This window comes from Nyctereutes procyonoides, unplaced genomic scaffold (genome assembly GCF_905146905.1).
Source record: "Nyctereutes procyonoides isolate TBG_1078 unplaced genomic scaffold, NYPRO_anot_genome, whole genome shotgun sequence".
Taxonomy (NCBI): domain Eukaryota; kingdom Metazoa; phylum Chordata; class Mammalia; order Carnivora; family Canidae; genus Nyctereutes; species Nyctereutes procyonoides.
The window spans coordinates 60681302-60753390 of record NW_026575142.1 but is presented as its reverse complement, the minus strand read 5'-3'; positions in this window follow the sequence as shown (position 1 = coordinate 60753390).

The following is a 72089-nucleotide window of genomic DNA, read 5'->3' as shown; positions in this document are numbered from 1 at the left end:
TGTTATCATTTACTTTGTAAGTAGTAATTAGTATAACTCGTTAAATTAATCCTAAAATATGAAATGATGTTTAAATATTTCTAAGGAGATAATCTTCCTAGGGAAACTAATATCATATTTAAAGCTTATAAAATAGCAATTTACCCACAGTAACACTAATACAGCACTGCTATGAACCTGTAATAAGAAAAGAGAAAAAAATCTCATTGAGGGAAATGTACTTATGGGTAATCAATAATTTGATCCAATACAAACAAATCATCTTTGGATTACAATTATTCAATGAAAGGGAACAAGTGAAACAATTTAATTTGGCTTTCTAACTGTAACACTCTTTCCTAGTCCATAAGTTCGTGTAGTGTGTGAGCTTATATGTGAGGATCCTTTCAGGTTGAAAGAAACAGATATTATTAGTGGGACTGACGTTGATACTGGCTCATGTTGGTATTATCTGGAAAGTGGAATTATCTCAGGAAAGAAACTATCAGAACTCATGAAGTGACCATTCAGTATTGATACTACATCACTCACATCGCTGTAAATGACTTTCTGCTTTTCTCTCCCACCCACTATACTCTCCTCTACCTTAATACCTCTCTGTAATTCCTACGGATTCTGCTTACATCTGTCCTCTGCCTCCTAATACATGCTGTCAAGCCTTATTTTAATATATTTCCCAGTTTCCAATCGATCCGCTATTATTTCTTTGTCCTTCATGCAAATTTGTGTGACTTACTTAGTCACAATTCAAAATAATGTATGCAACATGCCAGATTTCTAATATGCCTTTACCAGCAGTGGAAAATACAAGCAACTCATTTTATTTTTCCATCACTGATTCCTGTTATAATCAGCTGCAGCTCAGTCAGTAAGTCCACGCTAAACAAACAAACAAACAAACAAAACAAACTATTCTGTCCAGTAGTGGGCCACTGGAAACATCAGATAAATTTAAAATGAACCCTCTGTTTACTACTTGGACTCAGCAATTTCTAGGAGCCAGTGTGTTCAATTTGTTCATTTATTTTCGCAGATTCAACCTAGATTTGTATGTTTGTTTTTATGAATTCAATATTATACCATCATGTATTCTTAAAAGCATGACTTTTAACAAATACATAATAGTTGCATAGCACATGTTTTATTTATCTTTAGAGTACTGCTAGGAACTCAAGTGATTTACACATATTTGCTCTAAAAATTGCTTTATAGTTGATCCTTAATTATTTTTGTCCATTTCACTATGGCCACCACACTTGTTTAATTTCCCTACTCTTGCAGTGATGAGTCACTCGTCCCTGGTTCTATTCCTTTTCAGAGACCTGATGTCATTCTGATCACTGGAGTTCAACTGACATCTCCTGTCAAAAATAAACAAAGCCAGACACTAGTTAAAGTGGTATGGACAGATTTTAATCAATACTAAACTATTGCAATAGAGAAAGAAATCCACCATGAGCTGAACTCAATTTTCTATTTGCAGGAAGGTGACTGAGTCAAAAGCAAAATGAAGGAATAAGGAAGAGTGTGTGCAGCAGCTCCATAGAGTCAGGGAAGTGAAAATTTACAAAAATCAAGAAGGGAGGTTGAGCCATGTAAAACTCTGGGTTTGCTAACAGGTGCTTGTTAAAGTTAGGCTCTTACTATCCCACAGAAGATGAGAAATAGGGGCCTTATCTTCAGATGTTGGCTGGAAGGAACAGTAAATTCCTTTGGCAGTACTGAGTTTTCTCAGTCAGGCATTGTAAGGGTTGCTAGAGGTAATCCTAGGTATGGGGACCTTGAGCTTTTAGAAACCATGCTAGAGAGTTTGTTCAAGTCTTTATAGATCAAGGTTAAGTCTAGTCAAGAAGAGTGCTCAAGGGAGCCTGGCTAGAGTTTGGTAAAAAAGAGAATCTTTGTTAGTTCTTTCCAACATAATGTTTTGTCCTTTTCTGCTTAAACAAAGTTGAGATAATTATTGATATCACAGTGGAAAGAATCCTAAATAAAAAGTTAATATTTGCCTTGTACAACAGTGGTTTTCCATATACTTGATTATTTACTTGGAATAATTTTCTAAAAGTAGAATAAACATATTTTAAAACATATTTTTAAAAGTCAGTCTCGTGTAATATGTTGCTACATATCTTCCCAATTAGCATTTCTACAAGCTATTGATAATCATAACCTAATGGATATGATCACAAAAATAAAAGTTCTAATCAGTTAATTTGGGGGTTTTAAGGGTGTATCGTTGCTATAATCATGACCATAATTTGTATTTTTTTTTCTTTTTGGTTAATTAATTTGCAAATTATTCCATTTTTTCTCCTATAAGCTGTTTATATTATTCAACCATGTTTCTAGTTAAGGGCATTGTTTTTTATGTATAAGGACTTTATATTTCTATTTTGGATTTTTATTATTCAACTGTGTGATTTTAAATATTATAAGCCTTTTAATAAACTCTCATTATGAATAATTTGAAACATGAAACCTCAGGTGTTGTGTGGAAGTGTTGAATCACTATATTGTATACCTAAAACGAGTATTACATTGTATGTTAACTAAGTGGAATTTCAGTAAAAACCTAAAAAAACAAGATAACTATTTTAAAATATAACTACAACGTCATTATCACACTTAAATTATTAAAAATAACTAATATAATCAAACACTACCTACTGTTCAATTTTCAACAATTCAAAAATGTCACAGTTTTGTATGTTAATTTTTGAAACAGAACTCAAATAAGATGTCCATACTTTGAGTAGTTGATACATATTTTAAGTCTTTTTCAACTGTAGTTTCCCTGTCTTTCTTTTTAAGTTTCTTTCTCTTAAATACATACACACACAACCACACAGAAGTTGCTCAAAATTAAGTTATTTTCCTATAAAACCTTGCTACTCAAAATATTTTCCAAGGACCCGCAACACAGAAAACTTTAATTAAATGAACAAACTTAGAGCTTATTAGAAATGTAGAATTTGGGGCTCCACCTGAACCACTGAACCAGGATCTGCATAAAAAAACAAACAGGTAACTTTTATACATATTAAACACTGCTTTTGATATTTCAGTCTACATTTCACTAGTAGGTTGTTGGATCTAATGGCTTTACATGACACACAGTATGTGTATGTATGTGGTATAAATGTAGAGTTCATGGGTCACAACTTTTCCTCTTCCATCTTGTCTCTCTTGTAGTAATGATAAATCCTATGTAGATCAATTAGTTCATTAGGGGTTGTGAAATGGAAAAATAATTCTCACATTTACCTTCTGCACTGACTAGTTGGGATACTCTTCCTAAGAAGAAGTTGCATCTCATATATCCTTAGGTTACTCTGTTACACATTTTGTTCATAAAAGGCAAGATACATACGCGATTATTTTATTTACCAATTTTGAAAATAATGTTATTACCCTAACATTTACCAATAAGAGTCAGTTAGGTGTTTTTATTTCTTTGTTTTACTGGGGAGGATGTTAACACTTCACATGTAGCAAAAAATTATTGCTCCTGTGTAGAGACTATTCCATTGCTGTTATGCTTTTCAAACTGCCCCAAGTAGAAATCACCTATTTTAACTATATATTACTTAGATATCCATGTTCCACATTTATATTTTTTAAAGTTAAAACTGGAATTGAAAATAATATATATGATACTGGGAACATGAAGAGAGTATAGGAAAAGCTTAGTTCCTAACACATCCAAAACCTGAGTCTGGGTGGAAAGTTTGATTTTGGCCAGTGGCAACCCAAAGGCAGAACAAGAACTTTTGGGCTTAATCTAAATCTCTCTCTCTCTTTTTTAAGATTTTATTTATTTATTCATGAGAGACACAGAGAGAGAGAGGCAGAGACATAGGCAGAGGGAAGAGCAGGCTCCCCACTGGAAGCCCAATGTGGACTTGATCCCAGGACCCCAGTATCATGACCTGAGCCGAAGGCAGATGCTCAACCGCTGAGCCACCCTGGTGCCACTAAATCTTTATTTTTTAATTAGTGAACTTTATCACTTTATTTTTATAGTATTTAAACTCATGTCATTTAAAAAATGCCTTTCAATTTTTATTATTTTCCTTCTTTTCTTTCTAGCGGTATTTTGCCATATGCATCATGTTTTGTTGTTTAAGTACTTTTTATAATTTTTTAATAAAATAATACAACTCTCTGGGAGGCATTAAAATTACTCCTTTTTTTTTCATCTTTTCAAATATCAAATGCAATTTACTGCCCTTAGTGTACCTTTGATGTTTGTGTTAAATATTCAGTATTATTGAAGCTTTATTTTCCATCTGGTGAATTTATATTTTCAAAACAAATAGCTTCAGAAAATATATTGTACTTTGCTATTATAGTTTATCCAGCAAAGAAAGCATTTCATACAATATATAAACTATATATAAATAATACTTCATAGGCTAAACAATTCTTTAGTTTGAAAGAAATATCATAATGCATTTGCATAAATGAACCTAAATATATACCTAATATACACTGGGAACATGATATTTTCATGTTACTTCCTGATATTTCATGATATTTTCATATCATATTTTCATATCATATGGAAATTTTCATATCATATTTTCAGAGAGAAACTGACAATAAATGTATGACTCTGATTTTTCATTTGAATTCTGTAAGTTGCACAGTACTCCAGAATATTATTTTTAAGTAAATGAAAAGCCTACACTGTATAAATATTTAAATTCAAGAACTGGGCCATTTCTAGATCTGTTTTTACTGGTCAATTTTTCCTTCTTTTTCTTGTCTATTTGTATGCTTGGTAATCTTATTGGAAGACGTTTTGTATTAAAATAAAAATGGCGTGCTGTCAGATAATGGGATTTTCTTCCAGAGAGGGATAGTCTTATTTTCTGATTGGTGGATTAAGGGGTGGTGGTGGTGCTGCTGGTATATTACTTTGATTCAATCAAGAATGGCTTGACTTGAGGTTGGGCTGTCAGTTTTATTAATTATAAACTCAATTAATGAAACTATTTTCTCAATATAACAAACATTCTTCATTAAAATAGCATTCTTTAAGGGAATGGTTTTTGCTGAGTTTTTTGCTGTCCAAGATAATATTGATATGTTTCTTTCAAGAGCAAAAATTTGGTAGGTTTGCTAACAGACCCCTTATAAGACTGGCAGGTTTCTAACCTAAGCTCAGGGTTTCTCCTTCATGACACAAACTTCCAAGGACCTGATTTTACACTCCCCCCATGGGCCTCGAGGAGACCCTAGAACCAATGCAAACATGCTGCCTGCAGGGCTGTGAGTAATAAAGTCCTTTGCTTCTGACTGAGGAGTCTCGTGTGTGTGTGTGTGAAACTGGAGCAGGCTACCTTGTGAGGTAAAACCTTATACCCTTCACATTTCTTACATTCCTAACTGTAAGTCTTCACAGGTCCCAAGTGAGAATTTGGCATATTTAGTAGAGGCCTTTCTCCCGATCTCTATTTTTTTATTTTCTTAGCAGCAAGACTGAAGAAAATTTTGTTCTGCTTTTCATTGACTTTCTGTTTATCTTCTTAACCTCTGGCCTTCAGCATCTTAAGAAATCAGCTAATGATTTGAGGGGTAAATCCCACTGAGAAAAAGGTTCCTCTCTTCTCTCTTGGTCTTATGCCCTCCAGTCCTATTACCTGAAAATCTCAAAAATCCAATTTTTGTTATGAACTTTAAGTCATCTTGGCTTATCTATCTTTAAAGTGTAATCTTCTACCTGAGTTTTCTGACTTGTACCTTGCTCAAAATTAAGCACAATCCCTGAGGAAAGAAGCTTCTCCTAGGATGTTGGTTTACAGCTCTGCGTTTCCTTCTCTCCAGTCTCTAGGCTCCTTCAAGTCCTGGTTGCCTCAGTAGTTATGAGATGTCTTCAAAACAAGAGTTGTTTTTTTTTTTTTTTTTTTTTTCTTTTTTTCTCTGTTTTGGTCTTTTTTTTCTCTCTCCTTTGCTCCTGACACCTCCCCTTTCCTCTCTTTCTTCCTTATGGCTTTTCTAGTCATCCCCAGGAATTTTGAGCTGCCACAGCTTCTCCATTAGGGCCAGCTGGCTAGATGCACAACACTGATAGAGCTTAGATACAATTTAATCAAAAAACTGTATTGAATGAGCATTTGAGGTACTTTGGTCAGTGTGCCTCTGTAGAGCTAATTTGCTATGTCAATAGTGTAGGCAGACTTCAATATCAACGGGCTGCTTCCACGACATGAATACTTTCTTATGAAACATGTGGAGCAGAGTCAACATTCTATAGACTGTAACAGTGCAAATAGAAACTTTACAAAATTCTACTCAGCTAATCAGCCCCCTTGCTGATATTACAAAAATGTGATCTTGCCAATTCAAGGCAATCAATCATTTCAACTACAGACTTGGATTTAGGAAATGATGGGAGGCTTAAAAGCAGCTTTCTCCCATTAGGTGTTCTCTCTGTGTTCCCTAGCTTTCATATGTACTATGGATTCTTCCTCATTTGGTGTCCACTACAGGGACATAATGTGCTAATGATTATAATAATTACCATAGCTCTTCCTTTAGCATAGGCAATACACAAAGATGAAATCTGGAGAGTTGACAGGTCATTCTTCCTGACTGCGCTTTCACCTCCACCTCCTAGTATCACTGCAAATCTTTGAATTTGCTCTTTTATTTTCTGTTCTCAGATCGAGGGGTTCCTTGCCATTTGCTACTACAGCTCCTTGGTAAACACCCAGTTCTCAATTCTGAGCAGTCTTTTATGCCCCATTTGGGCATGTCTTTTCTCTCCCCCGTGGGGGCTGAGGAAACATTTGGAAATATGAGGCAAGGCTGGGTATATGATTTCCTCTCTCTACCTATATTATTGGGGTAATCTTATCTGGGATGGGTAATCTGAAATTGCTTCCTGCCAGAAACTCAAATTGGTAATGGGGAATAAATCCCTGTATGATTTCAGAATAATCTGGAGGTTTTTATTAATTGTCTTTGGTTTGTTTTCTAAAAAGAGGTCAGGGACTTATATTTGTTCTCTTCTCCCAATCATATTATATCTCAGAATAAGTTCTTGCTCTGTTGTTGTAGGGTGGAAAAATAGTTTATGCCATCACATTCTTGATGCTACGCTATGTCGTATGATATCAAGTTTGTGCTTCAATGCCCTCAAGCTTTGATTTGGATATGCAAGGCTAAATTTTTTATTTCAGATAACTTTTTCTCTCTCATTGTGCTGTGTTCTAAACATAAAAGTGCTTCTGATTTTAACCTATGATCACCATTATGAGTTTAAAAAATAACTTCAATATTCAATTAACTGCTTTCTTTTGGACCCTATCTGCCCTCTCCTAAAGCAATAAATGCTATTCTGACCTGGTGGCAAGCTGTAGTATGCCAAAATTTATGTTCCACAGGGGGACCAAGAGGAAAACACCATCCATAAAGTCTAGCAGAACTGCGCTGGTGAGATGGACGATACCATTGTTAGGAAGCTCTCTGTAAGTCATGGCTCATGGTAGATAAGGCCATGAATATCAGTGGGGTTGGAGAGACTCCATATTAGTAGGAGCCAAGGGCTAATGCTGAACCATCAGAATTCAGGAGATCATAATTACTATAACCAAATGTATAGCTAAGGGAGTGATCAAGAGTAAGCTGTGGAGCTGGTTAATATGACATCGTGTCTCAGAGGCAAAAGAGTAGTGCAGGCAAGAGAATTCTGGAAAAGTGGTGGAGTAGTACCCACCGAGAATGTCTCTCCGCCTAGACAACACTTGCAGGGGCAAAAATCTGTTGGGTATAACTATTTTGGATCTCTGAAGTTTATCAAAGGCCTGCAACTCCCAGGGGAAGCCTTGGACAGTAAATTGTGATTGATTTCAGTCAATTCAGGTCTTAGTTCCACAACAACTACCCATCCCCCAACACCCAGTCCCTAGTAGGCAGTTGGCACACCACCTACAAGGAGCCAAAGTGGGCAATAAGCATCCTGTCCTCCAAAAGTTGAAAATGTGTGCTCAGATTGCTAATTGCTATTTCTGACCAGAGAGGCAGACACAGAAGCAGACAACCAGAGTCCTGAATCTAGTAAATCTGCTGTAAATTGGCCAGTGTCCTGGCTAAACTTCAGTTCATCAGTAGGTTGACTAAAAACATGGACCCACACAGTGGCTATTTCTCCAATCTGTGACATATATATGGAACTGATATACTTGAATGTTATTATATTCACATTAGGTCCCTGATCTAATGTGGGATATACCTATCATAGTGGGAAAGACCCAGTAGAAGTCTCTAAAAGGCACATGCTCATGCCTCTCTCTTGCTCTGTCTCTCTGTCTCTCTCTCACACATACACACACACATGGAGCTAAGATAATAAACCAGAAGCAGTGCTGTTTTTAGGGGAGATAATAATAATAATAATAATAATAATAATAATAATAATGGCTTAAATAATGAAGAAGTGGTAGTCTCTATTTTTATCTGCATTTAATCTGCCGGAACGGCCTCTGCAGAAATAATATGTATCCTGTAGAATGACTGTAGATTATGGCAGACTCATTCAAATAGTGATTCCAATATCAACTGGTATCAATGCAACAGTAATGAATAGGGCCATAAGTGCATATTCCACGGCCAATTTGGCAAATGGATTTTTTCCCATTTCAATTAGAAAAGAGAATCAGAAACAATACATTCATAGGGGATGGACAGCAATATTGACAGTTTTTCCTGAGAATATGTTAATTCTCTTCCCCCACCATTAAAATGTAGTTTAAAGAGTCTAGATCACCTGGACATCCAAGATTGCACTGATATACTGATTGGGCAGGACAAGTAAAAGCTGGTTAGGACACTGGGTGCCTTGAGAAAACACATGTGCTCCAGGAAATGTAAGATAAACCCTACAGTGAGTCAGGAACCTGACAGATCTGTGAAATATTTTGGAGTTTAACCTTCAGGAATAGGACAGGTATTAGATATCAAGATAAAATAAAAGGCAGATTTCTGCATCTGGAAACACAGACTACAAAATATGAAGAAGAGTAACTGATAGGCCTCTTTCTGTTCTGGAGGCATCACATTCAACATCTGGAAGACTAATCTGGCCCAGAAACCACAGAAGGCTGCCAGCTATAAGGAGGAGCAGAGAGCAAGGGGTTCTGCAGCAAATCCTAATTGCTCTCTTCCCTGCCCCACAAATATTGCTCAAAATATAGATATGATCACTTGCTTTACACAGTATTCAAAATAAATGTAAATCTTTCACATCACTTTAAGACCTGGTTCCCATATCTCTCCAGAATTATCTCTTAACTACTCTCACTTCCTATCCTGTACCTGTGAGCAAGCCACACTCACATACTCTTTACCCACACTCAGCTATTGGTTTTCTTAGTATGACATGCTGCTTGTGAGAGGGTTAGTTCTTTTATTTGCAATTCATTTTAACTGACATTATTCTCATTCCCCAGTCTTCTGAAAAATTCCCTATCTTGTATTCCCAGGTCAAAATCAGGTCACTTCTTTTTTGATAAACTTCTCTAAACTCTCATTCTAACATTTTCCATCTTCCTTCACTCAAAGCTCAATCCAGTTAACTTATGTCCTCCTCTATCTCTCATTAAATATGCCTGAAGCATCTATCATGTACTATGTTAATTGGTTCTTTTTATATTTTTGTCTCTTTATATTTTTGTCTCTTTATATTTTTGTCCCTTAAAGGTAGAGATAATGATATAAAGTGGCTACACTTTATATTTCCAGCACTTCTCATGGTGCTTGCTACCTGGGAGAAACAATATTACTTTCTAAATGATTTAATGAATCATAAATTATCCCCTAACTTGTCCTAATATTTTGTGATAAAATTCTTTCTTTTAGCCAATTCCCTTCACCTTAACCTCTTTTCAAAACCTACTGTCTCCCTCATCTTAGTTGAAATTGCATGTTACATCAAGGACACCACTCCCTTAGTAGCCCCTCTACGAAGGGTAAATTTTTAACCACATGCCACAGGATGCTGGCATATTCTGAACGTTTTTCTCATTTTTTCGACTTTTTAGATGATAAATATTCTAACAGCTGACATGCCTCTTCTCCTCTAAATCTTAAAGCATATTGCTAAATAACTTCTGCTTCTCTCTGTTGTAGATTTTTACTGATCTTTAAGTTACAACCTCCCATTGAACCAAAAATGAATTTTCCTATAACTGCAACTAAAATGGCAATTCTAGTGTCCATATGAATGACAAATCAAAGAGCTTAACCTCGATTTTCATTGACTCAATTCAAATATCTTTAATTTATATTCCATTTTAGCTACGTCCTCTGATGTCCATTTCTCATAATCCAGGGGTATTCCATATCATAAATATTAATTTAAAGATCAACATCTCTGATTTTAATCCCCTGTCCTTTCAGTACTTTCATATTCCTACTTCCAGTAGCTGTACTCCTTGATCTTATTATGTTCCTGACTTCTTTTTCCTTTCCATTTGAACCTGCCAGCTATATTTGAACCTGGTTTATCGAAATTCCTTTTAGATTTATTAATTTTGAGAGCAGGCCTGAAGACATAATGAATAACTGCATTGGTCAGGAATTTTCATTTGTAATACTGGAAATGTATAATAGAGGATTTAAACCAAAGCAGGAATTTATTTAATTATCTGTAGGTAGCTCATGAAGGACTAGAAATGGAGAGGCAGGTTCCATGGGCATTCATGACTACAGCAAATATTATCCCACAAGCATGCTCACTGATGACTCCTTTGGTAGCATTAATAACTACCACATGAATTGGCATGCACCACAAACAAAGCTTAAATGTGCACTAAATAACGATAAGTACATTTTTGTCCTTATGTGCTATAATTTGATTTTTTTTAATACTTCTGCCACTGCAAGAGTTTTTCTACTGTTTCCTAGTCAATTTTGTTATCAAAATCAAAATCCAGGATAGGTATACTCAATTGGATGGGAATGGGTGACTTGTTCATGCCCATAAAAAAAGTAGTGGGGATATTGAGTAATAACTGTTTTCAGCTGGCACAGTGGGAGCTGGTTTTCATCTCTCATTAAGGCTCATAAATTGGCTCACCCAGTACAATATGTCTAAACAGGCCAGTTGCCAGGTTCAACTTCCATTGCAAAGGAATCTCTTGCGTTCCTCTCTGAAACCATTTTGCTCTTGAGCTTAAAACTTCTCAAGTAGTAAAGGTCCCAAATATGGAGACAAGGCAATTCTTTTACAAGTTGAAAATTTTAAGGAAAACACTCATAGGTAACTTTTCATCCTCTTCACTTTAGTTTTTTAGCAGTGAACTTAGTTCATATTTTTATAACCCAAGTTTAAAGATTTTTGTAAATAATTCTCTGATTTTATTCCTTCCAAGTACTTATCTTTTTAAACCACTTGATTTTAAACCACTTGATACCACCCATGAATTATCACTGACCACCAGTATTAGTTCAGGATATGCTACAATATGCTAAAGACAAAGCAATCTTACTGTCTCGATTACTTAACAAAGCAAATATCTCCTTTTTATTCCCATTATAGGTACACAGCTTGGTAGGGTGGAGGGATCAGAACGGGCTCTGCTCTAAAAATCACTTAAAATTACACTTGATGGAATCTTCACTTTCTAATAGCTGCACCATTTGGAACATGAGTCTTGCTCAGTTTCTAAGCAAGGGAAGAAAAAGCTCAAGGGCAATGCTGACATTCATTACTTTCTCTTATAATCTGTTTAGCCAGATATCATCATATCACATCGTCTTAACTCCCTAACTACAAGAGGGTGAGAAAATGTAGAACAGACAAAATGTTTAGAAAGCACCAATCTGTTATAAGATTTATTATCTTAGACAAAGGAAAAAACCTCTAAAAATTCGGTTGCTGAATGCTTTCTCATTTCTATGATGCTTCAGAAAAAAAACCCACCCACAGGTGAATGTGATAGCAGTTCAAGTTCTACTGGTGCCAGGTTATCTTGAGGAGCCATCTCTTTGGAAGGGTTAACTTTTTTTCTCTTAAGACAATGGGTCATAGGATATTTTTTACAAGGAAGTGACAACACTGACAAAATAGGCACACAGGGAATGTGAAAACACTTGCTGGTGAGTTTATTTGTGTTACTGTGGCCCCTGGAGGGAATTCCTTGACGTTCCAAAGAACACTGGAGCCCCTAGTGACTTCTGGGAACTGGTTGTTCTGTGAACTATGTTGGAGCAAAGCTCCCACCCTCTGGCATAAATAAAACTTACAAAAGAATCTAAGCTATCTGCTTTGTCAGTTTTCTAGGTCCTAATAGCCTCTGGGCCCTTGGGATGCTGCCCTGTTCACTGAAGTCTGGAGACTTTTTTTTATTGTAGCATATTCTCTCAGCATTGTCACTCTGTAGAAAAGGAGAAAAAAAAAAACACAAAAAAAACCCACAAAAAACAAAACAAAACAAAACAAAAAAAAAACAACAACAAAAAACAAAAAACAACACCATTTTAAGATACCAGTTGTCTATTAATCAAAATATTTCTTCATGCTTTGGTGAATGGAGTATTTTCAGGACATCCTCAGATGTCCTGGAACCTGAAAATAATTAGGGAGTGAGGGTTTGGGTCCCATATAATAGACCCACACTGACCTGCCTATCTACCTCACTCATTGAATATCTTCCTCAATAGGAACTTCCGGTTATCAGAGAGAACAACACAGAGAGAACAATCCATAGCTCCTATCATAGATAGGAGCAGAAGACCTGCTGCGGCCTATGTGTAAGTCCCAGTTCTGCTGCTTACTGTATCAATTTCCCTACCTTCCTTTTCCCCATCTGTGTAATGAAGGATGCTAATCCTATTTTCCTCATATAGATGTTGTAATAAATAAATGAATTAACCCATGTATAACAATTAAAGCTGACCCTGGAATATACAAAAAAAATCAATGAAAATAAAAGTTAATATTCAAATTTATCAGAAGCCACTATTGAGCCCATAATTTATGCAAACAGCTGAGCAAGAAATTAGAAAGACCTGAAATTGCCCAAGTTAGTTGTTACCCTTCAGACACAAGATGGATTCCCTCACACATACACCTGGAATTTGGTTTGAATGTCAAGACTGAAGATGATGATACACAAGTATGAGGAAGAGATTATGCTTTTGGAGAGTAGAAAAGGCTCCAAAGCAAGTCCATAAATGGTTTGAGGGAGCAGAGTGGCAATTGGTTTGAAGTTTTAGGATTAGACAATTAGGTTGCAATAAGGGTTCCTGTCACATGACTAGGATTTACATGGATTGAACAGTCTGCCAGGCCCAAGGAGGGAGCATCAAGGCTTTCTTTCTTTCTTTCTTTCTTTCTTTCTTTCTTTCTTTCTTTCTTTCTTTCTTTCTTTCTTTCTTTCTTTTTTTCTTCCTTCCTTCCTTCCTTCCTTCCTTCTTCCTTCCTTCCTTCCTTCTTTCTTCTTCTTTTTCTTTCTTTCTTTCTTCTTTTTTTTTTTTTTTAAAGATTATTTATTTATTCATGAGAGACACAGAAAGGCAGAGTCAGGCAGAGGGAGAAGCACGCTCCACACAGGGAGCCTGATGAGGGACTTGATCCCATGACCTTGGGATCACAACCTGAGCCAAAGGCAGAGAGGCTCAACCACTGAGCCACCCAGGTGCTCCACATCTGGGCTTTCTTATCAGTATTCCCACATGTAGGGCAAGAATGAAACTGGGAAGAGTAGTAATTGAAAACTGTCAACAGTCAAACATCAAAAACAAAGTCAGACTCTTCATGATATTAGTACAATGAATTTAGGACTTTATGTAAGTACACCAGTATCAATAAATTTTTACCAATATAAATGTTCTCCACAGCTTATTACGATATAAAAAATAATAATAATACCATTTATTAAGTACCTATTTTGTCTCAGGTACTGTGCTCTTAAAGAAATTCAATAAAGTGACACATATAATAGACATGGAAAGCAAGGTGTTGAGAAATAAAACCATTCGCCTGAACTAATAATACCTAAAAGCGTCAATGACTGAAGATGAATGTGGAACGAAGTGATCTGTCAGATTTCAAAGCCTCTAACCTTGTCATTGTGACATACTGTTTTTCTGAACATGCTACACACTACAAAATCATGAAAGTATAATCCAGAAAAAAAAATTTGGCTAGGACAGCCAAAAATAACTGAGATTAGTAAAGGGAACCAATAGGTAATATTTCTATTTGCATTCAAGTTTGAATGAAAATAATAATTATTAACTGTGGGTCACAGTAATAGTAGTGATCACTTGGGTTGACAAATTAGGGATTTTACATTTAAATCCTATGTGTTGACTTAGAAATAGCCCTTATCACCGCCAGAAAGAAACCAATGCATACATAAAACAAACTTTCAACATCATATCAATTCTCTTATAGATGGTTATGTTTCAAATATTTAATATAAGTATCACATACTTATTTAAGAGTGTAACATTTTTTCCTCCAGCAGAGTTATATTTGTCAAGATTCAGCTTTCTGCACTCTATGTAAAAAATTTAATCTGAAGTAAAATATATCAAATAAAAAACCATCCAAATGTATCTTATTTAAAATTAAATGTTCTTTTATTATAGGAAAAAAATCATAACCCCTAAATTGTCAAAATTCCTCTTCTAAAATTGTTTAATATATTATAGCGGCAATGACATGCAACTAATAATAATGAAACTCCATAAAAGGGATCTCTGAATTCATGAATTGCCCAACAGAATCTATCATTTTGATAGGATTCTAGGAACAGTTTCTAAAGTAATTTCACACTATGATGCACAGTTTCTTACCAAGTTTGTAAATTGCCTTATAAGACAATATAATGAAGAAGGAAACATAAACAGCTAAATCATTTATAAAGACTGAGAAGGTATTTCAGTCACTGCTTAACAACATATATGATTGTTGTTTAAATGTGACAAAGATGGAAATAACCCCAACTGTGGGGTCAGCTGATGGTATGAATTGTTTATAATTCATGCTTTCTCTTTCTTTGTATTGTAAATATTGAAAGTATTATTTTGTATTTTAAAATGTCAAGTACAATTCCACAAAGATTTATCATTTTTTTTGCATATAGGTCATTATTTGAACTAAGTTTTCATACCTAAAAAATACATCTAAAATAGTATTGAAAAATAAATAAATAAAATATTATTGATTTAATGTTTTCAAAACATGTGATCTTAATCTGTTTTTCATCCTGCTTCAAATTATATTTAACATTTTAAACAAAGAACATACTAATTTATAAGCATTATTCTTTTTTATTTGTGTTATAACAATGAATATTTATATGTCCAATTTAGTTAACTTGTAAACTCTCCAGAAATACTATATTATATAGAATATGAAAATGCACACTGTGATTATTGACATTATTTTGAAAACTTATGAAACAGAAGTTTATATATCTTTTATCATTTGCATATTATGAGGCTTAATTATGAGGCATAATTGATAAATTCATAGTCAATTATAAATTGAGGAAATATGTAAATAAGGATTGCAAAACAATTCAAAAAAATACCCTGAAGTAATTTTTTTGCTGGTTTAATAATATAAATTAATCTGAAGGTAAAATTATTGCTGAATAGTTTCTGTTGAGAAGTAAAAGAAGTATTATACTCAAAGAAATTAGAATATATGCTCATTTATTTTGATACTAAAACTTTAAGCAGATTAGAACAGATAATTACAAGAGTAAATGATTAACTTCAGTCACAATCATTTATTTAATATGTAGAATTTTTAAGCTTTTACTCAAGCCATTTGGCTTAGAGCAGATTTGATATAGTAATTATACATTTAAAAAATAATGTCTAACATACCAAGAGATTTGAGAAATTAAATAATTGTATCGGTAACTTCTTTAAAAAAAAAGAGAGAGAGAGAAAACAAACTAAACTTAATGAGGGAGTATTCTTAGCTACAAAAATACCTAGCTAAATTTAGGTTATAAGACATTTATTTCTACCTTAATTCAGTTCAAAATTTTTGTTTTTTATTAGTTATAAGTGGTAAGTAAAAATGTAGGAAAAAGTTAAAATGTGGTGAGAAAATAAGGTTTCTAACTCTTATCATATGCTACCAAAGGGTTCTAATTCTTTTGCTACACTACCAAGAAGGCAACTTACCTGGTTTTTCTGAACCTCGTGTTTCCAATTTGTAAACTTGGTTTATTGAAAGAAATAATCTCTAAGTTCATTTTAAGGTTTAAATTTTGTAATTTAATTGCCAAACTATGAATTTTACAGAGATTATTAATAAATTCTAAGGCTACTTTCCTAAAGACCTAAATATATAGTCTATATTTATATAATGTTTAATATTTACATTTATTAATTTTTAAAAAATAAAACTTCCTGAAGAAACAAAACAAGTGAGATCTAAAAAATCCTTTGATTCAAAATGGTAGCCGCAGTTCAGCAAGCATAGTTTGCATGTTCTCTAGCATAGTGTATAGATGCAAAAGTTTGGGATGGGGTCAAATTAATGCAACTTCCCTCCTTCACTAGTCCTTAATTATTTCATCCATGAAACAGCGTTTATTGTTGACCACTCACTGTGCTTGACATCCATGATAAAAGAAGAAAAGTAAGTTTATGTAATCAAGGTAAGAAGTATGGATACAATGTCACTTGGGAATTGTAAATCAGGGTTGGAGGACTTTGCCTAATGGATGAGCTAACCTTCTTTCAGGTGTGGCTTAATATTATTTCAAGAAGATGTCCACATCCTAACCCCTGGAACATGTGAATATATTATGTTCTGCTGCAAAAGTGAATTAGTTGCAGATGGAGTTAAGATCGCTAATCAGGGGATCCCTGGGTGGTGCAGCGGTTTGGCGCCTGCCTTTGGCTCAGGGCACGATCCTGGAGACCCAGGATCGAATCCCATATCGGGCTCCCGGTGCATGGAGCCTGCTTCTCCCTCTGCCTATGTCTCTGCCTCTCTCTCTCTCTCTGTGACTATCATAAATAAATAAATTTAAAAAAAAATTAAAAAAAAAAAAGATCGCTAATCAGGTGACAATAAAAATAGTGAAATTATCCTGGACTATCTGGGTGGGCCCACTGTAATCAGAAGAGCCCTTACAAATGGAACCAGGAGGCAGAAGCAGAGGCAGAGTTCAAGTAATGGGTGTGAAAAGCCTTGGCCAACCATTGCTGGCTCTGAAAATGGAAGGGGGCCATGGACTAAGGAATACAGATGGCTTCTAGAACTGTAAAGAGCAAGGAGGATATTCTTCCTTAGACTCTTCAGAAGGAAAGAGGCCCTGCCAATTCCCTAATTTTTGCTAACTAGGGCTCATTCTAGATTACTGATCTAGTCTAGAACTATAAGGTAATAAACTCTGTTGTTTTTCTGCAAGTGAATTTTTGGTAATTTGTTATAAGAGCTATAGAAAACTGGTACATATTTTGTTACCAGACCTGGGATACTGCTAAGATATATAAAAAAATATGCACATGGCTTTGGAATTGGGCAATGGGCAGCTGCTGGTCAAATTTCAAAGAGATTGAAAGAAAAGTCCTAGATTCTGTAGAGGTAGAGACGTCAAGGACTATTTTCTAGTGAGGACAGAGAAGAAAGTGAGGAGTATGGTAGAGAAAACACATATTGTCTTAGAAAATACTTATATCATCATAAGCCAACTACTAGTAGAAATACAGACATTGAAGGTACTGCTGGTGAGAGATAAGATGGAATTGAGAAATTAGAGGAGAGGAGATCCTTGTTACGTAGTGGAAGAATAGTTGGCAGAATTTTGTCTTGTAGTTATGTGGAAAGAAGAACTTACAAATGATGAGACTGGACATTTAGCTGAGAAGACTTCCAGTGTTGAAGGTAAGCCTGGTTTCTTCTTTAGGTTATGGTAAAATTTCAATGGAAAGAGATAAATTGAGAAAGAAATTGTTAAGGGAAAATATGGCTTGATGAGTTGGGAAATTCTCATTCTATCTAGATTATAAGAGTCTAAAATTAAGATATTCACCATCTGGAGAACATATTCTACAGAAGAGTCCACTGATGTGGCTGGAAAGTCCTTTGCTAATATCTTAGAAAGATAAAAGATCAGAATATTCAGTCACCGAAGAAACTCTTTGAAAAGACTAAGCATGTGACTCAGAGATCCTCTCAACCATCTTAATAGAAGCCAAAATATAAATGGGATTATCTAGGAGCAAATGTCTAAATGGAGTGAATTTCTGTGACAATATAAAAAAGTTATGAGGTTCTTGAGAATGTTATATAAGCAAAAACTCCAATTTAAACTGAAAAGTACAGCGATGGGACACAATGAAAGGAGCCTGTCAGACATTCACAATTCTACAGTCAAGAACATGTTGATAAAACTACTCAGTTGCTAGCATGCCACCTCTTAAGAATGTAGGATAACTTAAAGGATGGAGCCTTTACCCCACAGCTTTAGCCACAACACACCAAGGGTCATCCTCTGGCCTTAAAACTGGATGGAGTTTCCCTAGCTGGCTTTCAAAATTGCTTGGGACAGTTGACTCCTCTTTGCCTTCCATTTTCTCATTTTTGAAAAGGGATGTTTATAATTTGTTCCTACGCTTGTTCCACAATTGTATTTTAGAAGTAGGTAGCTTGTTTCTCGTATTTTATGATTCACAGATGAAGGGAAATTTCGCCCCCAAATGGAGCATATCCATACTCTCACCTATATTTGATTTAGATGATGAAATCTGGGATTTGGGGGCTGATAATTTACATGAAATTTGCGATTTAGAGTTGCTGCTGTAAAGAGATGAGATCTTTGGGGATGTTGGTAGGTGGTGAACATATTTTGCCTATGGAAAGGATATGAATCTTTGGAGGCCAGAGAGTAGACTGGTGGACAGAATTATTGTCTCACAGAAATGTCCACACCTTAGTCCTCAGAATCTGTGATATATGTTATTGTACATGGCAAAGGGGAACTAAGGATCCATATGCAATTAAGGTTCTGATCAGCTGACCTTAAGGTAGGAAAATTATTCTGAGCCAAGTAATGCTGCCAGCCTCAAAAAGATGGAAAAAGCAAGGAAATACATTCTTACCTTTAGCCTCTAGAAAGAAATGCAGCCCAGATGACATCTTTATTTGAGCCTAATGAGGCATATTTCTTATTTCTGCACCTCCCCTCAATGTCTATTGTTTTAAGCAGGTAGTTTGTGGACATTTGTTACAACAGTCACAGAATTCAAGTATGACATTTTACCTCAAACAAAATTTCTTCAAGAAGTTAAAACTATAGTTCTTTATTTTTAAAATAAATGACTTAAAGCTGAATTTATTATATTATGTTTAGTTGAGAAATAGAACACATTTATTTACCATTAGTTACTTAGAGAAATATCTCCTTAAGTTTTAAGTATAAAATTCAATTAACATTTTTTTCTGTAGTTCTTTCACACACAAGCCATAGAAACTACTAACCATATATTAATCATCCTAAATTTTAGTTCACTGGTTTACAGACTGGTTAACTGGTGTATCTGTGAGATGAGTTTCCATAGAAAAAAAGGTAAAAAAAAAGGCTGATACTGGGAATGCACTAAGTTTACTGTTATTTTGTTTAAGGAGATATCAAAAGGTAAGATTAATAAAGCAGAGAAATAAAGAAGCAGAATATTTTTATAAGCCTATTGAGTTTTACAAATAGCACTAGGTTCTTTGTGTACTCTAAGTAAACATGCTACATTCCTACCACTAGGAACTTGCAGCTTAAATAAAATAGCAAATAAATAACCAACTACATTTAATACAAAAAGGACTATAGTTACTGGTATAATAAAAGTGTTAACAAAAGCCTTTGGAGACCTAAAGAAACGAAGGATAACTATTTAGAATATAGAGATTTAGGAATTTATGTTAAATTCACATAGATTACTTAATTTCTATAAGTACATATAGATATATAGGGAAGAACTCTTTTTAATGAAATAGATAAAAATGTTGATTTTAAAAATCTATCATTTGGAAATATTAGATTATTTCTTACATTTTAAAATAAATAGCTAGAATACCCTCCTCCACATCCTCTTACTCATTTTTTTTTTTGCATTTATTAACTGCTGCATATCTTTCAAGGACCTATCAATTAAGTTTTCATTTCCGCCAGGAAGCTTTCCCACAACCCTTTATGGATAACCACTGGGACATCCAGACACCACTCAATCAATCAATTAAATTCCCTTCCTGGGGCATGGCCTATGGACCTCATTCTGGACTACCCTGCATTGGATTCATGGCTAACCCTCAACCAATAATTTGTAAAGCTCAGGAACAAAATATTGCTCGAAGAGCTCACTTAGGGACAGATTTCAACAGTCCAACACTGCATTTTATTTTTAGAACTCTAGAATACTTCATTGATGTTGTGTCATAAATATCACCATCGAGTGAAAGACTCATTTTGATTTTAGCTGTCTACAGGTAACCAAGAATCAGAAGAAGGGAGGTATCAGGAGTTATACAACTACACTGAAGATATCAAAATCTGTACACCTCTCCCCTGCTCTTACATGCTAACATTCTCAGATGATTGGGACTTCCAGATTTCATGTCTTGCCGGGAAGTAGATGGAATCTGACCTTGGCACCAGCACCGCAGTTGACTGTCAGTGGCTTATCACAGTGGGGCATTTCCCTTATCTTCATCTTGCCTCATTAAAATTCATTTGAATAAAATTCACATTCAATAAAATATATAGATCTTAGGTATAATTTGGATACATTTGACAAATATAGATATCCATATATCAAAAACCCTAATCAACTCTAGAAAACATTTTCCGCTTTCTTCTAGAATTTTTATTTTCTATTCTAAATATAAGCTTTTACATTAAGGACTTTGGCCCACCTTGAATTAACTTTTGCATACCGTATGAGTGAATCAAAGTTATTTTCTCCCATATACTTAACTAATTTGTTTTAAAAATTTCTCTTCTGCATTGGATTACCTTGAGATCTTGTTGAAAATCAATTGACCAAATAAATATGGATCTTTTTCTCTATTCTATAATCTGTTCCATTGACCTTGTTATCTTTCCATAAGCCAAAACTTTACAATCTTTATTAATACAATTTTATAGAAAGACAGAAATTCAATAATGAGTCCTCCATTATTCCTTGTTCCTTTGGTGGTGGTGATTGTTTTTCAAGATTGTATAAACTTTACATAGATCCTTGGGCTTTTTAGGAATTTTTAAGCCATCTTTAACATTTCTATAAAAGAAAAAAATGTCTTTTGAGATTTTGATTGTAGTTGTTTTGGATATATAGATCAAAGTACGGAAAATTGGCATCTAAGTAATATTGAGCCTTTGGATCTATGACTATATCTATCCATGACTGTATGACTGTATCTGTGATATAGCTATCCATTTACTTAATTCTTTAATTTCCTTTAACAATGTTTTGTAGTTTATTATGAAGCAGTCTTACACATCTTTTGTTGAATTAATTCCTAAGAACTATATTTTTATATAATTAATGGTATTTTTTTTTCTAAATTTCATTCCTGAATTATTTGGTGATTATATATAAGACTAAAATCACTTTTTCCAATTTCATTAAGATATAATTGGCATACAACATTGTGTAAGTTTAAAGTGTACAGCATAATTATATATATTGATATATGTGTATATTGTGAAATGATTACTATGTTTGTACGTTTTCACCAATTTTACCCAATTCTCTCAACCCCTTCCCCTTGCCTCACAATCACAAACCTGATCTCTATTTCTATGAGTTGTTTGGTTTTTTTTTTTAGATTCCACATAAATGAAGTCATATAATAATTGTCTTTTTCCATCTGACTTATTTCACTTAGTATAATGCCTTTAAGATCCATTCATGTTCTTGCAAATGGCAGAATTTCATTCTTTTTTATGGTGGAACAGCATCCCATTGTGTGTGTGTATGTGTGTGTGTGTGTATTACATTTTCTTTAACTATTCAACTGCCAATATATAATATATAAGTCATTTCCATGTCTTGGAAATTGTAAGTAATGCTGTGATGAGCATGGGGTGCAGATATCTATTTTAGAGATTGACTCGTTGCTTTCAGATATATACACAGAATCAGAATTACTGGACAATATAGTAATCCTATTTTTAATTTTTTGAGGAACCTCCATGCTGTTCTGCATCAATTCACATTTTTACCAACAGAACATAAGAGTTCCCTATTCTCTACATCCTCACCTACATTTGTTAGCTCTTGTCTTTTTGATGATAGCCATTCTAAGAGACATGAGGTGATAGCTAATTGTGGTTTTGATTAGTGATATTGAGTACAGCTGGCCTTTTGGATATCTTTGGAAAAATGTTCATTGAGTTGCTCGGCCCATTTTAAAATCATATCTATCTATCTATCCATCTATCTATCTATCTATCTATCTATCATCTATCATCTATCATCTATCTATGGAGTTATATAAGTTCTTTGTATACCTTGGATATTAACCTCTTATCAGATGTGTCGTTTTCTTCCATTCTGTAGGTTGCTTTTTAATATAGCTGACCATTTCTTTTACTGTATCCTTTTTAGTTTGATGTACTCCCATTTGTATAAGTTTTATTTTGTTGCTTGTGCTTTAGGTATCATATCAAAAAAATTACTGCCAAGACCCATGTCAAGATTTTCCTATGCTTTCTTCTAGACATTTTATGGATTTTGGTCTTAAGTTTTATGTTTTTAATTGACATCAGGGTAATTTTTGTGAGTGGTATAGAATGGGGATAGAGTTTCATTTTTTTAAATGCGAATATCCAATTTTCCCAGTACTATTTATTAAAAAGATTGATACAAGAAATTGGTGGCATTGATAAAAATTAAGGCTTTACAACTTCATGAGAATCCTCAGGTTGCCCTGATTGCTTTCAACATTATCAAGAACCATTTTTGTGGGGAAGAAGGAAGTGCTACAATATTACCAGCCCTGGACCAAGATCAAGAATTCTTAAACCACTTAACAAAAATACTAAGTCCCACAACTTCTAAACCAAGAATCAAACCCTAACAAGTAACTTCTTTAAGAACCTTCTGTGTCTTGGCATGGCACAGATATAAAGCTTTTTAAACAAAATGTTAATAAAATTTTCAACACATTATAAAAATGTCTTTTTTCCATTGAGTATTCTTGAGGCTTCTTTGTCAAATATTAACTGACCATATATGCATGGGTTTATTTATGGGTTCTCAATTCTGTTCCATTGGTCTTTTTTTTTCTCTTTAATGCCAGCACCATGTTATTTTGATTAAAATAACTTTGGAATGTAGTTGGTAAGCAAGAAGTATAATGCCTCTAGCTTCATTATTCCTTCTTTTTTTTAAGATTTTATTTATTTATTCATGAGAGACAGAAAGAGAGAGAGAGAGGCAGAGACACAGGCAGAGGGAGAAGCAGGCTCTACTCAGGGAGCCTGATCCCAGGACCCCGGGATCTCGCCCTGAGCCGAAGGCTGATGCTCAACCGCTGAGCCACCCAGGCGTCCCTTCATTATTCCTTCTTAGGATAGTTTTGGCTATTTGGGGTCTTTAATGGTTCCATAGGAATTTTTGGATTGTTTGTTCTACTTCAGTAAAAAATGCCACTAGAATCATGATAAAGACATTTCAATAATATTAATTCTTGCAAGCCATGAACACAAATATTTTACATTTATTTGTGTCTTCTTCAATTTCTATCATCATTGTCTTATAGTTTCTAGTGTAGAGATCTTTTACCTCCTTGGTGAAATATGTTCATAAATATTTTACTGTTTTTGAAGCTACTGTAAATAAGACTGTTAGCTTTGCTTCCCTGCTTTCCAGTATCACTGCTTAAATTCACATGTTTTCCTGATTCAAGTGATGTAGGTGGCTAATATTGCACAGAGGTTCTACTTTGGGCTGAGAGAGTTTGACTAAGGAATAAATTTACTTCTCTTGAGACAACTGATCTTCTGTAGAGCTCCATGGAAACCTCCTACAGCCTGATGCTTAGGGCAGTTAACTCCAGTAGAATGCTGTGGTGGGGAATTAGTCTCCTTTCCCACTACATCATATGCTGCAAGAATAAGGATTCAACCTTAGCTTTTCAATTATAGGAGAGAAAGGGCTGGTATTCCCCAATTATGAATGCTGAGTTTGCAGGAAAGCATAGCTGGAGACCAAAGACCTCCCTGCTAATTGCTGTAGATAATATCCATGGAGGGGTAAATGCTTCCTCCTTTTCTATGCATTTTAAAAGCCTGGCAATTAAAGGACCAATATACCTTGCTGGATTCTAATGTCTGGTCCTGCCATTGTCTGGTCCTGTGATTACCTGCAATGTTAAAACATTGCACTTACTTCTGCCACAGTCTATGCTTCTTTACTGACAAAAACTTAAATCCACCTAGCCTCTGAGTGGCCTGCTAAGTCACTCATTGCCATTTGCCTGATAAAAACTTTGGTTATTACACTAAAATGTTCTTTTATGTTAATTTCAGAAAGTTAAATAAAAGTGATGTATATTTAGTTGAGTTTTTAATTTCCCCTACTCCCAATCTTAAATAATATAGATCACACATGTTAAAATAGATGGCATCATAAAACAAAGGGATAGAATGTAATGCAATATTTTGAATAATTAAAACAACATACTCATTTTTATCATCAAAAAACATCAAATAAGATTCACAGGGCATCTACCCTATATATCAAGTGAATCCCTGAGGGAACCATGGCCATTGCTTAAGAAAAAGTGGTTTAAACACAATTCCTTTTTTTCTATGAATCATAAATGATACCTGACAGTCTATGATAATCATTATGTTTTATACTGTTGAGTACAATTTTATCACATTTTGAAAGAATATTTGTCCTGAACACAGAACACATTTTTTCCCCTTCTAATGGCTATTTTTGCTTGGAAAGTTAGTCATCACACTTCTTTAAGGAAAATTATTGTTTCAAATTCCTTTTTTATACCATAATGCTTGATAGAAACATAAATGTCAAGAATATTACAGAACTACCTCATACTTGCTTCAGCTCTATGGTTAGCTATTCACAAAATTATGACTATATCAGTCATAAAAATTCTCCCCGTTTCTTATATAAACTCTTAAATGTGTAGTAAGGTAGGCAGCTTTGGCTTTTACAATGCAGGTTTATTCTGTGCCTGTGGATAAACATAGAACCTACTACCCGCACTATGACTTATCATTTAATCAGCCTGATAGCATAGGTAGGGGCTCCTTCTACTTTTACTATCAAAAAGCTTAAAAAATTATAATATCGTTGTAATAATAACTGAGCCACTTTTACTGTTTAACTGTTTAAACATGTTTCCTGTCATTAAAAGTTATAAAACATTAATAGAAATAGACAACAGAAAGTGAAGTGTAGTATGTAAAACAACTCTGAATAGCTAATACAATATGCAAATAGATTCCACATGAAAATATTATCATGTATAAGAATTCAGAGGGTGAGAGTAAAATTTAGCATTTAAGTAAAAATATTTTTAGCTGCTGTGGTTGTGCTGGTGGGTGGGATCAGCGCCTGGTGTTGCTGGCTGAGAGGCTTGGCCACAACTGTTGCAAGCGTGCTGTGGTATGTATACACAAATCCACACATGCACTTACAATGGAATATTACTCAGCCATAAAAAGAATGAAATCTTGCCATTGGCAACAATGTGGATGGACCTAGAGGACATTATGCTAAGTAAAATAAGTCTGTCAAATACCATACGATTTCATTTATATGTGAAATCTAAAAAAAAATGAAACCAATAAACAAATAAACAAACAAAAAAACCCAAACAGAAACAGACTTATAAATACGGAGAACAAAGTGGTGATTTCTAGATGGAAGAGTATGGGGGGAGGGCAAAACAAGTGAAGGAGATAAAGAGGTACAAACTTCCTGTTAAAAATAAGTCATTGAAGCTTGCTTACAAGGCTCAGTTGGTTAAGTGTCTGCCTTTAGCTCAGGTCATGATCCCAGGGTCCTGGTATGGAGCCAAATGTTGGTTCTTTGCTCAGTGGGGAGCCTGCTTCTCCCTCTCCCTCTGCTTGCTGCTCCCTCTGCTCATCAAATAAATAAATAAAATCTTTTTTAAAAGTAAGGATTGAGGGGCACCTGGGTGACTCAGTTGAATAAGCATCTGACTCTTGATCTTAGGTCATGTCTTAATCTCAGGGTTGTGAGTTCAAGCCCCACATTGGGCTCTGCACTGGGAATAGAACCTACTTAAAAAAAAAAAAAGTCAGGGCATCTGCGTGGCTCAGTGGTTGAGCATCTGACTTTGGCTTAGGGTGTGATACCGGAGTTCTGGGATTAAGTCTCACATAAGGCTCCCTGCAGGGACCCTGCTTCTCCCTCTGCCTATGTCTCTGCCTCTCTCTGTGTCTCTCATGAATAAATTAATAAAATCTCTAAAAATTAGAAGTCCTTGGGATGAAAAGTATAGCATAGAAAGAAATACAGTCAATATGATTGTACTATATATGGTAACTATACTTATTATGGTGAGCATTTCATAATTTATATAATTGTCCATGCACTGTGTTATATGCCTGACACTATGTTGTACAGTATAAGTCAACTATATTTCAATCTAAAAAACCAACTTACTATAAAAATTTAACACAAATGTCATAGCAGTATTATTCATAATAGCCAAAAGTGAAAACCCAAATGTCCACCGAGTAATAAATAGATAACTAAAATGTGGTATATTCATACAATGGAATAGTATTTTGCAATAAATATGAATTAAGCACTCACACATGCTACAACATAGATGAACCTTAAAAACATTATGCTAACTGAAAGGTTCTAGACACAAAAGGCAACGTAATATATAATTTCATTTATATGAAATGTCCAGAATAGGGAATCCACGGTGACAGAAGGTAGATTAGTATTTGCCTGAGGCTGAGAAAGGAGTGTGGAGAGAATGGTAAGTGACGGCTAATTGGTATGGGGCTTCTTTTTTAGGATGATGAAAATGTTCTAAAAAAAAGTATTTAATTTAGAATATTGTAAATGACCTAATTGAAGACAGTACTATTTCCATATGTCATTCATGGACATGAGTATGCACCCTTACCAAATTTACTGCCTTTTTTTTTTTTTTTCTAGAGACTTCAATGAGGTTAGTTTAAGATGTATCCATATACAGATGTATGCACTCCTCATGGCTCTCAGGCAACACAAACCACCTAGACTCACGGAGTCAAGTAATTCAGCACTCGCCAAATAGGAAAGCCCTTTCTTTCCATTCTGCCTCATCTCAGCTCGAGGAGGATTAATTTTAAATTAATAAAGAATTACAATTTACTGTTCAGTTTTTATAATTGTCAAACTGTAAAGCACATATATGTATGACCAAAGGCTTTCTGATCATGACCTTTCTGGAAACAAAGCTGATATTTAATTATATAGTGAGTCTAAAAGCCTACAGGTTAATTTCTACTATTTCCTTCTGTACTGGTTTATAGATGATCTGACTTACAAGGAACATTTAATTAAAGGTTGCTTAGATTTCTTGTTTTATCAATTCAATTATATTCAAATTTTCTTAAAGTACTCGTTAAAAAAACCTATGGTTTGGTCTTTCTGGTAATCCAGGAGCCCACTAAGAGTTACCTCCTTAGAACAAGAGACATTCTTACGACCCTAGGAAATTACAAAGGTTTTAGGAGCTCTGTGCCAGGAACTAGAGGCAGAGGCCAATATATTTTCTATTTTAGCACATAGGTATAATAAACTCTCAATATATCATCCTTAAATGAATGAGATCATAATACCATAGTACCAGTGTCACATAAACATTTTTAGTGCTCTGCTAATAAAAGAGACTTGGCAATAAAATAGGAATGTCTTCTTACTCTTCAGTTTCAGTATTCATCAGTGATCTTCCTATTATAGGAACTCTCTTCCTACTATCCCACCAATGAACTTCTAGAACATCTTGGAACCCAGAGGGACCACATCATATAGATAAAAATATTAATTTAGAACTCTTGAATAGTAAAGATTCTAATGTATCACTAAATTTTCATTTTTACGTAATGAAAACAGTATTAAACTATGCACTTGAACATTTTTAAAATATGTTGAACAGGCTTGAGTAATTATATAACTGCAAACAGCTATTCTTAGCTACTTCTTTCATCTTCCCTAATCATAATAGGTATTGCAAATCATTACAACCAGACAACTTGCTAACACCTGTAAGGGGAGGTGTTTCTACTACTTTATAAGCACAATTTGACAAAAAGATGAACAGAGATACAAGGAAAGACATAACCAGTTGACCTTTTCTACTACAATTCATCTCGTCCTATATTTAATATTGTTTACTTTGTAATGGCTCTTAAAGGCATTGCACTTACTGTTTTGAGTTAGATATTAGCTCTATAAAGGAATACACATACATGATCTGCAGCATACTGATTTCCTGTTGCAGCATGGTTTTGTAAATGCAAAAGTAAACAAGGTAAAGTTTAAAGATTATTGGATATGGATCCTAAGCTCTTGATTATTCAGTCTTGAGAACCATAGAGAAAAAAGTATAAATTTAGAAACTTACAGTTTTAAGTTATATTCCCAAGGAGCCAAATATTAAATCAGTAATTACTAATACATATATCTTTTTTTGTGTGAAAAAGCTTAAACTATTTTTTTTCTAGACATTTGTTCATTTTAGGAATACATAGTTCTGCTGACCCTGAAGACCCTCACAATTGTCTTGGGATGACTCCTTCTGTACTCATACCCTTGTTTCTCTGATTTGCCACTTCCCAACGTATGAAACAAAAGGGTGAAACCAGTCAAGGTAGTGTGTACATAATTTGAATTCGGTACTGACTTTAAAAGGTGTCTAAAGTGACTAAAATTGGAAAAATAAATGGAGTGGATATGGGAGATGTTCTAAGCAAAAGACACACTATCAGGGAAGAATCTCAGACAGTATGAGTATGATCAGATGAGAGAACACTGATCTATTTTATTAACACAGGGTTTACATTGAAGATCGGTGAGAAATAACACAAAGGTGTGTATGATCCAAGATCTGGTTGACTTTGAAGTAGAACTTTAGATATGGTATGGAAAGAAAAAAAAAAAAGCAGCTCCAAAAGGAAATGGAGGTTATTGCTAAAAACTGAAAGCTAACACTACAAATGTTAAGTCATTTTTCTAAGGTTCTGTAATTATTCTGTGCTGCACATCCCTCTGTCATCCTATCCATGGGAAGAATAAGGATGTAGTAAGAATATACAGGCATTAAGCAATCCAGATTTGAATATTTCTTCCAACACTGGATTTTTTTTTTAATTTTGTAAGGCCAATTTGTTGACTCAGTTTCCTCAGTAAAATATGATGTTATCTATACACATGATTGTATTGGTATTAAACTAATAATATTTTAAATTACCTATTCAAAGCTAGGTACATAATCAGATTTCCATGATGATAAGTTCTTATCTTTCCTGAGACTTAGATATTTTGCTAAGTTTTTTCATAATATCCTAAACTTTATTTTAGACCTTTGGGTTTTCCACAAAAGCATTCATTTACTCATTCATGCATTTATTTCAGTCTCATTAATATACAATAAATGGCATCTCACTTTAATAGGGCCCAATAATAGAAGCATTTATGATAGAAAGGGAAGAAATAATTTATTGTTGTAGGTGTTACTTTTGATCATTTTTTCCCCTCAAATTGGATATTGAAATTAGAAAACTTTAAAATATTGAAAGCTTTAAAAGTAGGGTACATGCTATTTATCTTTGAATCTTTAGCACTTACTATACTTGGTTCTCAGTTAAAAAACAAAACAAAACAAAAAAATAAAATAAAAACAAAACACAAAACTGTTGAATAAATGAATGACTGAATGAATGAAATAATAGTTTGGTTGTCTGCCTTGAATGATTAGATTTAATAGGACTGGATAAACCAGAGTAGGAAAGAAAAAGAAAAAGAGAGTTGAGAACCACTAGCTTATTTGTATTCATTATCTTGTTTTTTTAAGTAAATGAACTTAATATCATATAACACTGAGATTGAAGATGATATATGAAACAAGTATGAACATGTTAAGGTTATGGATTTGTTCACAATGTCTGTTCAAGTCAAATAAAACTCGGTTCTTGGTTATTTTAAAACTCAAAGTCATTCAGACAACCTGCTCTTCTGGTACTAATGTGGGCAAGAAGCTCTTCTTACTGACCCACCACATTAGATATTGCCTATGTCAAAGACAAAAGGTGCAGCATAGACTTGATGATGGGATATCACTAGCTAATCAGACTAAAGATACTCCAGTTTTATTGCTCAGGTGCATGGTGGTGCATTCCTTTTCTTTTTTTGACCTAGTTCTTGATTGCAGACCAAGCACCTTCCCAGTTAATCCATATTTTTTCTGGTGGATCAACAGGAAAAAATCAAAACAGGATATATTGAACTTAATTCCTTTTTAAAGATACTTGTTTAAAAATCAGACCAGAGCCTAAATTTGAATCCTCAGTTTAAAAAATCATTCAAAGTGCAAGTTTTAGTATATCCAAACCTATTTTATGATGCAGCCTCAGCTCATGTGGTAGTAGAGAGAGTGGCAGTTTTAAAGGGCCCAGTGCCCTTTAGCCTGTGGTCCTCATGGGGAGGGAAGAGAGATCAGCATTACAAAGGGCATTAAGGTATTCGTTGTTTGGTCACAAGTAGCCTCAGGTGTTCTACTATTTGGCGATATAGTTCTCATATGATGCAAGTTTAGAGATGCTGGCTCTAAGGGGTCCTGAAGAAAATGTTTTAGATTTTCACTTGAGAGCCAAAGGCCATGTCTTAAGCAGGTGTCTGGGTGAGCACTATATTCTTTTCCATTGTTTAAATATACTTATAACTTCTCAAATAATTTCTCAAGGCCAGAGCTCTATGGAAAACAAGATACACATAATCTCCATATTGGCATGTCTTACAAATATCTGAAATTTAATTTCTCCAAAATTGAGCTCTGTTTTCTAAATCTAGCATTATATCTGCCCCTCTCTCCATGTTCCTCAGGCCAGCAAATGGCCTCTCTATGCATACTCTTGTGTAGGCCAAATGCCTGGATATTGGAGATGGGTGAGGAAGAGGAGTTGTCAAGGATGAATGCCAATCAGTACAAGTTGTCAATTTTATCTACAAAATATATCTCTTTCATTTGATCCTTCTCCATTTCCCTTTTGGCACACTTCTCATCTGGCCTCTACAAGGGCTTTCTTACTAATATCTCTGGTCCCTCTTTTGCCTTCAGATTAACAATATCTCCAATCTATTTTGCCATATTGGTATGTCCAAAGTTAAATCACATCATGCCACTTATATAGTTAGATTCTTTCACCTAGTTCTTATTGCTCTTATTTTAGGGCCCAAATCCCTAACTAGACATGGAAGATAAAAGGAAAGAAGAGAAAAAGGAATGGAAGGAGGGAGAGCAGGAGAAAGGGCTTACATGATTTTGACCATAGTGACCAAAACAATCCCATCTTCTGTTCATCTCACTTGTGCTCAGGTTGTTTAAGCCACATTCGTTTTATCTAATTTCTTCTGGGCTTCATTACTGTTCTAATTAGAATACATTGTTCTTTCCTCAGATTTTAGAATAGAACAATACATGTTTCTGATTGAATACTTGTCTCTCTCTTCAACTGGATTACTTTTATACCCTTAGATTCTTAGAAAGAACAACTTGCCTTCCCAAATCTTATTCCTTTACATGACATCAGAGTACCATGTCTACTTTTCATGAATAGTACTTATCACTATGATATTTTATATCAAATACACGATTATTTGCTTATGTTTGTTTCTCACACAAGATTGTAATCTATATGAGGACAGGGACATTGTATGTTTACCTTACTTTCTTCCAGATTTTACTGATGCCTCATGCACAGGAGACTCTGAATACATACGATCATTGCCTTATTTATAGTAGAGATAGCAGTGACAGAGTGAGGGGGGAGAGAAGGGATATTGGAGAAAGGTGGTCAAAAGGCACACACACGCACAAAAAAAGGCACAAACTTCCAGGTAGGAAATCAGTAAGTACAAGGGATGTAATGTATAATATGACTATATCCAACACCGCTGTATGATACATAGAAAATTCTTAGGAGCATAAATCTGAAAAGTTCTCATTGCAAGGAGAATATACTTTTCTTCTTTTAAAATCTGTTCTTTTCCTTCTATCTCTATGAGAGGGCAAATGTTTGCTAAACCTACTGTGGTAATCATTTCACAAACTTATACAATGATGCGATGTCGATTATTTCCCAATAAAACAGGAAAAAATAAGCAGGATTTTCTTGTAAAGAAAAATAAAACATGCCAGTACATGGAGTCACAGTGATTGGCCGCAAATAGGTGAAAAACTACACTTAAAAATAAAGATGGTAAAAGTGGCAGGGGAGAGAATCCCAAACCCAAGCTTATTTTTCTGTAGATAAGCCAAGAGATAGATATCAAATGCTGGTATCCTTTATTATGCAGCAAAGTTCCTCAAACAATTACTAGGGAATGATTCAACATGCTACAGAAGTTTACACTCTAAAGATAGATTAAGCAATGATTATCCCTTAAAAAATCCAAATGTCAAAATAATATGCAACATATTATATCTTATAACTGTGCTCCTCAAATTCCGGTCTCTATATCACCTGAATCGGGATCACCTGTAGTGCTTGATAAAACATAGATCACAAACTTATTTGATGGGACTCTCAAGGAGAGGGAAGCAAATACATTTTTTAGAGGAAATAACGCAAATGATTCTTATGTTTCAGTGCTTGAGAAAAGAGTAATTGTTTGCAATAGTTGAGGACTGACCAATTAGAAAACGTCTATGTAACCAACATGTAACTATTAGTTAATGAAAACTTGAATACTCACTACTTATCCACAAAAGAATGGAAATGACGTCGACTGACAAAAAAGAAAGTTACTGAAGCTCCTTTAGAGAATGCTATCATGCCATAAGTGGGAGTACTGTGGTAGAAAAGAAATTATAAAATATTGATGGACTATTGACTGGAGGTGGCAGAGGAAGGTAAAAGCAAATTATCTGAAAGCACAGAGAAAGTGCCTGTCTCCGTGTCATGGAAAAGAGCTTCAATATTAATAACATTAATGAATGATCAACTCAAATGCCTTTTCCTCTTTACCATATCAGAATTATATTCATTTCAGTTTCAGAGAGATGATAGTTTTTCCCCCTTTCATCATTATATTTTCTAGAAAGCAAGAAAAGTGCACTTTAGCAAGGCAATTTATTTATTTTTATTCTTTCAAGTTTTATTTATTTATTCATGAGAGACACACACAGAGAGAGGCAGAGACATAGGCAGAGGGAGAGGCAGGCTCCCTGTGGGAAACCCGATGTGGGACTTGATCCCGAGACTCCAGGATCACGCCTTGAGCCAAAGGCAGGTGCCTAATCTCTGAAACACCCAGGCATCCTGGCAACTTTAAATATAGACCTTGTGATCCTTAAAGGCTGTGGTACTATGGCTACTCTCATGAAACAGTCCAACACTTGAGTTGTTTCGGAGTTCTCTTGGTTTAGATTTAAACTCCAAATCAGTAACAAGTTTCAACTGTCCAAATATTGTTCGAGATAGAATATGTTGGTAACATTTAAACATTTCCATTTTAGGCTCCTGCACTTAGTAGCTGAGTTGCTGGAGAAATTTACCCTGCAATAAAAATTGGTGGCATGACAAATGTATGGTTTCTGACTTAAGGGAGAATCCTAGATTGATCAACAAATTACTTTCATGACTTTCCACCTCAAAAAATAATAAGAGCATTATGTACAACAGCCAAATTAAGGAAACAGTCCAAGTGTCCATTGACTGATGAATGGATAAAGAAGTGGGAGATATAAACTTTTTTTATCCATTCTTTTGGAATGGAATTATTACTCAGCCATAAAAAAAGAATGAAATTTTGCCATTTGCAATGACATGAATGCAGCTAGAGTGTTATGCTAAGTGAATAAGTCAGAGAAATACAAATACCATATGATTTCACTTGTATGTAGAATTTAAGAAATAAAACAAGCAAAGGAGAAGAAAAAGAGAGAAAGAGAGAGAGAGAGAGAGAAACCAAGAAATAGACGCTTAACTACAGACAACAAATTTATGGTTACTGGAGGGGAGATGGGTGGGGGATGGATAAAACAGGTGATTGGAATGAAGGAGGGGCACTTGTTGCAAGGAACACCTGGTGTTCTATGGAAGTGTTGAACCACTATATTGTATCTGTGAAACTAATATTACACTGTATGTTAACCAATTGGAATTTAAATAAAAAACTTAAATAATAGCTGTCCACACACATATTTTAACTCGGACCAGGTGCAGCATGCTGGTCTTGACTGGAGAGACTTGACAGGATGATAATTACAGAACAGTGAGCTTTGTCAACGCCTCGTTCCAACAAATAATACTAATTGAGGAGTCAAAAATTTGGAAGCAGCACTTTCCTAGTTTTCGTTGAATCTTCCCTTTAGAACCACCATCTGCCTGCCTAGGCTGTAGATAAAATTTAAACTAAAATCTTTCTAAGTCGTGACCCTCAAACACTATTTTTGATACAACAGATATTTTTAAGACAACTTTTCTATGAATACCGGGGCTCCTGATTTCCAAGTTTCTGAAAAGGACCTGAGGTAAAACAGATGTCTTGACTATTTTAGAGGATCTTTTTGAATGTTTTTTTTTTCTCCCTCTGACTGTTTAATATTGGTAAAAGTATAAACAATAAATTGACATCAAAAAAATAAGAAAATCGGGCAGCCTGGGTGGCTCAGCGGTTTAGAGCCACCTTCAGCCCGGGGCATGATCCTGGAGACCCAGGATCCAATCCCACATCGGGCTCCGTGCATGGAGCCTGCTTCTCCCTCTGCCTGTGTCTCTGCCTCTCTCTCTCTCTCTGTCTCTCATGAATAAATAAATAAATAATCTTTTTTAAAAACATGAAAATAAATACAAGATATATCAGAAAATAAACAAAAAAGATGTGTAGTCATGCCCACAGTATTATTTGTGAAAGCTCTTTTATCCACTTCCTGTAACCCAAAGAATTTCTCTTTTTCTTTCAAGATCAGGCTCAAATATTATGTGTTCAATTAAATTTATCTTATCTTGATTATCCTAATCTTCTCCCTCCTTTAAACTCATAGTTGAACTTTTTATTTATGTGTGTTCATAACATGTTCTACATGTTTCTACTTATACTTTAACTTGATATCTTTAAGTGAGAGCACATAATCTTTCTTACTAGTCTTTGAGATCTCAAGATCGGGAGTATTTTATGAGTCACGTTTCTGTTTTCATGGCCTTATGTTGTGAAACCCAGATGGTTCAGTATCTGGCTGTGTATCTTGCTGGAATAGGGATTAGGTAAATGTTCCAAACATACATGAAATATTAATACAAGTGCACCAGGGCATGTTTAAGTAGCATTATAATTGTAAAGAAAATAAAATTGGGTGAGGCTAAATAATTATAGAGACAGTTTGACTACCTAATTATGTTTATACCTTACTCTCCTTTCTCCTATAATTTTCTGATTGAAAATATTCTGGTATCCATGCTGAGGTTTTAATAAAGGAGTGCTATATCTGTTTCATCAGGCAAATTTCTGGTATATCTTTGAATTGGATATTAACAAAATAGAAAAAAAATATTATTTGGTCGGTAATTATCCCCTGAAGTTCATTTCATAAAATAGTGCAAGATGCCTGGTCGATGCAAGTCTTCTTATAATTTCATTACAAAAGAATTTGAAATAAATTTATACAGTAAATTGACATTTTCATCATTAATTTGAATTATGTTTCACATTATCTTTTTTAGAGGTTAATTGTGAAAATAGTGAAATTGTAATAATGACTTGCATGAAAATTTCACTAGCAAAAAATATAGGTCAAAATATGTATGGCAGGATGTCCAGTGTTTAAAGCTCAAAGACTGTGATTTACTTATTACAATATTATAAGCCAAAACCCAAGATAATATCAATGATTTTTAAGAAGCAAACTTACATTCTAGATTATCCGCTATGTATTACTACTTGAAGTTACTACCATGAGAAAAAGAGAATAAGAAAAAAAAAATTAAGTGACAAGCATACTGCATTTGACTCCAAATCACATTAGATATATTAAAGACATACCTATATAATTTTACCTAATTTATGATATTTATATGATCAATTCTTTAATATATGTGTCCATGACACACAAACACACACACAGAAATGCTTATACACACATTAGGTAAATATAGAGAGACTCAACAACTTAATAGTGTATTTCATTAACTTTGGTTATATACACTACCTAATTATTCATAAAAAATGATCTCTTACTTCAGTTACAAAAATGTCAGGATTTTATTAAGTTACAAATGCATATAGTTTTTATTCAATCTTATTCATTATTTTAGCATAAAGAAAGTTGACTCTTATCTCTTTGATAATTTTCTTTGCCTTTCTCTGAATTGTTTCAAGAAATAACTCCTATTCAGTTCTTCAGTTTCACACCTTTTCTCCCTTGATAAAATGCAAATTCTACTAAGTTGAGTTTCCTGATACAGATAATTTTCTTGTCCAGGACTTGAGTCCATCTTAGTTTTACCAACGCTGATACAATGGTATTACCTACAAACAAATGTCACAGAATGAAAGAATAATATCTTTAAAGGAAAAGTAGAAAAAAAGGGAAATGATAACTATGGAAAGCATGTCTAGAGTAGAATCACAGCTGTCACTGGACAAAAGGAAAACATATTTTACTTGATTCATGGATGAATGGGAACCAGAGGAGAGTGGCATAATCATAATCATAATATTTCATGAGAAATAACTTGGGAACTCCTTTTTAGACAACTGATTCGGAGACAGACCAGGGAAGGGGATTAGTATTCATATGGAATATTTGATCAAGGTCTGGATTACTTTGTGTAATGGAAGAAAAATAACAATTGGCTGGAGATTTTAATGAGGGGAGAGAGTACATTGTACTAATGCATGTACATTACCAAATAATACATCTTTATTGCCTTGGCCATAGGCCAGTCGCTCTATGATTCTGAATCCATGCTAAATTGGGTCTTTAGAAAACTCTTGATACAGATTTTTGAATATAACTTAGGAATATGACAATATGACAAAGAAGAATGTGTTTGGAAGCACACATTGGAAAGATATTTTCCAAGCACTGGAGAAAAATAATTTCAGCAGAACACATTGTGAAATTATACTGAAGGAATTTTGGGCATATCAATAAAGGTATAAAACTATCAAACTACTCTAGGCAATTTTTAGGCTCTGTTTATTTTCTATATTCATAGCATTCTAACAGACTTTTCCTAATTTCTGCCTCCTCATATTACCTTTGTCATTTTTTAAAAATAATAATTACCAATATGGAGGTATTTTCTTACCAATATAACTCAAGCATGTAAAAGACTACTTTACAGGATAAGATAGTTGCTTTATAAATATTGTTGAACACATGAATAGTTTTTACAATACCTTATACATTAGAATTATATCTGTTAAAATATAAAGTATTTCTTGCTTCTTGTCACCATAGAAAATCTTTGCTGACACTTGAGCCCATCATAAAAAAATATTCTAAATTGCATCTTAATGAAGCAAAGGAATAAATGAAGAGCAATTCAATTGTCTCTTAAATTTATACATTGCATGTTAATAACAGATATTCTTTTATTTCATCAGGGATGTGTTGTAGTTAGTATTTAAGCAAGGGACCCTCAATCTATTATGGGCCTTGCTTCCTACATAGCCTAATGCAAATCTTATTCCTTTAAGTGAGTCATCCTAAAATGCCTGGATCTCTCAGGTAGTTGCCTCCCTCAGAGGAGAAGATGACTGAGGAAAACAAACACAATGTACACAACATTGAGGAATCAAACCACCAGGAGCATCTAAGGAAGATCAGTGCACTCCTTTGTTATAAAATATTAAGAAACCTCAAGATCACAGGATATACAAGAAAACAAAGAAAATAAAGAAATTAATGCCAGAGGAAAACAGGTAATTTTAAAAAAGCATAATTCAAAAAAGAAATAAAATTCTTACTCTGTGAAAGCTCAATTTCCAGATTATATAACAAAATGGACAACGTAAAGGTTTAGTAGTTACCCACCATTCATTATTTCAGTCTTTCAGTTTAAATGAGTTAATAGTTAAGGAAATAAGATTTCTTAAACATATAATAGAAACACTCATCGTATCTTTGATTTTTATTAGTTTTACTACATTAGTAAGTACAACTAATAACTTCTTTTAAAAATCTTTTTAATACTATATATAGAAAGATATATTTCATGTTACTTTAAAAGAGATTTGCTAGAGTTAAAATATTCAATGTTGAATAAAGTAGTCAGCATCAATGCATCAAGGAGTTGACTTAGTAATCAAAAAGGCATTTAGAAGTTAAGAAATCATAGCAATGAATATAAGTTCTCCTTAAGAACAGGTATAAAAATGATGCTTATGTAAGAATATGGACAAAAATAAGAAGTCATGAATACTATGCAATAACTGATATTGGCCAGTAATTTGGTGTAGCAAGTATTTATTCTTGATTTACGACAATTGGCAACTAATTCATTTTGAGTCTACTCTGTCTAATAGGCAATGTCTATTTTCTTCTTCAAACTTACTTTCCACAATTCAGTCATAGTCAACAAATTCAATATGATCTATGATATGTAATAGAGAAAAAAGAGTGTGATGTGATATTAGGAAATGTAGAGTCTAGTGTTTGATACGGAAATGAATTGTGACATTTTTGCACTTTTGCACAACACCTAATACCTCATTAATGGCTAAATTCAGAGTGTTAGTAGAAGTACTAGGAAGAGCCTTTCTCAGACTTAAGGAGTTACATAAGGTTTCAGAGAACAGCTAAACCTAAGATGATTTCTCAGTAGGGATTAGATGCTATCTAGTTTAGGATCTGTTTGGTGGGGGCAGGAGGGCATATTCAGAGGAAGTACCTGGAAAGAGGAAGAGATGAGTTGAAAATGACAAATTTAGACAAATGCATTTAGACAAATTTCATGCAGGAACATAAAATGTTTCTCAGGTTGTTATGAAAGGGAGAGGGAGAAGGAAGAACTAAAAGCTGGATGTACTGAGGTAAGGAAGAAACGAAAGGTCACAGAAGGATTTTCTATGTCATATCCGTTTTATAGCAGTTCCAGTCAGCAGTTTGCCCTGAGGGCAGCTGAGAGCCTATTCAATAATTTTTAAAGACACAATCATATTTAAACAATATTTAAAAATATAATGTGGATATATAATCAACAAACTTGGGAGAGAAACTACACTTAAAGGATTACCAGTTATGAGACTCTTAACATAAGTCAAATGAGAGATACTATCAGGTAGACCAAAGATAATAGTAGTAAGATGAGAAACAAAAACAAAAACAAATACCAACCCCAAATTTTGAGGAATATCAAAGAAAAAAAAATCAATGGGCCCTAATGTTTGATTTAGTACAAGGTGAGGGTAGAGGTGGTAGGGGCGACTGGATAACAAATTAATTCTTAAATATCCGCACTGGTAAAACTGATCACCCGAGCAAATAGGAGGGGCACAAAGGTCACCACATATGGGGACTAAACATGGTCCCAGGCAGAGGAGGACATGACAAGGCAGCTGTAGTAAGGAGCCCTACCTGGATCATCTGATCCTCAGGAGCATGAGCTAAACAAATACTTACTGTTACATGTGGCTGAGTTTGTTATTCAGGGATAACTAACTGATACACATATTTGGGAGATTTTTTTCCCATATTAAAACAAAATGCCACGTAAAAATGGCAAGGTCTTGAGTTTTTACGTTTCTCACTGAAAACAAGAGAAGTCTGGTGTTTAGACAGAATGTCTCTGTCTAATGTTCTCTAATGTAGAAAATTTAAAAGTTCCCTCTCCTACCTAACTCAATATTCCTGTCACATACTCAACTATGGGAGTTGTGTAAGTGGGTCAAGTGAAAGGGAAAAAAATAGTACTATGTTTAGACACCTAGCATCTATCCAATTATATAAAAAGGGAATATTGAATGGAATCACCCAGATCTTCTCAAAATCACATGAGTAAGTCTATAAACCTCGTGGAGTCCCTTGGGATACCATACTTTGAGACTTATTATGCAAAGTGACAAAAACATATTTTTACAAAAAAAAAAAAACAAGAAAAAAGCCAAGTGTAAATTTACACCATGTTGCTACTTTTCTTTTTCCTCATAAAACCCCATATGAAATGTATTGATATGGATTCAAGCACACAGTAATTGTCAGCAAATAATCATTGCATATTTGAGAATACCGAGAGAGAGAGAGAGAGAGAGAGAGAGAGAGAGAGGTCACATCAAGGTAAAATGTGTGAAAAATATTACATTAAACAAGAAGTAAAAAATAAGTAATGGAAAAATATAAATGTCAAGGATAAAAGTGAGTAGTGCCATTGTTATATGTTTAGTTTATTGTAGAGAGATAATGCATTTTAAACTGTACATGATATATAATTGGAGCTGGAATAGTTATGTAATTAAGATGGCTTGCTGCCTTCTATTATAATCCCCACCCACTAGAGAGATGACAGATGGGTAATTTTAAGCTTTTAGCTGCAGAGAGGGAATGGGCTTATTGCTTCATCTGTCAGGTAAGGCATTTTGCAGTCATCTTCAACTTCATTAAAGCTTCCCCATCTTAGAAGAAATACATTTCAATATGGAAAATAGGTTGTTTGGGGATATTTATGCTTCACCTCTCTCATTGCTTCAGCTGTCCTATGTCAAATTTGTACTCAGAACTCTTCTACAAAGTCAATGATAAATTTGGCACTAGTCCTGCAACCCACAGAAACAAGATAATTAGGCCTGGAACTTCAATCCGCTTTCCATATCTAAACATTTTCTTTTCTTCCAAGCTGACCCTAAACAAAATACAAATTAACGTTTTCACCCTCTTTCTCCTTTCATTAACTGACAATAAAATTTCTCTTCTAATATTATATCATTTACTGGTTGACTGTACTACAAGTTTAGGACTAGTACACTGGGCACTGAATGCATTTATAATGTTGTGGTCCCAGTTTTCAGAGCATGCCAATTTTACTCAAATTAAATTTAAAGCATAATTATACTAACTATATAACTATGTCATAAAGCATAATTAACTGTAAGGCACCACAACTTATTTTAAATTTCTTTATACTGGAAAGCACTTCAGCATTTTATACTGAAAAAATGACAGGTGATTTGAATACTTTTTAAAGGGTGAGCCATGTCCTATGGATATGAAAATAATAAATTGTAGAAGAATATTTCAGAACTAGAGGAAGGAAACCCCTATAATTATCACATGCCAAGAAATCTATTTATTCAATTAACAAATTGAATAAAGTATATGAGAAGCCTAAGACAGTTTGTTTCTTTGTTTAAGAGGAATTAGTTATGGACTATGCTTACAGTCATTATTTGTAATTAAAGCAGGTGAGGGAATCTGGTGAGAACAGTTTTATGTATATTTAAATATAGTAAGCGCATTATGTAAATTCTGTCAGCAGTCTCTACGAGAAGTTTTCAGATGTGCTTGTTATTTAATGTACCACAATTTTTTAAAATTCACCAAATGATAATAAAATGATCTAGAGTTGATGTCTTAAGTTTTAAGTACCATAGCATATCAATAAATTCCTATTTTTTCCCTCAGATCTAAGACATAGTATCTTGTTAAGCTAATCATGAAAACAGGAAGACATTTCACTAAGTTAAGAAGTGTCCTGTAACTCAAATCCTGACCACCAAAAATGATAAAAAACAGTTTTTCAATTTTTTAAAAAAGATTTTATTTACTCATTTTAGAGAGAGAGAGATAGCATGCAAGCAGGGAGGGGGCAGAGGGAGAGGAAGAGGGAGAAAGACTCTGAAGCTGACTGCAATGAGTGCAGAGCCAATGTGGGGCTTGATCCCACAACCAGGAGATCCTGATTTGAGCCAAAACCGAGAGTCAGATGCTTAACTGACTTAGCCACCCAGGCTCCCCATAAAAATTGTTTTTAAGTTTTATAAATCAAGTAATTTATATTTCTACATATATTAGCTACTCAACTGGTTAAACTCAATTGTTTGTACAAGTGTGTGAATTGGGGGGGTATCTAGAACAGTACCCAATAAACACTATTTCTAGCATTCATAGCTTGGGATATGTAACAGCCAATTTGTTTCTTTCCCTCAACTAATACAACACATTTCCATTTAATTAAAGCCTCAAATATTGCTTGATTTCACATTAGAATTGTGATGTTCGTTAAATGAATACATGGATTTGCTGGCATCTAAACATAACAATATATTGCACACTGAGTTTCCTATTGGCAAAAATCCCTGGAATTTCAAGACATTCATTCATATACTTAAATGTAAATTGCTGATTTAAATAAAGAGTAAAAATGAAATGGACCAACAGTCTTGTTCCACTTTTTTATTTCATTTAAATAAGATATAACATGAGTTTCCAAGTTCTAATTGCCATTATAGCATATTCCCTGGGAAAACAACATAGGCCTACGCAAAACCAAAGCTGGAGTTTTTACATTTTAGAAAAGTTATTGTAAAGTCATATTTTTAGTTTCTGGAGTTTTTAATCTGTACTTAACATTACAACTATTATATTTGAATACATGTGTGCCAGAAATGGAATACTCACTAAAAATTATTTATATGTTTGTTTTCTATTATACTCACATTTGTAGGCTGATTTTAAATTTATTATTATACTATGAATCTAGCAAACCTAACATTTTTAAAAAAGAGAAAATTCTTGGCCTAGTTATGAATAAAGAAAAGTAAAAATAACAAGCAGTGAGCAACATATTTAACCATAAAAAAGAAGAAAATTGCTTCTTCTCTCAAATGAATTAGAACGTGGAGATGAAACTAAAGACATGATAGCATTTTCCTGAATTTAATTTGGTAAACTTAATTTTAGTAACAATTGATGAAGAATATTATGTAAATTAATTATTCTGCAATCTGGGATGCCTGGGTGGGTCAGTGGTTAGCACCTGCCTTCAGCTCAGGGCATGATCCTGGAGTTCCGGGATCGAGTCCCACTCGGGCTCCCTGTATGGAGCCTGCTTCTCCCTCTGCCTGTGTCTCTGCCTCTTTCTCTCTCTCTCTCTCTCTGTGTCTCTCATGAATAAAAAAATAAAACCTTTAAAAAAATATTCTGCAATCCTTCACATGAAAAGTAAAAAGAATCAAAACAAAACTTTTCATTAACTTAAACTAGGAATAGATTAACCAGATCCCATAGGCATCAGAAGATATGGGTTAAATGCAGCATAGTTTGAAACAAGAAAAAGGAGTTGAGGACACTCACATCAGGTTTATCTGCTGTACTTACAGCACGGTATAGTAAAGAATGAAGGGAGGTGGTTTCAAAGGATCAAAACTTTCATTCATTATGGAGGAGGAATACAGGAAGTGCAGTCAGAACATAGAAAGAATACAGAACAAGAAAACTATAAACCTATTTTATCTACCAACCATACCAAATTTTAGAAATAGCAATGGTTCATGTAAAAATGAGAAAAAAAAGTTTTAAAAGCCATATGTATTTATTTACATATAAATACAAATATATGTCATTGAAAGTTTAGAGTAAATATTTATATACATTATATACTTTATTTATACTTATACAGTAAGTGTATACCAAATATATATAATATAGATACATTTACTCTGTAATTATATGTTACACACATACATATGCACACACAGTTTATTTGCTCTAACTTGGTATCTTCATCAGAAAAACATCAAAAGGGATGCCTGGGTGGCTCAGCAGTTGAGCGTCTGCCTTTAGCTCAGAGCGTGATTCTGGTCCTGGGATCGAGTCCCACATCGGGCTCCCTGCATGGAGCCTACTTCTCCCTCTGTCTATCTCTCTATCCTCTGTCTGTGTGCCTCTCATGAATAAATAAATCTTTTTTTTTAAAGATTTCATTTATTTATTCATGAGAGACACACAGAGAGAGAGAGAGGCAGAGACACAGGCAGAGGGAGAAGCAGGCTCCATGCAGGAAGCCCGATATGGGACTCGATCCTGGGTCTCCAGGATCACGCCCTGGGCTGAAGGCGGCGCTAAACCGCTGAGCCACGGGGGCTGCCCATGAATAAATAAATCTTAAAAAAAATTTAATTCTGTCCTGTGATCTTTATTAAAAAAAGATAAACATCAAAAGATTATTAAGGCTCAGACATGAAGGGGAAAAATACACACTGAATCATAAACAAATAGTCCAGAATTCAGTCTAACCTAATAAACAATGAAATAAATTCATGTAGAAAAATTGTACAATCTCCAGTACAAGGATTTCCTCCAATAACGAAGGCCATATCTTTACAATCTTGTGAACCATTAGTAGCACAGGAATTGAAACAAACTGAAACAGGTTGGAAAAACACTTCAAAAATCAGATACCCATAGCTGTTAATCTATATTTATCCTTCTCCTCTGAGAAGGAGATTAATAACAAATGTTCTTTTGTAATTCTCCAAAGAGACCACCAAATGACTTCCTGAGAAAACAATTCCACCTACAGTGGTTTTAGCTGCCTGATGTCACAAATTGGCCAAGTAAATAGCAAATTCCTCAGACCCAGAACAAAATTCAAATGACCAGTGCTTTCACATTTCTACCAAAGAAGAAAAACTCTAAGGACATAAAAGAAAAGGGATATATTTTTAAAATATATATTCATATAAAATCAGAAAAGAGTAAAATTCAATATGATTATCATGCAAGAAAACTAAACAAGACACAAATTATGAAATATAAGAGAAGTTGAAAATGAGATAAATTGAAGAAGTTTGAAAAACTGAATTTAAGGAAAAAATGGCATTGCGTAACTTAAAACTAAGTAAATGAAAGAAAATAATCACACTTGAACTGTTTTTATTTCAAGTAATCATCATGGAGGAAAGTTCAAAATATTATGGCCCATTAAGAAACAATAGAAGATAACAGATTGAATAGCTAGCCAAAGGGGATGCCACAAAAAATCCTGTCTAGCCATGTCAGAGGATTTTACATGGGATGAAACCATCCCACTGAAAACAACTATGACATCTGTATAATATGTAGGAATGCCTGATTAAAGGAATTTCTGAGAAATCAATAGATGAAACATTTGAGAGACTGATACTGAAAAGATAATGAAATCACAAGAAAGTGAACATCACCTTACCATTGTATTTTGCCTGAGGCCACTGATCAACTGCTAAGTGGTAATATAGGTCTTGGCAGCTACACTGGGCAGGAGCCGAAGACTGGATTAGTCAGAGTGGCTAGGAATAGAGGGGAAAGTCTGAAGAAAAGAGAAAATCATGAGAGTGATCACAAAAATCTATAAGCTTCCTTTGAAGAAACTGTCTGCTGCAAAAGCAAGAGAGGCTAAAAAAACTGAAATTTTAGCAGATATTCACTGCTAAAGGAGCTAAGAAGTTGGAATTTAATGCCAATGTGGATTGGTTGTGGTAAATACCCTAGGTTTTTATTTAATTTTTTAAGAAGATTTTATTTATTTATTTGAGAGAGAAAGTGACCACAAGCAGGGGTGAGGGGCCGAGGGAGAGGGAGAAGCAGACTCCCTGCTGAACAGGAAGCCAGATGCAGCACTTGACTCCAGAACCCTGAGATCATGACCTGAGCCCAAGGCAGCCACTTAACTAAGCCTCCCAGATGCCTTAAAAAAAAAAAAAAAAAAAAGTTTACAGATTTTCAAAGAGAAATCATGGAAGCCAAAGGCTAATGGAATAAAATCTTGAAAATACTGAAAAATGCTGGATGCCAGGGTGCTTGAACCACATGTGCTTGCTTTGACTTGGGGGGTGGTCTCATGCATTATGGGATCCAACCCAGGTAGGGCTCCATGCTCTGCTCAGAGTCTGCTTGGGATCTTTCCCTCTTCCTCTCCCTTCCTCTCTGTGCCTCTCCCAGGTTCATTGTCTCCCCCTCTCCTTCTGTCTCAAATAAATAAATAAACCTTTAAATAATGCTGAAGGATTTTTTTTTGATGCCAGCTCAGAATGCTGTAATAGATATAGCATTTGATGCCAACTCAGAATGCTATAACAGAATGCTATAACCTTCAAAATAATGGTGAAATAAAGATATTTTTAGACAGACAAAAAAAAGGGGAGTTCAAAACCAACAGATCTGCACAGAAAGAAGAAAAATAATATGTGACTGGAAATAAAACGAGGGTTGACAAGGTAAATAATGACACCCAGCCATCATTTAAATGACTGTTAAAATGACATTATTATAATACTGGCTTCAAAATACATGCAGAGATTACATATATGAAAATAATAGCAGAAAAGATGGGTGCAGGCTATAACATTTAAATATATGTAAGGTTTTCTCATATTTATAAAAATGGTAAAAATACTATTTTTTTTAAAAATCGTCAAGTACTTGGTAAACAATACACTTAAAAAGGACCCAAATTTAAATATAAGGAATCATTATGGAAATCAGAAAAATATTGATCTAAAAGTTAATGAAAATAGGACTTTCAAAATGTATAAATTGCAACTAAAGCCAGAATTAAAGAGATTGGCACATCTAAATGCGTGTATTAAAAAAATCAGTGATCTAAGCTTTCATGTCTTATGACTAGAAATAATAACAAAAAAGTAAAGCCAATGACTAGACAGAAGAAGATAATAAAATTCAGTGAGATAGCCAACTACAAAGGTTGGGTAAGAGTCAATACATTTCTCTGAAGTAGCTTATAATCAATTAAAAATCATTAAGAAAACTCTTAATTGAAACATAAGCTGTATCTACTTGGAATAACCTTTATAATGGAAATAAATTTTCTGAAGAAAACACAATTTTAAATGAAAAAAAAGTATAAACTTGAAAAACATTGTTCTATTTGGTCAATTATTTAAAATTTAAGAGAAAACTGGATCATGGGCTCTTGGGACAATAGAATGCTCATGCTGCTGCATCTAGGGGTTGGGTGGGGATAAGGAGGGCTGGTCCTCTTGACTATGCCTACCCCACAGCATCAGGTTAGAACATATGAGAAACAACACTGGCAGCCTGGCCCTCCCGAGAGAGAGAGTCACTTCAGACTGGGTTCCAGGAAGACAGATCCTGCACCTGCCTGGAGTTGAGCATACTGGGTACAGAGCTATAGTAACAAGGAGCTGAGGGAGTGGGTGGGATAAGGTAGCAGGTTGTAATTCAAATACCACAGACTGTTGCTATTCTTACCAACAAGTAGCAGATTTTCTTAAGTGAAGACTTCTCCATTTTCTGTATGCCCTTAGGACAGATTCCAGAGACTATAACTATTTAAAAAAATTTTTTTTCACAGTTAAAACTGTGTTGCTCAGGAGAGGATCCACTGAACTCCTTACCTGCCCAGAAGCCACCCACTAAAATATATTCCTAAAACTCCATCATGACACTTGAGTAAAACTACTGGAAACAGGAAAAACAATGAGCAAAATAGAAAAGTCAAATTAGATTCAACAGTATGAGTTTTTATGTGATAGTGATATTTCAAATTGGTGAAAAGTTTGTTAAAAATTGTTTTTGGTAACTTATTAAAAAAATTCTAGTTTTTCTTATGTTTACTAACGTAAGTTCCAGATTAGAATCTTGGCCCCAGTATTTTAAGTCACTGTCACTACTGGATTAAAAAGAAAACTAAATTGTTATATTGTGATATTCTTTAATATTTCACCTTCTTTTGTCTGTTGATTCAGTAAAAGTCTTTAAGGTTCTAGGCTAAGGCAGAGCCTTTAGAGAGAAGGAGTCTGGGTTTCTAGATGCCTGCATGGAGCAGAGTGCTCCAGACAATTTACAATGATAATAATGTGAATAAAAAATAAACTGCTGTTATATTATGTAACACAGAAAGGCAGACAATTTATTATTCATTCTAAAGCAACAGTGATATTCAGCATCCATAGGCAGCAGCTACAACGCCCATGATTAAGGGACCTCACAGGTGTAGCTTTGGCTGCAATTCTGACTTCCTAACTTCCCTTTGTTCTGGATTTTTTTTTCTCTAAGATTTCTGAAATACATAATATTCTCTACATAAATCTTTTTCTAAGTTGCACAGAGATGATTCCTAGGATTTACACTTAAAAATCTTAACAGTGACATCTTTTTTATATTTAAAACTCTTCTTATAAATCAATAGGAAGAATAAATGATTTGACAAGACACATTATAGAGATTATGTATTAAGTCTCTTTGGTCTTCAACTGCTTTCGAGGTGGAGAAGAAACAAGAGAAAATATAAAAATTATTAGAATAAAAATTAAAAGAAAAGATTATGTCAAAGAAGTGAACTTCAAAAAAGCAAGCAATGCTCAAACATGATAAAGTTGCAAACACCATAGAGATGAAAATGAAATAATCATTTTAAATTTGGCAAGAAAGCATCATTAGTAAAAATCTTGGGATTATTTTATTTTAAGGATTTTGTTTATTTATTTGAGAGAGAGAGTGAGGGGATCCCTGGGTGGCACAGCGGTTTAGTGCCTGCCTTTGGCCCAGGGCGCAATCCTGGAGACCCGGGATCGAATCCCACGTCAGGCTCCCAGTGCATGGAGCCTGCTTCTCCCTCTGCCTGTGTCTCTGCCTCTCTCTCTCTCTCTCTCTCTCTCTCTCTCTGTGACTGTCATAAATAAATAAAAAATTAAAAGAAAAAGAAAAAAAGAGAGAGAGAGAGAGAGAGTGAGGAAGTGAGAGAGAGAGTGCAAGCCAGGAAAGAGTCAGGGGAAGAGGAAGAAAAAGACTCCCTGCTGAGCAGAGAGCCTGATCTGGGGCTTGACCCCAAACCCTGGGATGATGACCTGAGCTGAAGGCAGACACTTAACCCACTGAGCCACCCAGATGCCCCTTTTATATGAGACACAGGATCTAGTAAAGACTTAGCTATACTTTGGTTATAACTTAAAAAAATGAATAGTCACTAGATATTAAATGACAGGAAGATACATCAAATGCACATCTATTGTAATAAGAGATTATTGAAATTTAATATCCTTTTCCTATGCTTGTGTAAGATCTGACAGTAGATGGACATGATCTACACATTTTTGAAGTGTTAAGGATATATATGTTGGAAGGGAATTTTTTAAAATTTTATTATATGAAGTCCCTAGGTGTGAGTACTAGTTCCCTAAACGTTCTTATGAAAGCAAATAGTTGGGGGCAACTACAGTGCCTCCTCAGAATCATGATCTTTATTGGAGTTGTCCCGTGGTAGAAAAATGTTCCCTTCCAGGCAGAATGGATAATAGGATTGGGGTGAAAAGTCAGAGTTAAAAACATTCCTGGGGCTGAGTGGAGAATACTATATAAAGACTGAGGATTTTGCTCTGTGAGGAGAAATCTTCATTTATTCAGTAAACAGCCTCATTGCTTGGTCTTTCTGTATTCTGAGCCAGCTGAATTCTACAAGTGAGAAGTTTCAGAGGAAACTAATCTAAGTTAAAGTTGTAAGCATTTCTGGAAAAGTTGATGTCACTGAAAGCAATGGATATGGAAAAAGAGCTTAGCTTCTCCTAGAAACACCGCATTATCACACACACAAAAAAATGTCTTTAGTTTTCCATGGATGAAAAGGACACTAATTAGGAAAAGATATCAGGAGACATCGATAATAAGCACTATAGATCTAGAAAATCATGGCTACTTAAAAAAATTATTTTATTTAATAATCACACTAGACTTTAGTTCCGTACGTTGTCTATGATTTAAAGAAAAGATACTGAGGCCCAAGAAAGAAAAATGCTATATGAAAATTTCACACCATGGTAGAGGATCTAGGTTCAATCAGGCAAAGCTGGGTTTTTATTATTCAGAGATTCAGCTTAGATGACAAGACTACAATGGGAAATAAGTAAATATTATCTTAAAATTTGAGCTAGCCATTATCTGTGAGACTAGAAAGTTTTATTTGGTTAAAAAAACTAATCTAGGAGCTTCTGAGGTTATAGTAATTTTCTGATTTTGACCTGGAGAGTGATTAGGTGGTTGCTCATTTTCCAATTATTTATTATATAAGGTATTTTTGTTTTGTATTTTTTTTCTGTGTATGCTATGTTTAATGACACAAAGCAAAAAATGATTTGGGGGACCTTATTATGATGTTATTGGGTGGTCATTAAGGGCTTGCTTTGTGAAAGATCACTTTACTACAGTATGAGGAATGGAGAGAAGGGAGGGCTAAACAGAAGGTGAAGTAAACTACTGCAGTGATAGCCAAGATCCAATCTATAGGAAGATTTAAAAGAGATCTTAGAAATGGATTTTGCAGAGGTAATGATTTAATTAGGTATGTGATGTAGTGAGAAGAATGAAGAAAATTTTGAAAGGGTAGGCTTAAGTAGACATAACCTAGGCCTCCAGCTTTTCCTAAGATAATGGATTGAAACATTGTGGCAGGGGGAGGGGCTGCTGAGTTCATTGATAAAACAGAATGATGAGGGGAGTATCAGAGAAGTGACTTCCAACATCACTTCATGGTATTTTCTCACTAACATACAGGTATATGATAGAGAGAAAGGTGAAGAGATAGATACATAGGTAAGAACCTCAAGTGTTATAGAGATTTAGATGGAGAAGAAAAAAAACCTTGTTCTTGTTGTTGTTGTTGTTGTTTCCGCCACAATAAAGAATTGCAGGACAGGGAAACAAAAGTAAAGCAAAACAAAGTTTTATTAAATTACAATCCCAGGGAGCTGCTGGCCAGACTAGAGAGAAAATGTCTGTAGAAATTCCAGGGTGTGGGCTTATATCAATTATTTTTCTTTTTGGCAGGTCCTAAGGTCTCATTATTTGAGTGACAGGCCTGCATATGTAATAATTAGCCAACTATGCAGGTTCTTTCCCATGATGCATTTGAAATGCCTCAAGGCAGGAAACTGCAACATTATTTGTATTCTACTGGCAAGGGTCAAATAAGGGCTAGAGGCTGCTTGCTGCATAAGTGCAACAAGCACAACAAATTGAACTCTTCCTCTGCCTAGACTTTAACCACCAACAGATTGCTGGAGGAGTAGAATGGGGTAGTCCCTGGGATGTTCTCATGTGGGGCTCTTACTAGGCCATTTAAGGCCCATGCTCCTGTCACTAATGCCTAGCTTCCTGCCTAACATAAGTATGTAATTCTGAAGAGAGATGTGCAGAAACTATAGAAAGTCTATTCTGATCTTCCAGCTTTTCTAGCTTCATGGTCTACTACTCTTCTACATATTTTAATAGGGTCAGCAAATGGTGTATAGATTTTAAATGTGATTCATTTTCTGGGCTGGTGCTATACCTGTTGCCTAAAATAATCTTCCTGGAGCACCCGGGTGGCACAGTTGGTTGAGTCTCCAACTCTTGGTTTCCAATGGGATCCTAACCTCAGGGGTATTGGATTGAGCCTGGGATGGGCTCCATGCTCAGCACCGGGTCTGCTTGGGACTCTCTCTGTCTGTCCCTCCCTATACCCTCTCTCCCTCTCTCTTTCTCGCAAATAAATAAATAAATCTTAAAACAAAACAAAATAATCTTCCTCACTTATTTCATACTATACTACATTGTAAAATTTGGCATAATGGTACATATTTCTGGAAATATTTTCTAATCCTAAAATTGATTTACTTACTATATTTCTTGGAATTTATCCATTATGTTCTTATCTCACTATACTATCCAGAACAGTAACTCCATCAACTTCCTTCAACAATGATGTCTACAGTATAAAAATAGAGAGCTTCCTTTCTTAATTTTATATCATAGGCATGCACTGGGCATTCAATGAATGTTTGTAGAATTACTAATTTTTAAAATAAAAAATGTACCCCATCTTATTCTTGAATTTAAAAATAATATAATTGTAGCCAAAGGGAATTAGACAGTTTAGGATTTATAATTTTAAACTGGCAATATAGAATCAAGATATAAATATTTCTGGGTTTAAAAAAAAAGTCTTCCTTGAACAAAAATACAAATACCACCAAAATCTGATACAGATAAACTCCACAGATGTTCCTAGAATATTTTTTGTTCCAAATTAATTCTATAGCTTTATTTGAATGAATTTCTAAATAATCTTCCCTATATAACACCATGACAGTACAATGTAAAATTATAGTATAAAAATTTAATGTTATTCACCTGCACTTAAGTATGTGTTCAATTTCTAGAGAAATAATTCAAATCTACAGCATGTCTTAACAGAGAATGAAAATCAATAGATCCTTATTAACTTTACAAATCATGTGAATATATAGGTTATTAAGCATTAACTGAGACATTCTTTGGTGTAAGTATAGGTCACTGTCTGCCATATTTCACAGCACCAGTCTGGTAAAACATTCCTGAATTTTTACCAGCATATTCACTAATATCTAATATAACAGACTTCAAGAATGGGTGGAAATAAGAAAGAATAACATAGAAATCCAAAAATATCCCTAGAAGAAAGTTGACTTTAAAAAGCAGAAATCCTATATTTAGATAATGTTTCACACTTTTTCTAAAAAAAAAGAACATCATGAATCTTTCCAATCTCATCCATGTGCATTAAAGAATATATTTTAAAAATCACACTTATATATAACATAGTGAAATTGCACATCAAGTATAAAGAAATATTTTGTAAAAGATCCATAGGCAAAAGAGAAATTAACCACAAAAGAATACCAATTTGTCTGACAACAAGTATCCTCAAAAACATGTGTAAAAATCATAATCAACTTAGTTTTCTATACCCAGATAAACCATACATTTTTAAAAGACTTATTTATTTATTTATTTGAGAGACAGAGAGGGAGATCACTAGCAAAGGGAGTAGGGAAAGGGATAGAGAATCTCAAGCAGACTCCCCACTAAGTGTGGAACCCGATGCAGGCTTGATCCCAGGACTCTGAGATCATGACCTGAGCTGAAATCAAGAGGTGGGTGTTTAATTGACTGAGCATCCCAGGTGCTCCAGATAAACTATATTTTGATATAAATGTGAAAGTTTGAATGATAAATGAAGTTGGATGATGTGTACATATCAGTGTATTACTCTTCAAAAATATTAAATATTAAAATAAAGATTTTAAATACAGTAAGAAAGAAATAACTTTTAATTATTTTTAAATATTTTATTTATTTATTTATGAGAGACACACAGAGAGAGAGGTAGAGACACAGGGAGAGGGAGAAGCAGCCTCCCTCCCAGGAGCCTGATGTGGGACTCGATCCCAGGACCCTGGGATCACTACCTGAGTCAAAGGCAGATGCTCAACAACTGAAGCCACCCAGGTACTCCAGAGATAAGTCATTTTTAGAAATTAAATAGTATAAGGGCTTCCTACTTGCCAACCCTACCTACTAAGATACTACTATAGCAAGAAGACAATTAACTCCATGGAAGTAATGGGTTGAAATAAGCAATGGTAGAGAGTATTATTGATAAAATACAATGGTAAGTTAAACACGAGTATAAGCAAGAAGAGCGAAAGAATAGCAACACTTCTTTTCTTAAAATTAAAAATATTTCTGGCAATTTTATCTGAGTATAGTGAGAAAAATTTGAGCAAAGTATACTAACCCACAACTTGTTGAGAAAAGGTATAAATCTATCAATAACTGTATTTTGTTTAATATTTTGTATTTAAATGTAAAAAAAAAATCATAAAACACAGGCCATAGGCTCAAAATCAATAAAGATGATATAAACGTAACAGAATTTCATCAGTCAAAATAGGAAAGTAAGGAGGAAAACATGAAGCAAAAACAAATCATGGCATGACCAACAAGAGCAACAAACCCCTAAGCAAGCATGCATGTACTTAAATATCTAACATGACCAAATACATATTTCCCAATATTAGAAAAAAATTTAAATCTTCAAATGTAATGGCCTTCTCCAAATAACTGCGAATAGCAAGGTAAACTCAGGATAGGCTAGAGTAGGATAAATGCATGTATATTTATAATCTGTATGTCTTACAATGTAAGCTTCATGAAAGTAAGGAGTTGTTCTTGTTCACTGTTGCATCATTGGTGTCTTGAACAATGTATATAGTACAGAACAGATACCCAATAAATATCTTCTGAAAAAAAGTTAGAAAAGAAAATAAAATCCAATAGATGTCCTCATGTAAACTAGAAGTGATATGGTGATAAGTTCCTGAAACTGCAGGACTGAGCTGTGGTAATCAATATAAAACAAAAACACAAACAAAATATTGTACCAAATTGCCAAATTTTGACAGCCCTCTTTTTAAATTTTGCTACTGTTTTAACATTTAGCTATTTTGAATTTACGTACTTAAATATTTTATTCCTTTACTAAATCAATTTTCCTTTAGAGGTCACGCTGACCTGTTAGCCCATATTTTATTAATTTTTACTTATGTTTTTATTAGACTCCTCATTTTTTATTCTTTAAATCTTTGTATCATCTGGGATTTAGCATAACAGTCAATTTTTACTTTTTGGGTTTATAAACGTTGGAATGTTGCTTAATAAAAATTCCTTTTTTAAAATTGACTTGAAATATCACCTCATTATGTACCTCTTTGTTTTTTTATATTTTACATGTTTTGATTTTCCCTTGCCTTTCTTATGTTTTTTTTTTGTCATCAACCAGTTAAAGTCTCAACATGTTAGCTTAATATGGATTCATTTTCTTTTCTTTTCTTTTTTTCTTTTCTTTTCTTTTTTTTATTTTTTATTTTATTTTATTTTTTATTTTATGAGAGAGAGAGGGAGAGAGAGAGGCAGAGACATAGGCAGAGGGAGAAGCAGGATCCCTGCAGGAAGCCTGATGTGGGACTCCATCCTTGGATCCCAGGATCACGCTCTGGGGCTGAAGGCAGACACTCAATGGCTGAGCCACCCAGGTGTCCCTGGATTAAATTTTGTTACATGAAACATGAATCCAGAATTTAAGAAAAAAATATTGGCAGTATAAATGACAGGATATTGTTGATATCCTTAGTATACAAAGGAAAACGTTTTAGCTTGTCCCATCAATTTCACTTGAAGGACCTTTTCATATTTGCAAGCATATTCCAAAAGATGTTCATCTTGATTTTGAACTTTTCCTTTTCAATCACCAAAAACATAATTTAAAGATTAACAGATTGTATCTATATTGAAGAAAAACTAATGGGGAATCATTAAAATATGCATGTGTGGTAGAGGAAATGCTTTTAAAACATCTAAGAATTTATATCAAGACTATTATATACACCATTTATTTCCCTAGTACAATAATGCTGAAGTCAACATCTGCCCCAATTTGTCTGCAAAAAGGTGGTTTTTCCTGCCTACACAAAATTACAATAATATGCTAACATTTTTGAGCTATATACAAATGATTATATATCTTGGTTATTTTGCTATTTTTTTCCTATGGCTGCACATGAAACTAGACAAGAATGAGCCCCCTTTCCTGTTATCTGCTTTTTAAAATGGCCAGAGGCAGACGTCATCAATTTCAAGACAATGAGAGATTCCACTAAGCTATAACATGATTTGAAATTCATGAATGTGCAAGTTTCGTGCACCAGAGGTCATTGTTCCACCCACCAAATGGACAGAATCAGCAATTTCAAGCTACCTGTTCTGAAGAATTATAGATTCAAAAAAGTCCATACTTTGCCATTTAAAATTAATGATGGTTCTCCCTTTGTGAGGACAGGATTATTTTCTAACCTTTTTTTTTTCTTAAATTTCAGAATTGCCCTTATAGAAAATAAGAGCTTTTTTTTTTTTTTTTTTTTGGTTTAGCTGACATATAAAACAATTCTAATTTATTTCAGTTAGTATGATAAATGGCAACAAGTGGACAAAATAAATATATTTACTAGTTATTCTCACAACTGAAAGCAGAAAATACAGAGAAATCTAGTTGGTTGAATATGAAATAAAAAAGAAAACTAGTTTGATTATTTTAATTTTCTAACTGTTAACATCTTGATGAGAAGGCTGAGGAAGACTCTAAATCTGGAATCATCTCATAACCACTTTCCAAGAATTGGAGAAGAAAGCTGGACAAAATTATCTAAGTTATGCCTGAGATGTGATTGCATACTGAAATGATCATGCTATCTGAAGTGAGAACGTGGATGATACATAAAACAAAATGGAAAAGCACGGAAGCAGAAGAACAGATATAAACAAATAAAAGAGAAAATTAAAATAATATTTAGGAGTGAATGTAATCTTTAATGTTTTTATTATTTTGAATTAAAACAAATTCCAAAGTCTTCTGTGTGCACTAAAGGACAATTACCATTTAAATGTAAAAGATGATGCTAAATAGCTGCAAACAGATGAAAATGAAGTTTTCATTAGAGAATTATATTAGAAACATAAATTTATATTAGAAACATAAATTCAGATTCTTTAATAAATATATACTACTATTCCCCCGTGATAGCCAAGTAACACTTAATATTCATTTAAGTCTTGACTAGTTAATTTTCTAATCCTTTACAAAACATAAAAGTGATTATTTGAGAATGATCAAGTTCAATTTAAGAAATGAAAATTACCTACAATTGTATTAGATTTAGGCAAAAACAACAAATAGGCAAACCAGAAACATCATACGTAAGGTTCTGATGCAAAATTTTATCCTTCTCCCTTAAAACAAACAAACAAACAAACAAACAAACAAACAAACAAACAAGAACCTAGTAAAAATCCTCCTCCATATAAGGGGAGATCAGCAATATTTTTGTGAACCTGATGGATTCCTTTCTGCTTTGCATAGCCCTAGACCTTGCAGATCTGGTTCCCTGCTAGGCTGGGCTAGACAGCTGGCTCCTCCTTATACTTAGTCCCCCAAACCCAGTTTGATTGCTTTCTTGTTCAAAGATTATGTTTTATTTGCAATTTTATCAACTAGAAAACAAAATGTTCCTTCATTCCAATGTGCTATAGTAATGTTGCCTGCTTTACATGGCTTCTCGGTGTGCTTGGTTGAGGTTGCTGTTTTGCTTTCACAATGAGAATGCTGTAAACCTCTTTGCTTGAAGTCTCCACTAAAAACAGATTTCTCCCATTAGACAGAAACATATGCAAGAGTAAAAAAGTTGCTCAGTTTCGATCTTCAGATTCTCATCTCCCCTCTATCTTCACAACAGCTCAGATTCTGTTCCTGTTGAGCCCCATAGCACATGGTGTTATGAATAGTCAGGATTAGACAGTGCTTGCACATTAATCCTGTTTCCACCTCTTACTTGCTTTGCAACCTTGGGCATATTATTTAATCTCCATGATGCTGTTTCCTCATCTCTAAAACAGATAATTATAGTATCTATTTATAAATTTGTTTTAAGGAGAATATGAATTAATGCTCAGAAAGAGTGCAGAAGTATACTGGCACATTATCAATATGGCTATTTCTTGGACACTTCCACAAAGCACAATAATCAATCTAGACAATAATTTATGTTAAAAAAACAATTATAATATGAAAAGGTACTATAATTATTTAAGTTGCCATTGTGATTTAAACATTTTTATATATAAGCTTTTGCAGAAATTACATATGGTTTATTTTGATAACTATGTGTCAGCCTCAGATTTGTTCAAATGCAATGGGGACTAAACTTTTACTTTGTAAATTTCATAAGGAAAAAAACCTGTCACTTCATGAAATTTTATAAATGACAAATTTCAAATCTTAATGTTACCAACTCTATCAGTAAGACTCCAAGTTCGACATATTTTTAAACATCTGAAATACACACTGTATAAATCAATTCAGGACAGGCAAAGTGACAGTGCTTGTGGAATTCACTGCCTGTCTTCCTTTGGTAATAAGACTGACTGATAATTCTTCTATGCTCCAAATAACCAAACTTCACTAATGTGAACCCAGGTCTGTAAATTATATTTTATATGTAGCTGACTAGTAAGCAAATTTGATTTCATGCAAATATTTTGAAGTGGATTAGTCAATGGAGAAACCACATCTGAATGCTAATAACATGCCTCTATATATACACAGGATAAAAACTCCTTCAATCCACAGGAAAGTGTCAGCATTAATAAAGCAATGTCATGCTATACCTCCCCCATAGCTGGCCTATATTGACATGAAAAATTGTAATGTTAGAAATATAGAACTTTTCAGATATAAATAACCTTACTGTGTTATGAAATTTTTATCAGGAAGGGATAACTAAAGAGAAGGAAGAAATCAACTGCAAAGAATATTATTGCCATCTATTGACAATGGGATTTGTGATAAAATGTAAAATCTATTTTCATTATATAATTTTGGATGTCCTACTTATTAAATAATGGCATATCAGTGCGCAGAAAAAGAATTCTGAATTGGAAGGCATATATTTGGAAATAATAAATGGGTGTTTACACCATCTCTTTAACATTTTAAGACTACTTTAGTATGCTATTTCCCCATTGGTAACATATAATCTCAACATTTTATAGCATAATTGACAAAGGTTTTTAAAAAAGGGTTGGCATTTTTTGTTGTTGTTGAGGGTTACTGTTCACATCTCCAAACACTGACTATTATAAATTATTTGCTCAGATAGTTATACTAGGTAGGAAGTGATAGTTTACTATTTGTTGAATTCCCAAGATGTGTTTGTCTGTTTTATAAACTAAGTGATTTGATTTTAATTAAAGGCTCTAAAGTATGTGTGTATGCCTCTGTGAACAGGTCAAGTACCTCCACAACAAGGATCACAAAAACCCAGCCTAACCAGGAGTTTTTCAGAAAATTCATGCTATTGCCATGTGGCAGTCTACTTAATCTTGCTAAAAATAATCTTCTGTATCCATGAAGGATATTTTAAATATGTTGCTAAGTCTCTTATCTTTGCATTGGCGTGGCCTTCATTTACCACTGTCATCAGCTCCAGTACCTAGTCTTTCATTCTACTGATAGATATTGATAATATGTTTGATACATATTGATAAATTAATCATGATATATACATGATTAATTTCAATAAACTCAAATACCTACGTGCAAGATACATACATTCCCATAAACAAAATTATAAAAGGGAACAAAAGGGAGAGCTATAAATTAGCTTTAAACATAAAATCTGACTTTCACTTGGTCTACTTGGGTACTTTAAAATCCTTGGCACACGGCTTGGACCATATTTTTTTGCTATAAAGAACTAAGACAGAACATGATGCTCTAGGACCATTGCTTTTTCCAAATATGTACATGTATGGCTAATGAAATAGCCTTATCTACTTATTCAACTTCATTACATATTTCTAAAATAAGGGAAAATAATTACATACAATGAATTATTTTATTTATTTATTTATTTATTTATTTATTTATTTATTTATTATAGTCACAGAGAGAGAGAGAGAGAGGCAGAGACACAGGCAGAGGGAGAAGCAGGCTCCATGCAGGGAGCCCGACGTGGGATTTGATCCCGGGTCTCCAGGATCGTGCCCTGGGCCAAAGGCAGGCGCCAGACCGCTGCGCCACCCAGGGATCCCCAATGAATTATTTTAAATAGAGTGGCTGTTACCCAGAACATTGGACTGAATCCCTTTCATAATACATGTGTATATATTACCTTCCTCTCATACTTCAATTTTAAAGATAGTGCTGGTTTCCTATACATTGTGATGTGTCCTATTATGCTGTTAAGGGAGCTGTAATTGTTAGCCTAGGTGGAGTGATAAGTAATTGTGGAAACAGATGATGATTGTAAGCCATTCTAAACCTATTACAACAAAACCATTTAAAGTAAACTCTAGCAGCAAGATTAAATTCCTCTCAGACCTAGGTTAAGACCAAAGACAGGCAATTGAAATTGTACCTATTTTGTAACTGGATGTGTATAAACTCTAAACTACAAAAAAAGTTTCACTGTGTAGAAGATGGTTTTTGTTTTTTATGACATCTTATAGTACAGTTCAATTAGTATTTTTCCTTTGATCAAGTTATGAATATTTTTATAAGACTGTGTTAAGGTCTAATAAAATTAAATAAAAATGCAAAAATCAGGGGTTTTTGTGGTAATAGGTCTGATATACATGAGAAGAAAGCACACAGATATATGTGTGTATGTGTGCATGTGTGTCTATTTGGTATCCATTTCTTCCTAGGCATAGAAAGGCAGGTTTTTAATTAAGTCCTCATCAAAAAGGAAATGGTATATATGGCCTTATTCATCACATTAATTTAGTATGGGAAATTCTATAAGGAGACATATGAATATACAATGCACAACTTTTAAAGATATTATTTATTTGAGTATCATCAATGTGCCAGGCACTATGTTAAGTATAAAAAGATATGATAAAGATTTTACAAAGAAAGAAAATAAAGCTCAGAAATGTTGAGTAACTTGATCAAAGACAGCTATAAAAGAGAAGTCCATTATCAAAGTCAAATAATTCCAAATTTTTTATGCTCTTAACTATTAGTCTTTGTATAAGACATTTCATATACCTAGAGTTATCAAAGCAACACGTTATCTGTAACAAGAAGGAGTCAAGAGTATATTCTTGGAAGGAGTGACATTTAATCCACATGAAGTTCAAGAAAAGCTACAGACAATGGAAGAGGTAGTTCTAAAAAGAAGGAAGTTAATGAATGGTAGTGTAGATTCCACACAAGGCATGGGAGTTCAGACAGCTCAACGACTGAGGTGCCTGGGTGGCTCAGTCAGTTAAATGTCTGACTCTTGATTTCAGGTCAGGTCATGATCTCGTGAGATTGAGCCCCGAGTTTGGCTCTGAAATGGGTGTGGAGCCTGCTTAAGATTCTCTCTCTCCCTACTCTGCCCCTCTCTCTACCACTCTGGAAAAAAAAAGGGGGGGGGGAGAAGAAAAAAGGAAAGAAAGGAAAAAGAGAAAAAAGAAAACTCAATAACGAATTTTAGGCAATTTGAATTGATAAGTGACTGTAGTCACAGGCACAGATGCATAAATGGCTTGGCCAAATTTTGGAAACTTTGAATAATTTGACTAGAAGATTGGACTTATTCTATAAACAAAGAAAGTGTACTAAGTATGTTTAAATTTCAGTTAGAATTGCTTTAGGGAATATTAATTTCTTAGTGGTATGCAGGATGGTTCTTGAGAAGGCCTATACAAAAAACTTAAACCTACTTAAAACCTCTCTATGTAGACATGACTCATTAGCACTGTTCAAATCATTAACTAAATTAGTTTACCATGCTTCTTATATCACTAACAATGTGACATGTCACAGGGTTGGGGAGGAGGAGAGGAGGGTTGGAAGTGCTAAGGAATGGGATCTGGACAGGTTTTGGCTAAGAACTTGAAAAGCCTAGGCCCAGTGATTTTTATTATGTTTTTCCCAAGGCAAAATCAGCAAACCATCATGATTCTTTTAAGTTCTATTCCTTTCTCAGAGAAAACACCCTAATAACTTCAAGAAACATCATAATAGATGGAATCATGATTATCCATGGTACTAGTCAAGGATATGACAGGTATTCTTTCAAGAGATTTGTGGTTTTGCTCAGATAAGCAAAGAGCAATGAGTATATATGGCTGTTGTTAGAGTTCAGAAGGAAAGAAAGAAGGAAAGAAGGAAAGAAGGAAAGAAAGAAAGAGAGACAAGACCTGCTACTCCTCTCCAGCTTGTTTACTCTCAGCTTCCTTGCTCTTCCTCAAGGACCTTAGCACTCACTGTGCTTTCTACATGGAATTCTCTTCTTCCAGATGGCTTTCACTTTATTAGAGAGGATAACCTATAATTTGCTACTTCTTATTGTTTGGTTTATTAATTATTTTTTATTTGTCTATAGACTCTCTTCCCTACAAATATATAAAAATTAGATAATATATATTGGGATTACTATGTGCCAGGCATACTGGAATATATGTCTAACTTGACGGGATGAGCACTGGGTGTTATTCTATATAATGACAAATTGAACACCAATTAAAAATAAATTTAAAAAAGGTATATATGTCTATATTTATGATTTCTTATGTATATAATATATATACACATTTGATCAATTGTTTAATTTTTGTATATAGTTAAGTGTATCATGGTACTCAATTTCAGTATTTTTTTTTTAATTTCAGAAACAAATATTCAGTCCTAAAAAAAATTGATCAGTTATTTTAAGGAGAGTAATTGAGCAAGGACAAACCAAATATATTTAAAGTCATGTTTACCCTGCTCATAAGACACATTTCATTTATATGCAAGATGGTTTGTTTCTGATCAATCTTAGACATCTTACCCTTAGACAGACATTGCATTTTTCAGTTTACAGTAGAGAAAAAACTTTTTACCCAAAGACACCCAATGTCTTTCAAGTGAGATTACATTAAAATTTTAATATACATATAACAACTTATATATATATATATATAATAAGTGATACATATATGCATATATACATCCAAATGGTATTATTTCTGTACTTAAAAGATTCAGATTTGGGAAAAATAGCCAAAGAAAATAGAAGTAACATGAGCGACTCTTAATTCTGGGAAACAAACTGAAGGTTGCTGAAGGGGAGATGGGGGGGATGGGGTAACTGGGTAATGGGCATTGAGGAAGGCATGTGATACGATGAGCACCAGATATTATATGCAACTGATGAATTATTGAAAACTACATCTGAAACTAATGATGTACTATATGTTGGCTAATTGAATTTAACAACAACAAAAAAGATGACTAAATACATTAAATATTTTTGTTAAATATCATGAGAGTCTGTATCAAAGACAGTGATGTTTTTAAGGGATAAATGTCATGTAGGAGTCAATTTACTGAGCCCTATTTCAATTAAGTAAATTACTATTAACTAGGACCTACTGAGCCCACTGAAAATGAAAATTTATTATTAAATACTTATAAAGTTTGTGTCCCTGAACCTGGAACTTTTATCCACAGCTGAAAGTTACCAAACTTCATGCAAAGGTTTAAGGCATTCTGAAAAATAACAACGGTGTCTAGAATATATGGTTACATATTTTATTTTTGATTAACATAAAACTTTCAGATTACTGCACAATTATCAGGTACTACCTTCACAAGGAATGGTGCCTGCAGGAAGCTGTCTTCTGTGATAGAATTTCTGAGACCCTTAAGTTTTAAAATATAGAGATCTTAAATATAAGGCTTGGCTTTTTCAATAGAGAGAGGAAATTTTACTGTTTAGATACTAGGCTTAAGAGTAAAGCACATTATTTAGGGATCCTGGTGATAGAAACATGAGTGGAGTCACCAAGATCAATATAAGGTAGTAAGTGAAATAATGCCATAAAAACTAAGGTAGAGAAACCATTTCTAAAAAGATATTATCAGCTATAGAGCTAATGTATTAAAGTTGTGTGACTATAGCTGGCTGGCATTTGGGAATTGGGGTGAAGATAATAAACTATACTTAGAGGAGGCACTTTGTTTTAAGAATAACATTTTCCAAACTGTGTATTTTAATATATGTCTTTTCTTCTTCCTTAGGGGTAACAAAAGCTCTTTGAAAATTCAGACTGTGTACCATGCTCCCAGCAAAATATCTAATTTATTAGAAAAAAGACAAAATATGTTTTAAGCAAAAATACAACACTTCCTTTTTGAGCTGTTCTTATTTAACTGTGTACCTTACCATTAAAAACAATAGCAGTTTTTTTTTATTACAAGCTATGTATATGAGCAAGTAAGATTTAAGAATATACTGAAATAATTCAGTAAAGATTTTGATGTCTTTTATTTTGTTTGTCTCAGCAATAACTTATGATAGGGAAAAAAAGGATATAAAAAAATTACAGAAGGGTTAGGAGACAAATGTTCTTCACTTCTTCCCCTGGATCTAAACTAATTTACTTTTTGACTTTCTGCAAATAACTTTGCATTTGTAGACCAAAGAGTTTTTTATCTTTTAAATGGGTATACATTAAAAAATCAAAACAACAACAATAGAAAACTATTTCAAGGGGCTATTGTTTTAGGTATTAAACTTAAAGTGGTTAAAAATGTTTATTCCCATTTTATTGTATATTTTTACATATTTTCAAGCAATCCCTGGAAATCAATCTGCATCTTTTAAAATAACATCTCTGCAATATCTTTTTTTATCGTTCCACCTGACACTTCCATCATATTTTTGCCAATTCTGCTCCCTAATAATTCTCTAGGTGAACACATTTCCTATTTCAGTTAGTCTCCCACTTTAAAAATTAATCTACAGTAATGATTAAATGATATTAAGCCTCTGCTTAAAACGTGTCCATGATTCCTTCTTTTACAAAAAGAACAGTGAACTTTTTATAACAACAGTTTGTTCAACATCTGTTTCCAGCTTTTAAGTTAAGTCAGTACATTTCATTTCTGCTGATGCTAGAATGTGAAAAGGAACAAGTAGCAAGGCCACTCACACTGGGGTAAGGAAGCTGCTGACTTACAATGGGAATCTCAGAGATTGGATCTTGGAGTCTTCCCTAATACCTAATGTTAACATCTCTGTGTGCTTGAGACACAAGGAGGACTTCCTCTCTCTCCCTATAGTCCATGGGATGATCCATCTATCAACCCTGTGACCCTTATAATTTCCAGCTCAGTTTTTCATCCAAGTCATGTTCTCTACTAGGAATGCCATTTGAATTATCCCAGTATCAAGAAAGATAAGGCAAGGGAAGATAAGAAGTTGTTTTTCCATGAATCATTTTCAAAAACTCCTGTTTGGAATTAATCTCCCCTCTGTACTCCCTTACCACTTTGTTTTATGGAAGGTACTATTGTCTTATATTCTGACTATTCAGTGATTTTTTTTATGTTTGTCTCTCTCTTCCTATTAAGAGAAATCTAAAGCAGGACTTATGTTTTATTCATCTTCTAATCTCACAGAATACTTGGAATTGTGTCACTTTATGACATTAACAGTATACATTCTGTTCAATTATCTGGAAGGCAGAGTAAACAAGCTTGTACACAGAATTGCCATGTAGAATTCTTAGATCAAAATAAGTTTTAAATATCTATAGGAAACTTTACTTTCTGACTTTGCTCTTGTGCTATTACTTTATTTTCCATTCATTCTAGAAGTTTCACAATAATCTTCATTAATTAATTTTCATTAATTTTTGGGAAGCCAAGGAGAATTATTGATTTATACATAGGTCTTTTTCAGTTTATGAACTTTTTTTTTCTGTTCAACTTTGAATGCTACATATGCTCTGAATTTATTGAATATTAATTATTCATATATTTCCTGTGTCTAGAATCTATTTCTGTCATATCCAAATTCTCCAATGTCACTGCCATTGCTTATCAGAGTTTACTGCACATGGTAAATGCTCAAACAGAATCAATGAATAAATTGTATACAATTAAGATATTTTGAAATCTTTAAAGAAATGGAACAGACTGAAGGAGATAAAAGTTATTTCTAAAAATATTTAAACCTATTTATGATAGCCCCATCGATTCAGTTTTCTCAGAAAAAGTCAGGAAACATTAATTTTAAATGATTCACCTTTCAAATTATTCAAAACAATAAAATATGTATATTTCTAAAATACCCAACATTAGTCAAGTAAAAACTATGTTTCTAAAATTGTTCAATCTACATTACCACAACTTGGCATAAGCATTTATTGGAAAGTAGAACAATTTATGGCTCTTAAGTACTGTTAATAAGTTTCACTAATAGGAGAGTCATTCCAATATAAATTATTAAGATATTTATCACTCTTACATCTATCAGCTATTGTAGCAGCTAACTTGAAATGAATTGGTTCATCTCAACTTTGTTACTAAAGCTAGAAAATCATAGCATCATAAATATTACCATTATTAAAACTCCTACTGGCAGTATCAGCAGGGAGAGCCTGAGAGGCCAAAGGACTCTAAAATAACTCACTCCAAGAGAAACTGTTCTTAGATTCCTTAGGCATGTAGACAAATACTAAGTCGGGATGCTGCTCTGGTCCATAGCAAAATCTGATGTGCTTATGGTTATTTTTCAGTTTGACAAGATACACTGATAATGCATTCTTAAAAATAATTGAAAACAGCATAGGGCATATTAGTTACTTATTGCTGCATTAAAAAAATCACTCCAACACTTATTGAATTAAAATAGGAACATTTAATTTGCTGTGATTTTGTGGGTCAAAAATGGGATTGGACTCAGCTGAGCAGTTCTTTTGCAGGCAACATCTTGCTAGAGATCCCATCAGTCTATTGGTTTAAGGATCCTTGGTGTCAGGAACCTTAGCTGGCACTACTTCTCCATGACTTATGCTTCATGGGTCTCATCTTCCAGTAGGCATCTGAGGCCTCCTCAAATGGAGTTTAGGAAACAATAAAGGATTAGCCCCAATGCACAAAGAACACTGTCTTATTGGCTAATATAAATCACATATCTAGGCCAGAGTCAATGTTGGAAGATGGTATATTATTGCATTACACAGGGAGATGTGATCTGTTCGCCATTACTCTAACAACCTGCTACCTACAGTAAGTTATAAGTGAACTCGGAATATCCTACATTTTAAGAATTTTAGATATCATCTTTTATTTTGAAAGTTACATTGGAATCATTACAGATTATTTGCCAGAAGTGCAAACTTAAAAAAAAAAAAGCAAAATTGATATGCATATTTGAAATTGTATTCTGCAGATGTTTTTTTAGCAAAATAGTCTTTAAATATACAAAACAAAGTCTTTGAATCATATATCAGAATTTAAGCACAATCTATTGGCATTTATTGCAAAAGACAGTAAAGATCAGATACACATATTTACAAGTAACTGTCTCAAAAATGAATGCTTCAATTTTGGTTAACTTTTAACAAACTTTTAAAAAAGGTTATTTAAGACAAATAATCTCAACAATAAATTTAGGATTAATTTTTCTTTGTTCTTTTTATTTATTTATTTGTTTTATTTTTTTTTTTGGAAGATTTATTTATTTATTCATGATAGACACACACAAAGAGAGAGAGAGGGGCAGAGACACAGAGGAGGTGGGAGAAGCAGGCTCCATGCCGGGAGCCGGACGCGGGACTCGATTCCGGGACTCGAGGAACGTGCCCTGGGCCAAAGGCAGGCACTAAACCGCCGAGCCACCCAGGGATCCCTAATTTTTATTTTTTAAAAAGGATTTATTACTTTATTTGAGATGGACAAAGAGAGAGACTGAGAGAGAGAGAGAGAGTCCTTAGGCAGAGTCCCCCATGAGCACAGAGCCTGATGCAGGGCTCTATCCTAGGACCCTGAGATCATGACCTGAACTGAAATCAAGAGTTGACCACTTCACCAACTAAGCCACCCAATGCCACCAGGATTAATTTTTCTTTGGGTCTAAAGCAAATTATCAAAATATTAGATACATATAATGAAATACCTGAAATTTGACTAAAAACTTGTTTTCTGCAGTTTCAAACAAGTACTTCACACCTCAGGTAGATGTGCCAGATAAAATACAGGATGTGCATTGAAATTTGAATTTCAGATAAATAATGAATAATTTTTTAGTATTAGATTGTCCTCAACATTACCGTATTAACCGGACATCTTTTATTTTTATTTGCTAAATCTGGCAACCCTTATCTCAAGGCATTAGTCTTAAAAGGTTTCATTCATCATTTTCTAAAGAGAGGATATAATGAAAAGTCATAAGTCAGGCATACTTGATAAAGGAGACCTAGCCTTGGGAAAATCAGGTATCTTTATGTTTCAGAACTCCATTAATTGTATTTTGACAGGGCATGAGACTACAGAGGAGACAGACATGTGTGTGAATAAGATTTTTGTCGGATAATATGTTTTTCTAGGTAGGGCTGATCTGTTCATACTACAATTTTTTTTCCATAACTGGAGGTAAATCTTCTAAATGCCTCATATCTACTGATATTTTACATATTTATGGTTATGAAAACCATCTAGAAATTTTGTAATATTGTCTCATTTTAAAATGCAAATTTATTTGAAATATTAAACTCCTTAATAATCAACTCACATATCTGTCTAAGAAATAGAGTGTTTGAAGTTAAAATGGTATCATAAAATATGATTTTTTTAAGGAATATGTAATCTTCCTCTAGTAGATAAATGATCACAGGTGACAGGAAAGGAAATGAAGGATTAGATCTGTCTCATCAATCAGATTGTAACTAGAAAGCAATAAGTGTTTAAAACACTAACCTCAAAATATCTCTCCCTCTCTCTCTCTCTCCATCTCATATGTACAGATATTATAATATATATTAAACACATATCACGTGTATATTATTAAAATACCAAGAATGCAGGGTAATTAATCCTTTAAAATGAGTAACAACAAGGAAATTTTTATGTGAGTATATTGGTGATTATTTTTTACAATATAGGAAAAAGCTGCATTTAGATAACAAGCTTATATTAATTTGTATATTTGACCTGAATTACCTCACCACACCCAAAACAAATACAAGTCTACAAACAAAATCATGATAACTTGCAATGCGCTTTTCCTCAGACTTATCTCACAGATTCAGAAATACACTCCTTAATAAATTTGAAATATATCAGAGACTCTGACTAAAATAAAAATTTTTTGAAATGTGTATTAGTTAGCTCAGGACACCATGACAAAATACTATAGACTGGGTGGCTTAAACAATTTTCTCATGGTTGTATAGGTTGGAAGTCTAAGATCAGAGTGCTAGCATGGTCACGTTTTGGTATGAGCTCTTTCCAGCCTGGAGATGCCCAACTTCCTGTTGTGTCTTCACATGGCAGAAAGAGCAAGCTCTCAAGTATCTCTACTTCAGTGTCTCTACTTTTTGTAAGGACACTGATCCCATAAGACCAGAGTCCCACCCTCATGATCTTATCTAACCCTAATTACCTCTCTAAAGCCCCATCTCTAAATGCCATTATACTGCAGATCAGGACTTCAGTCTATGAATTTTGTAGAGACATAAACACTAAATCTATAACAAAATGCTTCTTCCAGAATCCTATTTTACAAAAAGCTTTCATTTGTACTCTTATAAGCATTTCGTGTACATAATACATCACATAATAAACACTAGATTTACTGTTAAATTAGGTTTTTCCTTTTGAATTTTATTTTCAAAGGAGAAAAAAATTAAATTGTGGGAGAGTTCATGATGTGTAGAACTGTAGACTTATCCCTACAGTGAACAACCTCAATAGAGAGAAAGTTAATTCTTTCCATATAACCTCAAGAAAAGGTTAGGTCATGTGTCTGAATTTGAACTAATTTCTTGGTCTATGTGAAAACTGTGCAATGATGGTCAAGGACTATGTCCTCTGTCTACTCTCTTGCCACAAGAGGATGAAATATTTCCACTAAAACAATGGGAGACAAGTATTCTGTTATTAGAAGAAAGCAATAGTTTGGGTGGTTAGAACAGAGATCTCTTATATATGGGGAAATATCATATGTTAATTGAATCATCTTAGACCTTCCCAAACTTAGCAAATAAATGGAATTCTTTAATGTTTAATTTTATTTTTCTCTCAATAAGAAAAATTAAGATCCTATAGTATTTAATATTATTGACTGTTTGCCTTATAAGTGTATTAATTCCTTCTTTGAAAGTATATTTACTTTGGTAGATGGGACATTCAGTAGACAAAATAAAAGTGAAATGTTCAAAATTATTAGAAAACAGGGGAAAAAGAATCCCTTTATGCCACTTGATTCATGGCATCACAGCAACATGTCAAAAAGCAATATAAAACTACCCATAGAGGTTCTCTGAGTCAAGAATATAAAGAGGGTGTTTATTCATCTGGATGCTCTGAAGATTGAAGCAGAAAATATTTAGTATCCTATGAGTTCCATACTAGGATTATTTCTAGCTTTTGGGATTGAACATGTAAGTTTCTAACTCTTGTTTCTACCACTAGCAAATGGTATTAAGTTAGTAAGTTACTTCTTTTGTACATCAAGAATTAAATATATCCTTTTATACATCAAATATTTACCTGGAAATGGGAGAATTTTAATTTAATAATCTGAGATTTTTTTTCCAGGACTAACTTTATGTAATTTTAATTTTAGTGCTATACAGGGATAGTGAGAAAAAAATTCCTTACAAACCTGACACTAGGAAGAATTGAGATAGTAAAAGATTGAGCAAATGTTGTTGGATATTCATGCTGTGCCAAGCACATTCATATGTGATTGTTACTGCAGGGGAGGCAGTTATAAACTTGTGCTTGTTTCTTCCTACACTTCTCCTCAATATAATGAATTCAAGTCATGGTTTTCAGTGCTAAAATAATTTTAATTAGAAACTCACCACACCATATTAAATAGTACACTAAAATCCTTCCGTTTTTTTTTATTTCAATATTCTTTTTTTTTCTTTTATTTGAATACTCTTAACAGGAATCCCTCCCTCAAAAAAAAAAATGAGACCTACTTTCATAATTGAATTACCACATTGGGTAATTGGACATTTGTCAAGTTAATTTCGACAATATTTAGATATGAAGAAGGAGGGGATGGTCAAATCCTTTGAAAATTTACATAGACTCAGCATTATAGGTGGTGCCTTGCTAATCTGCAGATGCTGATATCTACATAAGAAGATCATCAGCTATTCCATTTATCTTTGGTCACGATTTGACTTTACGATTGCAGATAGCAACCAAAATATAGATAACACAAATCAGACTGCTTTCTTGTTTAGTTAAATAATGAGAATACATAAGCATATTTTTATTTATAATGTATATGAGCAATACAGGGTACAGACAGAAATTCTTATTTGTTAGTCTATGCATGTGTTCTAGCACTTAAATGATTTAGAATATACTTTAGAGCCTGATTATCTGTATTCAAATCTTGACTCTTCTGTCTGTTAATTATAAAATGGGTAATTTATTTAACTTCTTACTTCAATTTTCTCATCAATGAAAATACAGAGGGTTATAATAGCACCTCCACTAATATAGCTGACGTGAGAATTCAATGAAATAGCCTAAGTAATACTTTCAAACCAATGGCCCAAACATAGTAAATATGGCATGTATTACCATTATCATTTTTATCAGTGGTAGTGACAACATCATCATCATTGTCATCCAGTTTATTTTTTTTAAGATTTATTTATTTATTCATGAGAGACAGAGAGAGAGAGAGAGAGAAAGAGAAAGAGAGAGAGGTGCAGAGACATAAGCAGAGGGAGAAGCAGGCTCCATACAGGGAGCCCAACGTGGATCTCGATCCTGGATCCTGGATCCCAAGATCATGCCCTGAGCCAAAGGCAGATGCTCAACCACTGAGCCACCCAGGTGTCCCCATCGTCGTCCAGTTTAACCATGAGAGATGAAACATCCTAGTGTTTGAGAGCATGTGTGTTTTTGAATCAGACTACCTGTCTGATACCCCATTAAACATATATGATCTTGATAAAATAACTGAATCTCTCTAAGCCTCAGCTTCTTCTTCAGGAAAATACTTTTTTAAAAATTACCTTATATTTCACTCATGGTCAGTGACATAATTTGCAAGTCTCATTATAAAATAAAAACACGGAGTCACTTTTTCAAAAGCAGAAGAAAACTGCTATTACAGGTATTAAAATTCTTCCTTTTCTCTGCAGTCTTTCTCAACTTTGCCATTGTGTTTTTGATTGGTATTTAATTTTCCCCAAAGTAAAGAGAAATTAAAAACTTAAGTAATTAGCCTAAGCTTTATCTTTATATTGTACAATGACAGTTTCAAATGTGAATATCAGAGTATTTAACATATATATGGGATCATCGAAATTATACAATCCATATTTCTATCCACAGGGTGCCTTGGACTGACCAGAATAAACAAACAAAACCTAATTTCAGGAAGTTTGAAAGGAGAAGTGTTCCCTCTAGATACTGAGAGAGACAGAGGAAGAGCCTTCCTGGGCACTAGATATTCATGGGAAAGTCTAGACCCTGGGAGTAGGCATGAGGAGGCCA